The 71518-nt window shown below is 46.0% G+C and overlaps 1 protein-coding gene across 3 annotated transcripts; it reads left to right on the plus strand.

Annotated features, from left to right (window-relative positions):
• The first annotated feature begins 18964 nt into the window (after positions 1–18964).
• LONRF3 (LON peptidase N-terminal domain and ring finger 3) lies at positions 18965–56431 on the plus strand. 3 transcript variants are annotated; one of them, XM_082610228.1, is made up of 13 exons: positions 18965–19038; positions 19186–20387; positions 23037–23155; positions 26308–26430; positions 30355–30510; positions 32477–32738; positions 33413–33503; positions 41656–41770; positions 43992–44113; positions 46260–46418; positions 47026–47188; positions 48200–48349; positions 51470–56431. In XM_082610228.1, exons 2-13 carry the CDS (start codon positions 19571–19573, stop codon positions 51623–51625), a joined length of 2433 nt encoding a protein of 810 aa, XP_082466354.1. In that variant the 5' UTR covers positions 18965–19038; positions 19186–19570; the 3' UTR covers positions 51626–56431. The 3 variants fall into 3 exon arrangements, with proteins under 3 accessions (XP_082466354.1, XP_082466352.1, XP_082466353.1); XM_082610226.1 differs by lacking the exon at positions 30355–30510 and having other exon boundaries at positions 47008–47188; XM_082610227.1 differs by lacking the exon at positions 30355–30510.
• Positions 56432–71518: the final 15087 nt, after the last annotated feature.

The following is a 71518-nucleotide window of genomic DNA, read 5'->3' on the forward strand; positions in this document are numbered from 1 at the left end:
ATTCTGCAAAAGCTTCACTTTGCGAAGAAAATGGGCTTGAGGTAATAAGCATAATGTGAGACGATGTGGTTATATGTGTTCCTGCCCCCTCCTCATCTTTTCAGTTTCCCTTCTGAGAAGTTGAAAGTCAAGGGGTTATTTTGGGGAATTGAAGTAATTGCAAACAGAAACAGCATGGGCCTGCAACCTTTCCACCATGGCATGTTCTGTGCTTCTGGGCCCAAGGGGCAAGCAAGAAGTGCCAATTCTTAAGAGACCTGTGATGGAGCCACAGACGTGTTTTTTTAAGAAAGGGAGAGAGAACACGGCAGTGGTAACTGGACCCAAGTGCTATACTTGGCATTTGTTCCAGGTTTGCTTAGTTGAACTGAATTTCCTGCTTATGGACAATATACCATTCCGAGTTGTACAGAACGAGTACACAGCTGTCATCTTCATCTTGCCCCAAAGGCTATTAACAGTTGGTCCTAAAGTGAAGGATTTTATTCTGTTATATGGATCATGAGTAGAGCAATCATAAAGTGTATTGATGTTGGGAAGAAAATCTGCATTCTGAGCATGTGTATGATTAACACCCTTATTGGACACTAATAATGCTGAGAGTTTCCAGCCTCACCTGGAACTTCCTAAGGGTTGTGAAAATGAATTTTTCACCACTACAGCTACTATAATCCCTGGTGCACTTCTTTTTTAAAAAAAAATTTCATTTATTTAACTATAGTTGATCTATAATATTGTGTTAGTTTTAGGTGTACAGCTTCAGATTCTTTTCCATTATAGGTTATTATAAGATATTTAATATAGTTCCCTGTGCTATACAGTAAATCCTTGTTTATCTATTTTATATACAGTGTTGTGTATCTGCTAATCCCATACTCCTAATTTATCCCTCCCCCTCCCCTTTCGCCTTTGGTAACCATAGGTTTGTTTTCTATGTCTTTGAGTCTGTTTCTGTTTGTAAATAAGTTGATTTGTATTAATTGTTAAGATTCCACATATAAGTGATACTATATAATATTTGCCTTTCTCTGCCTGACTTCTTTCACTGAGTATGATAATCTCTAGGTCCATCCATGTTGCTGCAAATGGCGATATTTCATTCTTTCTTACAGCTGAGTAATATTCCATTGTATATGTGTGTGTGCATCTGTGTGTGTGTGTGTGTGTGTGTGTGTATACACATATATACCACATCTTCTTTATCCATTCATCTGTTGGTGAAAACTTAGGTGTCCATGTCTTTGCTATTGTGAGTAGTGCTGCTATAAACATAGGCGTGCATGTATCTTTTTGAATTAGGGTTTTGCTCTTTTCCGGATGTATGCCCAGGAGTGGGATTGCTGGATCATATGGTAACTCTATTTTTAGTTTTTAAAGGAATCTCCAGACTGTTTTCCATAGTGGCTGTACCAGTTTACATTCCCACCAATAGTGTAGGAGGGTTCCCTTTTCTCCACACCCTCTCCAGCATTTATTATTTATAGACTTTTTGATGATGGCCATTCTGACTGGTGTGAGGTGTTACCTCATTGTAGTTTCAATTTTCATTTCTCTAATAGTTAGTGATGTGGAGCATCTTTTCATGTGCCTCTTGGCCATCTGTATGTCTTCTTTGGAGAAATCTCTATTTAGGTTGGACTTAGTGACTTGATTCTAATGCATAGAATATGACAAAGGTGTTGGGATGGGACTTCTGTGATTAGGTTACACAAGACTGTGACTTCCATACTGCTGGCACTCTCTCTTGCCCTCTTACTTACTCTGATGAAGCTTGATGCCGTGTTGCGAGATGCTCTGTGGGGAGACCCACATGCCAGAGACTCAAGGAGGCCTGCAGCCAACAGCTTATGAGGAACTGAATCCTTTGTCCAACAGTCTGAAAAACGGAATCCTGCCAACAACCATGTGACTGAACTTGGAAGCAGATCCTTCCCAGTAGAGCCTTTGGATGAGGTGACATCCCTGGCCAGCGCCTTGATTGCGGGCTTGCGAGAGGCCCTGAAGCAGAAGACCCAGCTAAGCCACGCCTGGATTCCTGAAAGTATGTTTTAAGCAGCTAAGTTTTGGGGGTAATTTATTATACTACACAATAACTAATACACCTTCCAAGAGGTAACCACTATCCTAAATGTGCTATCATTCCCATACATGTCTTTATATGTATGCTACATTTATATGTATCATTCCCATGTATGCCTACAGACACACACACACACACATACAATTACTATATATATATAGTAATTGTATTACATGTTCTTAAAATCCATATAAATGATATTATTGTATTTGTATCCTTCTGGAATTAGAGTTTCCCTGATTCGTTTTTCCACCTCCACCATTCCATCTTTGCCTCTCTAGGTCTTTCTCTGTGTCTCAGCCTCTGTGAGTTCTAGGCTCCACCCCAGCCCAACCCTTTCTGTCCTGTTCCGTTTACCTGCAGTAGTCCCAAACTGGTGACTTAAGCCTGGTCCCCCCTTAGGTGAAGCCCAGCTTCTTCCCATATGGCTCTCTAAACCAAAATCTCGGCCTTGCTCTTCAACATTACATGGGCCTCTAGGCCAACCTGGATCATCACTGGGGTTTTCTTTGATAATGGTGCTTTTTAGAGCAGTATGCATCTAAAAGTTTAACATGCATAGGAATTTCCTGGGAACCTTGTTAAAATGTGACTATGAAGGTCCGGGGAGGGCCTGAGATTCTGCTTATCCACAAAGCTTTCAGGTGTTGCTGATGCTGTTGATACATAGACCCCATATTTAGTAACAAGATTCCAGAGGCTAGATGTCTATCTCTCTCTTTACGAAAGTTGTTTTAACTTGACATTTTAATTTTTAAAAAATTATTTATTTATTTATTAACATCTTTATTGGAGTATAATTGCCTTACAATGGTGTGTTAGTTTCTGCTTATTATATTAGATACCAATAAAGGAATTCACAATAGGCTTACCCAGTGATAGGAAGTGATGGCTTTCAAAGGTAAGGTGGGCCAAAACAAAACCAAATAATGTAAGGAAAGACTTCACTTGGTGTTATTTACCAAAGAGAAATCTGTTCATACTTAAGCTTATTTACTGAAAGTAAACTTTTATTTTTAACTTGAACAAATGCTGACAAATATATATGTAGAAGGTAGGATAAAAGTCGGATATCACTTTTTGGGGGATGAACTCTGGAGTGATATTAGTGTTGATAAAATTCCCCTAGGTTTCTAAAAAACAAAAAACCTAAAGAATGAAGAACAGATTCTTTCTTTTTCCTCCATCCTTTTCTTTCTACTCCTCCCAACTACAGAATAAAATAAGAGAAAATGAACAATTATACAACATTAACCTGCACCAGTGACTTTCTAAATCTAAGAAAATAGTCTTATGTGTGTATATACTATATCTCAATAAGGAGAGAAGAACAATACATTTTCTTTTTGTAACTTGGAACCTTGCGTATCTGATGGCTTCGGCCACCTGATGACCGCACCAGCCTTGTCTCTGTTGCCCAACACCACAAATGCTTGCCCCACCCCTCCTTTGATCCTCTCATTCTCTCTTTCTTTGTTTTTGGAGAGGCCATTCTGAGATTTAAATAAAGCTTTCTATTGATACTTAAGAAGACTTTGCACAATTTCCGCTTCGACCAAGTAACAGAGACTGGATTTACCCTCTTACTTTAAAGAACCAAAAACAGGACAAAATGTATAAGCTCTACCTGACTTGGCTCCCTGAACTCTGAGATTGGTGTCCGCAACCCAGGGAGTCTTCCAGGCTCTGCTCAGCTCCCCTTCCCCGTGTCCTATCCTGGAAACTTTCTGAAGGCACTAAGTTGGGTCAAATCTTCCACCTTAAGATGCTGGGAAAAGAAGGGCAAACTAAACCTAAAGCAAGCCAGAAGGAAATGATAAAGATCAGAGTGGAAATTATTGGACTAGATAATAGAAAAAACAATCAAGAAAATCAATGAAACCAAAAGCTGGTTCTTGGAAAAGATCAACAAAATTGACAAAACTTCAGTTAGGTTGACTAAGAAAAAAAGACTCAAATTTCTAGAATCAGAAATGCAAGAGGGGATATTACTACTGACTTTACAGAAATAAAAAGGATTATGTGGGAATTCTATGAACAATTATATACCAATAAATTAGATGAAATGGACAAATTCCTAGAGAGACAAACTACTGAAATTGACTCAAGAAGAAAAAAAAAACAGTATGAATAGATCTATAACAAGTGACAAGCCTGAATTAGTAATTTTAAACAAAACAGCCCACAAAGAAAACCCCAAGCCCAGACGGTTCACCACTGAATTCTAACAAACATTTAAAGAACTAATACTAACTCTTCACCAACTCTTCCAAAAATAGAAGAGGCTGGAACACTTCCCAGTTCATTCTATGGGGCCAATATTACCCTCATACCAAAACCAAAGACATTACAAGGAAAGAAAACTACAGATTATTATCTCTTATGAACATAGGTGCAAAAATCCTTAGCAAACTGAATCCAACAACATATGAAAAGAATTATGCACTATGGGAAGTGGGATTTATCCTAGGAATACGCAGTCTGTTTAACATCTGAAAGTAAGTTAATGTAATACATCTTAATAATTGAATAAAAAACAAAATCACATGATCATCTCAATAGATGCAAAAAAGCATTTGACAAAATCCAACAACCTTTCATGACAGAAACACTCAACCAACTAGGGATGGAAGAGAACTTCCTCAACTTAACAAAGGACTTCTATGAAAAACCCACAGCTAACATCATACTTAACGGTGAAAGCATAGATGCTTTATACCCTTAAAATTAGGAACAAAACAATGTCTGCAGCTCAACATTTTATTGGAGTTCTATCCAGGGCAATTAGGCCACAGAAAGAAATAAAAGACATCCACACTGGAAAGGGAAAAGTAAAATTATCTCTATTTGCAGATGACATGATCTTGTATGTAGAAAATCTCAAGGAATCCACAAAGAAAATAAAACACCTATTATAACTAATTAAAAAGTTCAGCAAGGTTGCAGAATACAGGATCAATATACAATAATCAGTTGTGTATCTGTATACTTAAAATGAACAATCCAAGAAGATTACAAAAACAATTCCATTTACAGTAGCATCAAAAAGAATAAAATACTTAGGAATAAAGCTAAGTGAAGGAGTGTAAAACTTATACTCTGAAAATTATAAGACACTGTTGAAAGAAATTAATGATCTAAATAAATGGGAACACATTCCATGCTCATGGATTGGAAGACTTAATATTGTTAAGATGGTAATACTTCCCAAATTGATCTATGATTTGATGCAATCCCTATAAGAATCTCATCTGGTTTCTCTTTAGAAAGTGGCAAGCTGATTGTAAAATTCATATGGAATTGTAAGTGACCCAGAATAGCCAAAGCAATCTTGAAAAAGAAGAACAAAGTAGGATTCTCACTTCCCAATTTCAAAATTTACTACAAAGCAGTGACAATCAAGATAGTGTGGAAATGGCATAGAGATAGACATATAAATCAATGGAATAAAATTGAGACTCCAGAAATAAACCCATGTGTCTATGGTCAACTGATTTTTGACAAGAGTGCCAAGTTCATTCAATGGTGAAAAAATAGTTATTTCAAAAAATAATGCTGAGACAACTGGATAACCACATGTAAAAGAATGAAGTTGGACCATGCTCCACACCATATACAAAAATCAACTTTAAATTGATCAAAAACTTAAATATAAGAGCTAAAACTATAAAACTAAGAAAAAAACTAAGAAAAAAAACTAAGAAAACATAGGGGTAAACCTTCATGACCTTAGATTTGGCAAAGGATTACTTATTGCACCAAAAGGATGAAAAACAAAAGAGAAAAATAGATAAATTTGACCTCATCAAAATAAAAACTTTTGTGCTTCAAAGGACATTCATGAAAGTGCAAAGACGACAGCCCACAGGATGGGAGAAAATATTTGCAAATCATTAATCTGATGAGGGGATTGTATCTAGACTATATAAAGAATTTTTATAACTTGATAATAAAAACATAAATAACCCAATTAAAAAATGGGCAAAGGATATGAAATTATTATTTCCCCAAGGAAGATATACAAAATGGCCAATAAGCACATGAAAAGTTGCTCAACATCATCAGGGAAATGCAAATCAAAACAACAATGAACTTCATACCCACTCGGATGGCTATAATAAAAAAGCCAGTTACTAGCAAGTATTGACGAGGATGTGGAGAAATCAGAACTCTTGTACATTGTTGGTGGGTATGTAAAATGCCACTTTGGAAAACAGTCTGGTAGTTCCTGAAAAGTTTAAACACAGACTTACTATATAATCCAACAATTCCCTTCCAAGAATTGAAGAATATCTTCCTTCCAAGAGAAAGGAAAATATATGTCCACATAAAAAAACTTGTTATAGCAGCATTATTCATAATAACCAAAAGGTGAAAACAACCCAAATGTCCATCAACTGATGAATGTATAAATACAGTGTGCTATATCCATACAATGGAATATTATTTGGCTGTAAAAGGAGAAAAGTGCTTACTGATACATGATACAACATGGATTCATCTTGGAAAACATTATAATGAGTCAAAGAAGCCAATTACAAAAGACCACATATTATAAGATTCCATTTATTTGAAATATCCAGAATAAAGAAATCTATAGACAGAAAGTAGATTAATAGTGGCTTAGGGCTGGAGGGAATAGGGAATAGAAAACTAAAGGGTATAGGATTTCTTTCTGAGGTGATGAAAGCGTTCTGAAATTGGTGACGGTCACACATGTCTGTGAATATACTAAAAACCATTGAATTGTACACTTGAAATGGATGAATGTGAATTATAATTATAATGTGTATGGTATATGAATTATATCTCAGTAAAGTTGTTTTACAAATAAGCTGGTCATTCATAGGGCTCATCTTGTTTGCCTTCCAGCTCTCTGGGATCACTGTCCTTTGTTGCCTAATATATAGTGTCTTGAAAATTGTTGCTTCATATTGTCTGGCTTTTTTTTTTTGGTTGTTTCATGCAGGAGGGTACATACAATTTCTACCACATCATCTTAGCCAGAGTAGCAGTCTCCCTATTTTTTTAATTGCACAAACTGAGGCCAAAAGCAGCTAACTGGCTTACCAAAGTTCATGCTAGTTAGTGGCAGAGTCAGGTCTATAACCAGGATTTCCTGATCTGTAGTCCGAAGTTGAAACAGGATTGCTTCTTGCCTATCCAGGTTCTGTGGCAACTTGAGAGCTGAAGGTTAGTTAACCAGTCATAGACAAAGTGAATGTCTGGGGCTTGAGGATCCCTGAAAGGTCCAGATCAGTTCTCTGCCTTCTCCTCAATCCGCAAATGTTTACTGCACACCTGTGTGCATTACCTTTTGGGAGACATTCCTGGGGACAGAAAAGCAGGTGCTACCATCTCTGGCAACAAGAAGCTCACCATCTATTTGGGAGAAAAGGCTGCACATGAAACATCTCTATGACTCAAGCATGTTTACCTATAATATAATGAATGACTCACTCAACTGTGCAGCCAAGAGAGGCAGGAGGGGTCACAGTGGGCAGGCTTTTCTCAGGAAAGGCTTCCAACTTGAGTTTCAAAAGATGGCAGCATCCCCTGACTGAGTGAGGGCAGTAAAGGCAGGATGTTGTCTTCACAGGGTGTGTGTTAAAGTGCACCTGAGGCCTCAGAGTGTACTTGGCTACAAGAAAAGCCTGTCTTGGGGTGGGAGAAGAAAGAGGAAGTTGTCCTAGCCTGAGGGCAGACCTGGGGGATTTGATGGAAGTCCTGTGGTGAAAAGGGTGACTAACAGGTCAGCTCCTTTGCCTACAGCAAAATCAAATGCTCCCAGGCAGACAGTTTTTTTTTATAGGAAAACAAGTGTCTTCTCAGGTCATGAAAAAGCTGGGTTGTCCACTTGAAATTACAGGACAAATGTTCCAGACCCTAGCTATTCAATCATTCACTGAGCATGTACTGAGCGCCTACTATATACTGGGAGTTGTGTTAGGGGCTGGGGATTGACAGGTGCCCAAGACTCGTGGCTTGCCCTAGTTCATGGTCTAGAGGGGAAGACACTTGGACAATGATAACAGATTTCCTTAAGGAAAGGTGCTTTCTTTCCCCACCCTACACCCTGTTAGTCAACAGAAGTGACCACGTCTTTTCCCTTTGCAGATCCATCATCAGGGTCGGGGGGGCGGGGGAAGGACCCAAGGCCACAACAGCTGGAAGAGGTTTTCACTTCCTGCCGGGCATGGCAGGGCACACTCCCCGAAGACCAGTCCAGAGCTCTCCTTTACAGCCCGGCCCCCAACTCACTGCCTCCGTGAAGCCTTCTCTTCTGCATCTGCTGCCCCTGCTCCCCCAACAGGCTCTCCTGGTTGCACTGAGATGTGTGGACATTGTTTGGCTCCCCTAGAAAAGCACAGGCCCTTTAGGGGGACGGTCCAGATCTTCTGCACGTTTGTGACCCCCATGGTGTCTGCACAGGTAGGTGTTTGTTGACTGAATCACGAGGGCTTTGGAATCACTCTTCTCACCATCAGTGGTGCTTCTCTTCTACCTGCCCAGGGCCTGTCTACAGAGGGCCTTCCCATCCTCTTCCTGTCTCTTTGGCTCCCCTGCAGGGCCTCCCGGGAGGTTTCCGCTGCCACAGCTGCGTGTGATGCTTGTGGGGCTGTGACGGCGGATACAAGGAGAGACTGTGCCCCCCGGTGAGGCCCACCCCACACACACACAGGGAGTGACTTGTCCTGTCCCTGGCCTCCTAGACTGCTGTGTTACAGCCAGACCGGGCTGTGGGTGCTCACCGAAGAGAAGCACCCACACAGGGGTGCCATCTGCCCACAGGAGCCAAAAGCCCTGGGGTGAAGAGCACAGGGTCCTCAGGCCCAGCACCTCCTGCCGTTCGTGGAAGCCATGGGAGGGGCAGGGGACCGGCAGGAGTGCCGGGGTCTCAGGACTTGATCTTGCTTGCACATCCCAAGGGGGTCACTGCACAGGCCTGTGACCTGGAGCCCAGCCCCTGAGAGTGGCGTGGAGTATCAGGATTCCATCCCTCCTGTTGAGCAGGAGCTGCAGTCCTGCCGGATCCTGGTCCCGGCTGAGTTGGCACCGACAAAGGCCCCCTTTCACTCACAGGCTCCCCTAGATTGTGGGGTTTGAAGCAAGAATAATTTTGTCATCTCACGGTTGGGGTGTAGGGCCCTGCCACTCACAGACACTGCTCCTTTGCCGAGTCCTCCATGCCTCAGGATAGGCATAGTGCATGGTGAGCTTTTTCCATAAACTGTAGATTCACCTTCTTCATTCATTTTCCCTCTTCCTGCTGGTTTTATAACAGAGGATCGCACCTCCCCACCTCCAAAAAAAAAAGTCTTATCAGTACAAGCGTCTGAGAGAAAACCAAACATACTCATGCATGTTGGTCGGCAGTTTAAGTCTGATAACACCGTGCTCAGCAACTACAGAGCAGGTGCATACTCCCTGGTGAGCAAACACTTGAGTTTCAGGGAAAATCCCTAATATCTATGAGCATCATATGGGGCCAGAAACTCACTTTACCAAACAGATCATGAGAGAGTGGCTTTTCACAATTTGAAGGTATACTTACTTTAAGAGATTCTAAAGTTGTTGAATCCGAGTGACCATGCATTTGTTCATTCTCTTCCCCTGAGTTTTCAGATACGAGTTTGTAGAAAGTGACTCATTCTATCGCACAGCTAATTAGTGGCCAAGCCTAGGACTTGGGCTCACTCTTTCTGAGCCCCGGACTCTTCATCTGAGCCTCCCTGGGATGGAAAGGTTTGCTTCCAGATTGCTGTTTAAACACTAAGTGGAGGGGGAAGGGTAAACTGGGACGAAGTGAGAGAGCAGCATGGACATATATACACTACCAAATGTAAAATAGTAGGAAGCAGCTGCATAGCACAGGGAGATCAGCTCGGTGCTTTGTGAACACCTAGAGGGCTGGGATAGGGAGGGTGGGAGGGAGACGCAAGAGGGAGGGGATATGGGGATATATGTATATGTATAGCTGATTCACTTTGTTATACAGCAGAAACTAACACACCACTGTAAAGCAATTATACTCCAATAAAGTTGTTAAAAAAATAAATACTGGGCTTCCCTGGTGGCGCAGCGGTTGAGAGTCCGCCTGCCGATGCAGGGGACACGGGTTCGTGCCCCGGTCCGGGAGGATCCCACATGCCGCGGAGCGGCTGGGCCCGTGAACCATGGCCGCTGAGCCTGTGCGTCCGGAGCCTGTGCTCCACAACAGTGAGGGGCCCGCATACCGCAAAAAATAAATAAATAAATAAATAAATAAATAAATAAAATTCATCATTTAAAAAAAATAAATAAATACATAAAAGATTTGTGCAGAAAAAAACCACTAAGTGGAATGGAAGGAAAAGAATATCTTGAAGCTCAAAGGTGTAAAGCCTTAGGACATTGACAGCCAATTAAAAGCTCAAACTAAGGCTTCACACCTTTACATGCTGCAAAGCATCAATGGAGAAACAGGATTTGAATTCCTGAAAGGGGATTTACACATAAAGATCAAGGAACTCAGCTAACAGCATATTCAGGAGTGAACAGGAGATGTCAGGGTGGAAAGACAGAGTCCTGATCAGATTCTTTCCGGCTCTGGGACCTTGTACAAATCATTTAACCTTCTTCAGCCTCTGTGGCTCATCTCAAATGAAGGAATGATGCTAATACCCGAGTTATTCCCAAATAGTCAACTGAGGTCATCCGATCAGTCCCCATATCTGCTCCATTTTATCCTAAATGTCTCTTGAACCCTCCACTTCTCTCTGTCCTCATGGTTCCTTCTTTAGTTCATCTTTCTACCTCGTCTGCCCCAGGCTGTGTCCTTTTCATTCCACTCTACACACTGATCCAACGAGATCTTTCTAGAAGGCAAAGCCGGTTACATGGCGATTCTGCTTAAAACCCTTCAATAGCTTCTCATTACTCTCAGGATAAGATCCAAACCCTTGCCCTGGTGTACAAGGCCCTTCATGGTCTGGCACCTGTCTGCCTCTCCAGGCTTATCTCACTCTGCTCCTCTCTCAAGTTCCAGCCATAATAAACTAGTAGCTGTTCCCCAGTGAGCCAGCCTCTCTCAACTCCAGCCTTTGCAGTAGCTTTTTCCTCTAGCTAGAACACTCAGCCCCTCCCCACACCCCATCCTCCCCCTAACCCTGTAATCCTGTAGGGGAAGTGCTCCCGGAGTCTGACCTCCTCCTCCTCAGTGCGCCCCAGCATCCCATGCTTCTGACGTCTTAGCACTCATCACCCTGATTGAAATGGTCTTTTGCCTTGTTGGTTTCTCCCACTCAGTTCTGCAGGACTGTCTTACTCATCATTATGTTTCCAGCGGAGCCTGTTGAATGAATGGTGAATGTTTAAATCATCAAGAAAAAAAGGGAGAGGATGCAAATCATTAAAGTTAGAAATGAAAAAGGAGAAATCACAACTGACACTGCAGAAATACAAAGGATTATAAGAGACTACTACAAACAACTATATGCCAATAAAATGGACAACCACGAAGAAATGGACAAATTCTTGGAAAGGTACAATTTTCCAAGACTAAACCAGGAAGAATTTAAAAATATAGAAAATATAAATAGACCTATCTGTTTAGAAAATATAAACAGACCGTCCCCCTAAAGGGCCTGTGCTTTACTAAGGGAGCCAAACAATGTCCAGATGGTTTCACAGGCAAATTCTATCAAACATTTAGAGTAGAACTAACACTGATCCTTCTCAAACTCTTCCAAAAAATTGCAGAGGGAGAGACACTCCCAAATTCATTCTACGAAGCCACCATCACCCTGATACCAAAACCAGAAAAAGATATCACACAAAAAAGAAAATTATAGACCAATATTATTATAAGCATTATCCCCATTTTTCAGATGAAAAAAGTAAGGCAAGCTCAAAGAGGTTAATTAGTTTTCTCAATAGCAAATAGCCAGATTTTGAATCCAGAAACTTCGAGTTTATGATCCAAACCCTGATTCTAATCATCTCCCACTTCTGCCAAAGTCTTCAGATAAGGACACTATCAACAGAGTGAAAAGCAACCCACAGAATGGGAGAAAATATTTGCAAATCACATATCTGATAGGGAATTAATATCCAGAATATATAGAAAACTCTTAAAACTCAACAAAAAAACAACAAACAACCCGGTTTTTTAAATTTTTATTTGTTTATTGAAATATAACTGTTGTACAATATTATATGTTACAGATGTACAATATAGTGATTCACAATTTTTAAAGGTTATTCTCCATTTATAGTTATTATAAAATATTGACTATATTTCCTGTGTTGTACTATATATGTTCTTGTAGCTTATTTTATACCTAATAGTTTGTGCCTCTTAGTCCCCTAGCCTTATGTTGCCCCTCCTCCCTTCCCTTTCCCCACTGGTAACCACTAGTTTGTTCTCTATATCTGTGAGTCTGCTTTTTTTTGTTAAATTCACTAGTTTGTTGTATTTTCTAGATTCCACATAGAAGTGAGATCATACAGTACTTGTCTTTCTCTGTCTGACTTATTTCACTTAGCATAATATCCTCCAAGTCCATCCATCCATGTTGTTGCAGATGGAAAAATTTCATTCAGCCACAAACAATCCTTTTTTAAAATGGGCAGAAGACTTTCTCCTAAGAAGATGTACAGGGCTTCCCTGGTGGCGCAGTGGTTGAGAGTCTGCCTGCCGATGCAGGGGACACGGGTTCGTGCCCCAGTCCGGGAGGATCCCACATGCCGCGGAGCAGCTGGGCCCGTGAGCCATGGCCACTGAGCCTGCGCATCCAGAGCCTGTGCTCTGCAACGGGAGAGGCCACGGCAGTGAGAAGCCTGCGTACTGCCAAAAAAAAAAAAAAAAAAAAAAAAAAAAAAAAAAAAGATGTACAAATGGCCAATAAGCACATGAAAAGATGCTCAAATCACTAGTCACTAGGTAAATGCAAATCAAAACCACAATGGTATGCCACCTCACACCCATTAGGATGGCTATTATAAAAAGAAATAACAGAAAATAACAAGTGTTGGCAAGGATATGGAGCAATTGGAACCCTTATGCATTGCTGGTAGGAATGTAAATTGGTGCAGCCACTGTGGAAAACAGTATGATGGTTCCTCAACATTAAAAATAGAATTACCGGGACTTCCCTGGTGGTGCAGTGGTTAAGACTCCATGCTCCCAATGCCCGGGGCCCAGGTTCAATCCCTGGTCAGAGAACTAGATCCCACATGCATGCCGCAACTAAGGAGCCCATAAGCCACAACTAAGGAGCCCACCTACTGCAACTAAGACTCAGTGCAACCTAATTAATTAATTAATTAATAGAATTACCATATATCTAGCAATTCCACTTCTGGGTATATATCCAAAGGAAGTAAAAGCAGGGTCTAGAAGAGATATTTGTATACTTATGTTTATAGCAGTATTATTTACAATAGCCAAAATGTGGAAGCCATCCAAGTGTCCACTGATGGATAAATGGATATACCTACAAGAGAATATTATTCCACCTTCAAAAGGAAGAAAATTTTGGCACATGCTACAACATGAATGAACATTTGAAGTCATTATACTAAGTGAAATAAGCCAGTCACAAAACGACAAATACCATATGATTCCACTTATTTGAGATACCAAGAGTTGTCAGATTCACAGAGACAGAAAATAGAAGGGTGGTTGGCCAGGGCTGGAGGGGGTGGGGAATGGGGAGTTGTTATTTAATGGGTTCAGAGTTTCGGTTTTGCAAAATGAAAAGAAGTTCTGGAGATGGGTGGTGGTAATGGTTGCATAATAATGTGAATGACCTTAAGAGTAAACTGTACACCTAAAAATAGCTAAAATGGTAAATTTTACATTTCGTATATTTTACCACAATTCATAAAAGAAGATCCAAGCCTTGATTTTAACCATTTCCCAGTCCTGCCAAAGTCTTCAGATAATTTCCTTCTGATGAATGTTTGCTGCTTTCCCTCCAGATAACCTGCCTTTTCTTTCTTTTTCCTCCTAAGACCAGACTGCTCTCAGCCAGGATCTCTAGAGCCTCACATTGGTCAATGCCCCTGAAGAGGGCAGAGTCCAGCCTCAGGCCTCTAGCCCACCCTCTTCCTGGGAAGAAAATGCCTCTGCTCCGAAGGCAGCCAGCACATATTTTACTCACAACAGTCGGCAGATGGCTGTGGATCCCTTCTGTTCCCAGAAATCACATCGGAACTAACCGCGCTGTGCATTTTCCATCACTGGTAGCTATCCCAACGGTGACGTGGGGCATCGTTATTAATAGGTGAAGGACAAAGAGAGAGGGGAACGGGCTTGGGCTGAGTCACACAGCAAAGTTAGACCTCTGATCTCCCAGCAACTAACGTCGCCCTGGGCCCTGTCCCACACACCTGGCAGCTCCTGAGACTTGCTCCTTTTTGTACTCTGGGCAACGAACTCTCTAGCTAACCAAGCGGGTCTGACTTGTCTTACAGAGAAATGAAGCAAAATCTTCTTCGGGATGGTATATTAGGATCTTTCTGTTTCTACTGGTTGGCAGGAAACCGAGTCCCCCCTACTTACTGAATGACCTGGAACACATCATCGAAAGTTTCTGGACCCTCAGTTTTCTCTTCAGTAAAATGTAGACAAGATTTATTGGTGCCTACCCCCAGAGAAACTGGATGAGCTAGGGAGAGGAGTGGGGTGCCCTTATCCAATCTATTCTGCATTACCCTTTACACGGGTGAACTTCAAACCTGGCTGAACATGATAATCACATGGGTGGCCTTTAAAAATACAAATTCCTGGGCCTTGCCCAGCCTGGCTTACTTGGATTTCTTCTCCTTTCTCCCGGCCAAGTGGCCCCCAGGGTGAAAGAAACCCCCTTGATTTGAGCAGCGGGGTGGTCTTTAACTTTTCTATGTAAATCCTCTCCAACTCAGCTTAAAGGAACCTTTGCTACGAGATGGGAAGCATTGCGTTCTGTCTCCTTTGAGCTCTCCCTTGGACTCACTGTTCCCCCAATTTTGGCACTTCTCACATACTGCTTGTTATTTTTACTTAACTGTTTCAAATCTTTGCCTCTTGTTTCCTCAGTTAGCTACTGGAGGTTAAAAACCATGACCTACCCTTCTCTTATTGCCCCGCAAATGCCAGCTCCATTAGCACCTAGTATCTCTTCAATAAATATTTGTTGAATGGCAAATCTTGTAATTCGGAAATCTGAAATAATTTCTTATTTATTTGGGAGACGTTCTGTGTCCCTTGGAAGCTTTCTGGTCACATGGCAAGAACTTTAAACAAAGAGGCAAGAGCCCTAGCTTCCAATCTTGGCTCTGTCACAAACTCCCATTGTGACCTGCAGCAAGTCGCTTGCCTTCTCTAGCCCTCGGTTCCCTCACTTGTGAAACCAGGGCTGATCTGTAAAGTTTCTTTTAGCTCTGGATTTTTTGGCTACTCTAGATAGCAAGGGGCAGCCTTTTTCACGTCAATGTCTTTAATGCCCACCATGCCTAATTTTTTTTCTTCTAAGGACTACACAATCGATGGATCACCTCCAGTTTATAAAATGAGAAACTCAAGTAAAGAACAAGTAAATGCTTTGGCCAAGCTTCCATGCATAGCGTGAGTGTGTGTGTGTGTGTCTGTGAGAGAGAGAGAGAGTGTGTGTGTGGCGGTGTCGCTCATTCCTCGCTGTAGCTCCCTGGCTTTGACTGAATTCTTCCAACCCAGAGCTGTTACCAGTCCTTCCCAGGTGTAGGACTGTTAACCCTTAATTATCTGCATGCCCACTCTCTCTGTGAACAACCCAGGGCAAAGGTATGACATATTCTAGCTGGGTTTCCTCTTGTCCCTCTGCACACTCCCATGCAGGGTCAGAATGTCCACTGCAGTGTTCAGTACGGTCTGTTCAAATACTGTCCCCTGAGGAGGAAATGAAAGACATAAGACACTAGTCCTTGCCCTCTAGTTGGCCTGGGAGGCCGGGACAAGAATGTGTGGGGAAAAGCTGCCACCATATATAAGGGAGGACCTGGGAGTGAAGTGCTGCTTTGATATGTCTCCAATACCTAGAACAGTGCCTGGTACATACAAGATGCTCAGCAAATATGTTAAAAGAGGTGAAAACTGCCACAGTTTTCAAACTTTTAAATTTTAAGGAAGGGAGAGCCTTTCTTCAATGAAATCATCCCCAAAGCTCACTACATGAAACAGGTGGGTGCGAGGTTGCCCTGGTTGAGGGGAGCTGGAGTCGAACCCTGCCTGCTCTCTCCTCTGGGCCCCAGAGAGCATCCTCAGAGCCCAGTTGGAAAACTTGCTCTAAGTCAGTTGCAAAGGAGGGGCGGATCAACTCTTGCTCTTTTTCTTGGGTAACCTTAGCCAGGAGGGGATGCTGGCAAAATAAATGGAGGTTTGAAGGACCCAGCCCTCTAAAGGGAATATTTGCATCTGAAAAAGCGTTCTCAATTTCTCCTCTCCCCGCATCGTCAAGTTCTAGGGAACTTCAGTTATTAAGGGCAGAGGAGAAAAAGTTTTGAGTAGGAGATTTGTGAGTTGGTCCACAAATGAATATCAATGGAATGTTTGTTTAAAGAAAGAAGGAAAGACAAGCATTGCGGTAATGTTCTCCAGTATTCAATAGAAACCCACTGGGTGTTATCCCACAGGCAGTCCTGATTTGAAAATGCAATGTAAAACTCTCACGTGGCCTGGTCAGGGAGTGGATGGTGCTGCCTTTTGCACCATTGCACCCTGCAACACGCTGGCAGCTTTTAAGCTTCCTGAGTTCCTGGTTAGCCATGGCACACACAGCTGCCCAGAGGGGCTACCTGACGAGAGCAACTCTACTCGAAGTCTGCAGGACTGAGTGAAACCCGCTGCCTGACTTGGCCTTCTCCTTGCCTCCTTGCCATGGCGGGTAAGGGAGGAAAGCCACCCCAGGGAATGCTTACTTGTCAAGGGGCCTTTGGGAGGTGATTAAGTCATGATGGTTCCCTCCTGAATGGGATTCATGTCTTTGTAAAAGACCTCACAGAGATCCCTTGCCCCTTTCCACCATGTGAGGCTACAGAAAAAAGACAGCTGTCTTGAGCCAGGAAGAGGGTTCTTACCAGACACTGGATCTGCCAGCACTTTGATCTTGGACTTCCCAGTCTCCAGAAATAAATTTCTCTGTAAGAAATAAATGTTTGTTGTTTATAAGCCACCCAGTCTATGATGTTTTGTTATAGCAGTCTGAACGGACTGATAGACCCCATTCAATAACAGGGGAAACTGAAGGTGAAAGGAGCTCCCCTTAGACAGCAAGTCAGCAGGAGCTCCAGCTTCTCCCCAACTGCCCGGCATAGTCTTCTCCTCCACCTCTTGGCCAGTCTCCTGACTCCCCCAGCTTCGAACTCTAGCTCAGGCCTGACCTTGAAGAAGAGGACAGCCATCTAGCCACCCCTGCCCTTCCACTACTACTGCTGACCTCACCCCCTTGTCCAAGCCACCATCTCCCACAGCATCTGGACTAGTCTTTTGTACTGAAGTAGTTGAGCTGGGTATCATGACATCTAGTCTTAGGATAGAAGGCTGTCAAGGTTCAAGCTGGAGGGAACCTTGGACATTAGGACAAGACCTTGTCAAACTAAGACCTTGTGGGAGGACTCGCCCAAAGTCTCACAGCAAGTTATGACAAAGCCAGGGCTGCAAGCCAAGTTTTCCGATGTGTGCCTTCTTCGCTACATCCTGAGTTCCTCTGGTTTCTTTTCTTGGTCCCTTTCCCCTATGTGCCCGTGTCCCTTCTCCCTTCTGACCCTCTCCCTGCGTCCTGTCTCGGAGGGAGGCTCTAAGGATAGCTTCACAGTACCTGTTCTCTGGGACCTTGGTGTTGACTCAAGGGGGATTAATGACCTAAAGAGACACAGCCCGGATGGAGCCTGTGGTTCCCAGCTCCGAAACGTAACTAGTCATCCTTGACACTGGTTCAGAAGCCAAAACGATGGCTCCCAGAGTTTTAGATCACTTGCCCAAGGTCACTCAGCTAAGAAATGGCCAGAGCAGGCGCCGATTGCAGGTCCTCAGGCCTCTGCGGTGGCACTCTACCTCGGTCGTGGCTCCAGGCAGTACCCAGAGCCTGCCGACTCCGCAGGCCCACTGAGCAGGAGACAAGTCCAGACCCCACCTCCCTGCTTGGAGCAGTGGGACCCTTAGTTGAACAAGTGGCTCCCGTCCGAAGTGTCGGGGTGGGAGGGAGACGTGGGGTGGGAGGGAGACGTGGGGTGGGCGGTTCACTCTGGCCTTCTGGAAGGAAGCGGGGCACCCTTGAGACCCCTAGCCATTGTGACCCAAGCATCGCGCGGCTTGGGCGCAGCCCCCCACTGTGACACGCCTGCGTCGGAAGTCTCCGCTCTGGAGCGGCGGACCGGCAGGCAGCGGGGCCGGCCGCTGGAGTGCGCGCGGGACTCGCGGACTTTCTCCCGAGCAGCGCTCTGGGTTCCCGCCTTCCGCCCGCCGTTCTCCCACGCCCCCGGAGTGCCCACTGACCCCAGCAGGCCTTGTGCTCGCGGCCGCGCCCATCCTGCCGGTGGCCCCCAGGGCCGGGGCGCCGGCCTCCCGCCCCAGCGCAGGTTCCAGCGTTGGAGGAGAGGTGAGGAAGCGGGGCGCGCGGGGGGCCTCCTCCGGGCGCTAGCCGGCGAGCGCATCTTCTCGGCATGTCCCTCTCCGCTCGGCGAGCGCCGCCAAACTGCTGAGCCCGCCGGGCCCGCTGCTCCGAGTCTTTCCCGGCACAGGAGATCAAGCGCCCTCGGATAACCGCACTCACTACCTTTGGGGGGACTCCATGGGGAAGGTGGCCAGGGACCCCGGGTGTGAGGAGCCGGGGCCGGGCCCCGGGTGGGGGCTGCCCGGGGACCCTCCCAACCCGCTTCTCTTAGCAGACAGCCGCCGTCACCCCTGGGAGGGCAAGCCTCCGGCGTCCCTAAAGACCTGGCGGACTGCGCGCCTCGAGGTACCGGCCTCCCGAGGGGAGAGGGGACCGCTAGCGGGCGGCTGGCAGAGGGGACCTGTTTGCTGACGGGTTTGGAGGTGGGATGGGGTAGGGTTTGGAGACGGAGAAACCCAGGAAAAGACGCTGGGTTTTTTCTTTCCCTCCCAGTCTTCCGAAAAGGAACCACGTTGCGAGGGGGAACTAAGACAGAGTGTAAACACAAACAACCGCAAAAAGAAGCCAAGAAAAGCTAAGCCCAAAGAAGCAAGCGCAACACTGTTACAAAACTGTCTGGTTTTGTAACAATCGTCCCGCCGCCGGCCAATGAGCGGCGTGGCGGCGCGTCACGTGGTGTCGTTTTATATAACACTTTGCTGAGACAAGACAGTTATTAGGCGGCGCGGGGCGGCCGGCGTGGAGCTCGCGGAGGCATTGCAGGGACCGGCGAGCGGCAGAGCGGCGGCCGTGGCAGCCCCGATTCCCTCCAGCCACCGCTCCCTGCTCCACGTCCCCGGCCCCTAGACGCCTCTTCCCCACGCATGTCCCTCTCCCTATGGATTCATTTCAGACTGAACAGATGCTGAGCTTGCCCGCCGAGCTCTGCAGCAACAACTTAGAGCTGGCGGAGCCGGCGGCATCACCGGCCCTCGGAGACACGGGCCCCCACCCAGAGGCGGCTACAGAAGGCCCCGCACCTCTACCGACTCTGCCGCCGCCGCAGGAGCGGCCTCCGAGGGCCTCGACGGCGGAGTGCAAAGTCCTGCTCACACAGGCCGACGCCCTGGCGTCTGGGGGGCGCCTCCGGGAAGCCCTCGAGGTGTACCGACAGCTCTCGGAGCGGCAGCAGCTGGTGGCCGAGCAGCTGGAGCAGCTGGTGCGCTGCCTGGCCGAGAAAGTCCCTCAAGGCGAGGAACCGGCGCCGGAGCCCCCGGACTGGAGCCGCGGGGCGAGCTGCGCGCTGGCGGCGGAAGAGGCAGGGGCGGCGACGGCCGCCGAGGCCACCGAGGTGTGGGACGGCTTCAAGTGCCGGAAGTGCCATGGATTTCTCTCAGACCCCGTGTCCTTGTCCTGCGGACACACCTTTTGTAAACTGTGCCTGGAACGCGGGCGGGCAGCCGACCGACGCTGTGCGCTGTGCGGGGTCAAACTCTCCGCTTTGATGGTGGCCACCGGGCGGGCGCGCGGAGCCCGGCGGGCTGGGCAGCAGGCGCCGCCGCCGCTGCGGGTCAACGTGGTGCTCAGCGGCCTCCTCGGGAAGTTGTTCCCGGGCCCGGCAAGGGCGTCGCAACTCCGGCACGAGGGCAACCGGCTGTACCGCGAGCGCCAGGTGGAGGCGGCGCTGCTCAAGTACAACGAGGCAGTTAGGCTGGGTGAGACCACCGTGCCGCCGGGGCCGGGGCGGGCGGAGGCACGAGCCCGGCGGGGAGCTGCGGGGTGGACCCGGGCGGAGGAGGGCACGCGGACCTTGGGATGGACCGCGACCGGAGTGGGGGAGGGGGGCTCTGGAGTTCCGTCTCCGACTTTTTCTCTGTCTCTCCTGGTTCATGGCCCTTTCTCTGGGTCTCTGTCTATCTCCCTGCTCTTTGTCTTCCTCTATGTCTCCTGTTAGCTTGTGTGTTTCTGCGTGTCTCAGTCCCTTCTTCTGTTTGTGTCGCTCTGTTTCTCCGTCCTTTTCTTTCTTTCCGTATCTTTGTCACTCTGGCTCTTGCTCGGTGTCACCGTCTGTTTCTCGGGCTCGCCTTCTCCTTCTGTCGCTGCGCGCTCGGGCCCCTCTTAACACCTGCCCGTAGCTTTCGGGCCAGCAGGGGAACTTCGCACCCTTCCCACTCGCGCGCCGGGGCCTCTGGGCTCCCGCCAGCCTGGGATGTTCGGTCGGCGCCTGCGTCTGCCGCTCCCTCCCGGCCTGGGGCCGCCGTGGCTGCCGGGAGTTGTCCCTTCCGGGGCCGCGGCTCCCGGTGGGGTGGGTCCGGCGTGGAATTAGGTCAGGAGAGCACTGGTTGCATAAGGGCTGCGAGCGGCCCGGGCCGGGCGGCCCCTCCTCCGCGCGGGCGGGCGGGATTGTGTAACGGCTGAGGTAGCTGAAGTGGGCCACGCTCGCCTCGGAAACCATCCCGGGAGCGTGTGCGGGCGGGGTGGGGGGAGCGCTCGCGCCCCGTCGCCCTGTGACTCATTGTCACCGCTTCCTATCACACGATCCTCGGCTGAAATAGATGCCCCCCCGCCCGACCGCCCGCTGCCTGCGCTCTCGCCTCGAACACCAGCCCGACAGCCCCCAGAGGGCGACCGGCCAGGCGACGGCTCGGGGATCCTTGGGGACCGTGGGCTGGCTGCCAAGGGGGCCGCCTCTGTCCCGCTTTCCCGTGCCGCCTGAGGAGGGATGATGGGTGGTCTTTGCGGCCTCAAGGGCGATGTGGGCAGTCCCGCGCCTCGGGCCGCACTAGGGCGCCCGAGTTCCCTAAGGGAACGACTCCCCCCTCCCCGACCCCCCACGTCTGGACCCAGGAAGTGGCCGCCGAGCCGCGGGTATTGCCCAGCTCAGGCCGGCTGCCAGGAGCTCGGCGGCGGCGCACGGTGTCTGGCGAAGCGTGCCGGGGAGGAGGCGACAGGGCTGGGCAGACAGGGCTCTGGGATCCCAGGGTGCCCTGAGCCCCACTCGGATGGGTGGAGGAGGGGGTGGGCTGGCGTCTCCACGTGTTGCATCTCCACCCGAGGTTGCAACAGGTAATGGGGGAGGGGGAGGAACGCGACCCCGTGTGCCCAAGCAAAGCACAGTGTGTGCTGCAAGGAAAGGGACAGAGGAGACTGCAAACTCTTGACTGATGCCTTAAGAGCAAGTAATGGGCACCCAGGCGAACCCTCTGCACACCCCTGAGGGAAAAACCCCAGCAAAGCCTGTTCCCGCAGCAGAAGCTGGAGCCCAGTCCCTGGGGAAGAGCAGGGCAGTATGAAGTAGACAGGTGGCAGCCACTTAAGCCCAGGTCTCCAAGGGAGGTTCCATTCCTTTCAGCCGACCCCTAAGGGCCACGAAAGCCCCTTCCTGCCCTCCTCCTCCTCCCCCTTTGTTTCTGTCACCACTTTCCCCTGGGGGTTCTTCCTTGCACCACCAGAGGAGTCAAGGTGAAAAATGTCAAGACCTCTTCACCCTTCTAAGAGGAAAGGGACCTCCCCAACAAAGAGTATCTTTGTGCCGGAAGATGGCCAGTCTCTCTTCCTTACTATTCGAAGTACTACACTCCCCTTCGGAAAAAAAAGGAACCTGTCTCCCACCCCAGATTCAAAGTCTGGCAAGTTAGTAATGAGTCTGGCCAGCTAGCTAGACTTTGAGCAGATGCCTTCCCCTCTCTGGGCTTGATTTTCCTTGAAGAATGGGTTGATTGAGCCAGATGGTCTCTAAAGGCCTTTCCAGCCCTGGCATCTAGTGGTTCAGAGTATTGGTGAGAGCCAGCCTCACTTTATTCCCAGAAGCCTTGTCCATTCACATCTGCCTATCTGTAACGAGAGGATGGAGGCTTGCAGATGCACTTCTGTTTTCTTCAGAAGAACTTCATGTGTGCTGGGGTTTGTAGACAGAGATGTCGCTGATATCACCGGGAGACTAACTTGGACTTGTCTTCCTGGTGGCAAGGATGGGGGTCACATCTGGCCATCCCCTTCTCCTTCCTCCCTGGCCTGTTTCCTTGTGGGCAATACCTCACCCAGAAGCCAGGCTGCCCGTTGCTAGCCACGGCCATGAAGCAAGGTGCAAGAGTTCCAGGGTTCGAGAGTCCAGGTTGCTAATGCACCACTGACACCACAGGCCCTCTAAGGAACTGCTTGAGAGAAGGGGATAAATGACTTCTTTACAGCTGGGGAAGCTCAGACCCAGAGTGGCTGGGGGGTGTGGTAGGCAGGGCAATATTAGGACTGGAGATCGAGCTTACCCCTTTGGGTCCCTAGTAGAAAAGTCCTAGATAACTTGCCATTTTGCTCAAGGTGTTTTGTTGTTGTTGTTGTTTGTTTGTTTTTTCTCATCTTGGCAGCTCCAAATGACCACTTGCTTTACAGCAACCGGTCTCAAATTTATTTCACCTTGGAGTCTCATGAGGATGCACTGCATGATGCAGAAATAGCATGTAAGCTCCGCCCCATGGGGTTTAAGGTGAGTGTGGGATGGGAGGGATGGGAAGGAATTGTACTGTAGACAGGAACTGGCAGGAAGGACTGCCTCCCTACTCAGAGCAGGGAGAAGGCTCTTCAGAGGAGCTGGGGGTTCCCTTGACAAAGGGTGACTTAGGGATCTGCAAGGGAGCTGGATTCCTCCCCTATCTGATCTTCCACTGATGACCCGCAGAGCAGCCTGGGCCTTGTGACTCTCTAGAGCATGGACTTGGGAGCCAGACTGCCTGAGTTTATGTTCCAGCTCTGCTACTTTTCCTAGCTGTGTGGCCTTGGCAAATTACCTAACCTCCCTGCACCTCATCTCCTCATCTATCAAATGAGGATATTCAAAGCATCTACTTCGCAGGGTTCGTTGTGAGGATGACATGAGCTAATGCACACAGATACTTAGAACAATGCCTGGCACATAGCGTTGTATGTGTCTGCCGTCATCAGCATCATTCTTTTCCCAGGACGGTCGAAGCAGGAGGGAGAGAGAAGTATTGCTGGCTCGTTCTGCCATCTCAAATCCTTAAGGTAGTCAGTCAGCCTGCCGCTTCCCCTAAACATGTAGGTCACGTGGAGGGGTGGGGAGAAAGACAGGTTCAGCATCTCTCAAGATGCCAGGGTGCAAAGTGTCACTTTCTGCATCTCTGTCTGGCCTCAGGACTGGCCCTCAGCCGCATTTCAATATTTTGTTGAGAAGATTAGATTTGAGCCTGGGCTCTACTACCCGCAAGCTAAGTGACCATGGGGAAGTCACTTCGCTCTCTGAACCCTAAGTGTCCTAGTTTGCAAGACGAAGATCTTGCTGTCTGCCCTGATCGCCTCACAGGGAGGCAGGGAGGGTTACAGGTGGGCGTGGCCAAGAGACCATTCTGTGAGCTGTAACGCTGGCTCTTGGTGTGGTGCTGTCTCCACACGACCCCAGCTCATCCAAGGCTGTGATCCCTTATCTGAATCCCGTGGGGCCAGATATGTTCAGAATCCAGAATGTTTCCAATCTCACAAAGACCAGGTTTTAGCTCTGGACAGCGCCCCGTAGTCACACACACTATCTCTGCAGGATATTACATGAAAATACACACCAAGTGGGACAAAGACTGTAACACACATCATTTTAGGTCAGGTTTCGCCACCTAATGATTTTGATGTCAAGCTTATGAAAATCGTGGATGAGCAGACTGTTTTCTGGATCTGGGAACCTCAGATAAAACATCATGGAGCTGCATACTGGGCCCTTAATGTCAGAGTGAATCTCATATGTTCTTTCATGAGAAGGTTTTCATGAATGATGATGGATTAGTATATTCTCTTTCCCAAGGAGCACAGTTACAGTTTATTCCAAGTCACCAAAGTCAACCCACGGGAACTTCAGTGGGAGCATTTCAGGCCTTGTAGTGGTGCAGGCTACTGAGCTGCCTGGGCCTAAGAGCACTTCTCTTGCAACTCTTTCTGCTCTTTCTGCTTAGGCCCCCTAAGGGTTGGGGCCTCGACAGTGCAGTGGGAAACAAGGCTGAGTAAGCAGTGGACCATCTTGGATGAAACAGGAAAAGTGACTTCCCCAGTGAAGGAAGAGTTTGGTGGAAATATTAAACAGGAGTTCATTTTCCCCAAAGTGCTGGGCTAAGCAGAGAGGCAGTGACGAGAGAACTCTGCTGACTTGGGGGTCAAGAGAAGACTTGAACGGTGCTTCTGATTCAGAGCCGCCTCACACCCTGATTTGCATATTTCCCACCATTTCTATACGAAACGCCCCTGTGGGAGGAGTTCACCGCGTGCAGCCCTATTGCAGCCACCCAGCCAGGGCTCTTGCTTCTCAAATTCTCCTGCAGGCGGTGCAGCTCCAGGAGAGTGAGCTGGCGGCCCTGAGCAGCTGGAGTATATCTGGGTTGCTGCTTGGTATGATTGGTCAGATCCCAAAGCCTCTCGAGGCTCCAGCACTCATCCCCTTTAGCCGCCCTGAAATGTCACACAAGCCTTTCTCCTGAGGGCCCCTGGAGCACTGCTGGGAAGATGCAACAAGCCATGCATCTGGCTCCAGAAGGAGGGGGAGTTCTGGGGGAGGGCCCCAAGAGGCTTGGAGCAGGGGCCACTGCTCAAGAAGGCAGATCCCGGCTGGCCCCTGTAGCCAGGCCCGAGCCGGAGGGCACTGCGGCCTGCAGAGGCGTGTCGGAAGGGGAGGCCCCGCATACTAGAGTGCCCAGCAGCTGCACCCTGGATTGTTTCCTTCACTAAGTTACACTCGGGGTCAGCTGTGGAGCTGAGGGAGTGGGGAGCAGGCCCCTGAGGGGCAGCCTCCAAGCCAAGCTGCCAGGAGCAGCTGTCCTAAGGCACGGAGAGGAGGCAGCCCTCCTCCCACCTCTTTTCTTTTTCCTCCCTCTTCCCCAGGATGCTCCTCAACTACCCCTTAGGGTTTCTCTCCCAGGGCAGTTGGGCTTGGACCCTGAGGAGCCCTAAAACTTCTTATGCTATTTCAAGACGTGGTGAGGGAGCAGACGTGAGCTGAGCCCACCGGAGCCAAAGCGTTGGCGCAGGCCCTGGTTAGCCCTCCAAAGGGCGGTCTGCTTTGCGGGGAGGGGCACAGTTCTAGTTCCAGCTTTGCTACTAGCTACCTTCAAGGTCTTGGAGAGATCACATGCCTTAGCTCATTTGGGCCTCTTCTGATAAATGATCAGTGAGTGTCGGTGGTCACTCAGCCGGTAAGATGGATTCGGTCTCTGCTTGACAGACCCGTTACCAGGAAGGCCCATCCAGGCAGGTCCTGAAACCTGGTTAGTATGTGCTCAAATGGGGGTTCTTGCTACATTTGGTACCTCCTCCAATACAGTGGTGGGGCCGGGAGAGGGGGAGACGGGAGGCACAGTGGTTGAGAATTTGGGCTTCGGTATCAGTCAGTCCCAGGCTCAAAAAACTTGATTCCACAATTTCTTATTATTTTGGGCGAGTCATTTCTCTGGATCTCAGTTTTATCTCCTTGAAAATGGGCTTCAGAACAGTTGCCTACCTAGTAGGGCTATAGATGAGATAGTCCTTTTAAACCCCTTCACACGACAATGAAAACCCACGAAGCAGTTAGCTGGTGTTATGAAATGATACAGCAGCATCAAGAGGTGGATAAGGATGGGACTGAATGCTCATGTTTTCTTCCAGGCACACTTCAGAAAAGCGCAAGCCTTAGCCACCCTAGGCAAGGTGGAGGAAGCACTAAGGGAGTTTCTATATTGTGTGTCCCTCGATGGAACGAACAAAAGAGTAAGAGCTGAAGCCCAAAGGGTGAGTTGAGATGACGTCAGGTCCAGCTGCCCAGTGGGCCCCCACCCCTCTGTCTTCTCCAGGGTTGAGGGAGTGAGGGAACTGCCCTTCCGGGGATTGGGGGTCCTGAGTGGGTGGCTCCCCGGGTTGAGGGGACAGGAGCGAGACACAAGTGCCAATTGATGGCCCGGAAGCACCATCCTTTTGGCATGTACAATCAGATTGAGCAGTTCCTGCATTTCTGTAGGAGCCGGTGAGGAATGTTCTTGCTTCTTTGACTCGGGGTTTGGGTTGTCAGTGGGAAAACAAACAAAACAGAATAAAACCAGATAAGTTAACATGGGGATGGAGGCCCACCGAGGAGATTCTGGCTGTTGGCAAGAGGTCCTGGGTGTGAGGCTGCCTGCAGTTGTAGAACTTTTCTTTGGCTAAGTCACAGCTTCACCAGTCACACAGGGCAGCCAGCTCCTCAGAAGGGATGTTGGGTCCCATCTGCCCTGCCATATGCAGAACTCCAACCTTCAGCTCCTTGGCTAGAAATAAAACACATGCAGAATATAAGTCAAGGACTATTACAGTATAATCCAAACAGTCATTCCAACTCTTGAGTCCTTGGAGAATGTGGATGTTATTTTTTAAATACTGGGTGCATTAGTGAAGGCTCAAGCATCCTCAATTCGTGGACTTCGTTGCTTACTGTTCTGCAGTGTATTCTCACGGTGTCTGGCTAGTTGGCCTGGAAGTTGGATGCTGACAATCAGTGGTGGCCTCTGCTCTACAACTCCCTATTCACCGCCACTCCCCAAGTGCCTCTGTCCCAGTACAGTTTGGCAGAGCAGTGGATGAAGAAAGGACGCAAGAGACAGGAGTGGTTTCTGAAGGCTCCAGAAAGGAATCTTTAGCAAAATCAGTGAACTAGGCGAAGCTGAGCTCTGGAGGTTATGCCTCTCATCGAAGGTTTCTTTTCTGGGAAGTTGCTTTGGCCTGGTTAGTCAGAGCGCTGGCGGCAGAGAATTGCTCCAGGCTGTGGACCCTTTCCCAAATCTTAACTGTACTCCATAGTGTGGGTAATAATAATAATAATAATAATAGCTAACATTTATTGAGCGTTTCCTGTGCATCCCACACTGTGCTATGGGCTTTACGGGGAAGATACAATTTAATTTCCACAGTGTCCCTATGAGGGTAGGTACTATTACTTATCCCCATGTTACAGATGAGACAGATGAGGAAGCTGAGGCTTGGTGACTTTCCTGAGATCACACACCTAGTGATTTGTGAAAGAGCAATCAAACCCAATTCCACCTGCTTCCAGAGTCTGCCTTGTGAGTTGCTCCACCATCCTGCTGTGCCAGGAGGCCTTGTCAGGAGTCTCAGCACCCACTGCTGGGGCTGGGGGGAGAGCAGCGATGGAATTATCCAGGTCTGGGATGGCTGGACAAAGGCGATTAGAAGAGCCTTGACTTTTGGGGACAGAGTGTGCAAAGGCCAGAAGAGGCAGGCGTTGGGCTCAGGAGTGAGTGGTTTCTTTATTCTCATTTGTCCATTTCCCAGTTGGCCTGAGAGGCTCTGGTCTCATCAGTTGGGTTGATCTCTCTTTACAGCCCGATTTTACAGACCACCTAGTGTCATTTCCACAGCTGCCTTAATGGGGCAGGGGAACACATTGTGCTAAGCTCTGAGACCCAAGGAGGCATAAGCCACAGTGTCAGTCCTCAAGGACCTACCTTACAATCTTGCACTCGTTATATAGTGTAATATAAATTTCAGACCATACAAGCGAGCATTTGCCTGTGACGAGTGTTCCAGAGTTCCGAAGCTGGGGTGAGAATTTAGAGGCGAATTTCCACTGAGTGTGGTGAGGGCGTGGCAGTTACTTAAGAACACTGAGGACCCTCCGCTGTGGTTATTTACTGGAGTGTTCCCATTCCAGGGATAAAGATATGACAGAGATGGTCCAGGTTCACTTGGGATTAATTAGCTGCCTTAGCCACTCACAGACCTGGGTTTCTTTTTAATGTTTGTATTTACCTCAGATTCTTTTTTGCCCTCTTGACCCATTTGGGCCTTTCAAAGGCTGACACCGAAGTGGAATTGACTTCCATTCGTATGTGGAATGCTCATTCCCACTGAGAGTTGACCCCAAATTTTGTTTTCCAAAGCCACTGAGAAGGCCTAGTCTGAGATCTTAGGTATTAAAGGAAGAAGGTCAGTACTGCTGTTACTTCTGCTTTGTTTCCTTCGAGTTCCCTCTCTGCCTCTCTTTCCCTCTCACCGCGCTCTACCCTTTTATCCTTGTACCTTGAGATGCCCTGTGGCTGCTAGTGCTCTTTTTGGGAGAATTCCAGGGAGATTGCTTCAGAAGTGGCTTGGTCCTGGTGGGCCACTCGGGAGGGCTTCTGGGAGCCAACTTTGGCTCCTGTGGAAGAGGAGCCTCTGAAAGCTGGCATTTATGGCCCTGGGCACTGTGAGTACCTCCCCGCCTCACTCCTTTACCAACTTACAGCTGGGAGGAGATGGAGGCATCTGTCTGAAGACTTTGGGTCTGAACCCTAGGCCTCTCCCTGGGCCCTGGGATGGCTAGTGTCTTAATTCAGTTCCATCCAGTGTGATGAGTATTTATTGGACATCTGTCACGTGCCCTCCAGAAGGTGACCATCTGGTTAGAGAGAAAGACTTACACCTGCAACGCAGTTTGAGGCTAACACAAGACTGTGTAGTGTAAGGTACTATCTTATGGTGCAGTCGAGAACACGGAAGGACAGGAGAGATCAGGGAGGCTGGGGGAGTAGGGGAAGGTAGTGCTGGAGCTGAGCCTTGAGGGTTGAGCAGGGCTTGGCTATGTGGAAAGTGCTGGCATCAGAAGGAACATCATGAAGGAACTGCTGGGGGCCAGCAAAAGAGCAAATCAAACCAGAGAGAGTTTGGTCAGAGTTTCGGTCAGATTCTCCTGATGAGTTAATACCCTATTACCCGGAACAAGGGGTGGAGCGCCCTTTAGTGGGTCTCAGTGGCAAACTTGTGAATATGTTTTAGAAGTGAGTGACCTGCTTTCCTGTGTTGTGTTACACACGATAGATACTTATGTATGTTGGTCATTGGCGCTTTCACAGCGGAGAACTGAAACAAGGATGGGGGCAGCTGATGGCGCAGTGTCCACGCGACCGCACATCTTTGACTCGCAGTCCCTTCCAGGTCTTCTACCTGCCCCCGCACCACTGCCCCCAGCTTATCAATTGCAAAGGAAGCCAGCCATAGACTGGAACCGGCCTGCCCCCAGTCCTTGAAGATACCTGACATTCTCGGGAAAGTGAAGGCCAGAAAGGAGGAGGAGAGACTAGGAGAAGAGGAAGGAAGGTTGGGTTCTGCTTTTCCGGACATTTCACTGCTGAAGGGATTCATGATCCGGGGCTGACGGAGGAGGGAGCAAAATGGGCAGGGTGGGAAGAAATAGCGAGGAACCTCGATGACATTTGTCACCTTCTACCCATGGGGGTGTCGCGGACACGACTCCAGGTCCCCCAGCTGATGTTTCTCTCCCGTCTTCACCTCTGCCTCTTTCCTCCTAGGTAGGTTTTGAAATCCCCCTGCAGATATTTCTATGGAATGGTAGCAGCGGAGTGGTGGTTTGTACCTCCGGCTAGGGTGACAAAGGCATCTGTAGTGCCTTTTCAAAATCCAGATTCTCGGGCCACACTTCAGACCTGGGGGAGCCGGGCATGGGAACTTAGAACCTGGAGTTTTCCTAAGCTCCCCAGGCAATTCCGATGCGCTGAAGTGAGGACCCCCTACCCCACTGTGTCGGGGTCTCTGATCCAAGGCTTCCTCCCTGGAGTTTGGCCCCGCAAGCTGTGCCCTTTGCCCCTTCCTCCCCGTGCCCTTCACCCAAGCACCTGTAGAAACTTAAGTAGTGAAGTCTTCTGAGTCTTCTGTTTTATGTCACAGCTTCTCCTTAGTTTCTTTTCACCATCAGTCCCGGGGGCTTCTCAGGAACATTCTCCCGAAATCCTGAAGCTGTTGGCACCTCACCCTAGATTAAAGGAACACGTAGAGTCATTGGCTACTGAAGGCACCAGCCATAATCTACCAAAGTTGCCACAGGTAAAACTCCACTCACCCAGCTCGCTCGTGACGCTTCGTTTGGCTGTTTTGTGGGCAAACATGGGGAGTGAGCCCTCACCCTCCTACCTCATTCGGTTCCTGAGAAAGAAGAAATGGAGTCGCTCATGGCTGCATTCTTTGCTAGAAGGCTATTTCCTAAAGATGAAATTGGATTTTAGGTGGGGGCCCGGGGTTGATGATTTATTACGTTCAGTTTTCAGTTCTTGGTCAGATCCAGCTGAAAGAGAGAGTTGACAGACCTAGAAAGGAACTGGCCCACTTCCCCTGGAGCCCTTCAGTCGGGGTGGCTTTATCAGCTTAGGGGTGGAGCCTGGGAAGAGGGCCTGACAGCCCCTCCTTTCCTGCTTTTTGTTTGCGCAAGCTGCTCGTCTTTGAGCACCAGCTAAGTTCCTCGTGCAAAGACAACTCCATTTGATCCCCAGGGGGAGGTAATTTCATATTCCTGCATCGTGTCTTACACGTAAGTAGACTTCCAATACATATTTGGAGCCGGGGAGAGGGAAGAGACTTAGGAAGTCGCAGGTATTTGAGTCTTTGAAAACGATGGTCTCCAGGTACTAGCTTTCCCAGCAGAGGGCAAGTGGGCAGAGGCTGGGGCTCAGAAGGGCAGACGTGAAGGCAGAGTTGAGCTCTGAAGATCTAGGCACCTCGGGACATCTGCCTGCCCTCCATCTGTGATCTGTGATCCTCCCCTGTATGTGAGCCCTGGGGTCTCTGTGGCTTCTTGGATTCTCTGACAGGTGAGAATCTTACATTTCCCTGACTTCTTTCCCCGCTCTGGAGAATGAATAACATGCAGGTGTACCTGACTCAAAAAAGGGGGGGGGGGCAGCACTTAGAGTATCTCCTGAAATCAAAGCACCCCTAGTGCATTTCAGTACTTGTTTGAGATCATTGAGAACCAAAGTGTCTGGAGTGACTTCTAGTGGCAGCTCAATCTGAAATGAAGAAAGAGAGCACCCCTGGCTTTCCCACGCGAGCCAGCTGGGGAGCAGGGATTGGGCTTCCACCCAAACTTTGCCTTGCAAAGCAGGGTACTGTGTAGACTATGCCTGGGGCTCGTGGAAAGGATGCAGCAGTGCCACAGTGCTGAAAGAAACCCCTGAACTCCCCAGGTTAGGGACTCAGAAAACCCACATCCTTTTTCTCCCAGCTGTGCACTGCCCAGGTTTCATCTATCTACCAATTTTGGGGGGTTGGAGTTGGAGGGGAGAGAACAGCATGAGCGTTTTGACCCATGTGCTGTGGATGTGGAGTCGAGAGGGGTTCTCTAGGTAAACCTGCATAAACACCTTGTCTTTGGATTTGTTTTTTCTAGATCCTTCTCCTGGACAAAAATTCTTTAAAAGGCTAGAGACATTATTGATCGTTTTGCCAAATGATCTTGTCTCTTTTTCAGACTTTTCACCCAAAATCTAGTGAAAAGTCTAATTTGTCCCTAGTTTGTTTGACCAGTATAACACATAGCTCTGGAGCGTGAGGGCACTCGGCAGGCCTGTGAACACACCTGTGCCAGAGCCTTCCCGAAAGTTCTTTGGGAGCTGGGTGTGGGGCTCGAGGATGACCCGGAATGGCATTGAGGGTGAGAGGAAGTACTGAGTGGCTGGATGTACCCTCGCTGTACTGCATGCCTTGGTTTCCCTCAGGTAGTGACTGGGGTGTGACTTGGAGAGGAGCGGGGCCTGGCACTGCACCTGCCATTCTCCCCTTCAGCGCGGCCCGAGGACTCTCTCCCTACACGCCTTTCTGTCCTTGGCTCGGACAGAGGTTCCTCCGCTGCGCCCCAGCCGGGCCTGCCTGTGCCCTATGCCCGCCCATCAGTTAAGCTACACGTCCTCTAGATGATCAGCACTGTGTGATATCTTCTCAGCGTGGCCCCGGGGAGAAGTATCAGAGGACGATGTTGGTCGTGAGTAGATCCTGACGTTTGGCTCTTCCTTTCCAGGAAACGCTGGAGCGCCCACATTGTTCTGGTCAGGAGGCGGCAGCAGCCGGGGGGCACAGAGGCAGCCCGATGAACCTCGTGCCGGTGAAAGGGGACAGGCAGCAAGACGGCCCGGAAGACCAGGACGGAGCGCAGGAGGAAGGGGCCGCTGCCTCTCCCCAAGCTGCCTCCAGCAGGAGCGGCAAATGCCAGGAGAAGAAAAGGAAGTGCTGCCAGATGGAACCCCAAGACCCCGAGGTGCCTAGGAAAGTGTCTAAGCCAGGTGCGGACTCTACCCGGGGGGCAAGCGGCTCGGAGGAGGGCCCGGCTCACCAGTCTGTGGAGGTCCCTCACCCTCCATGGGAGGGCTCCATGGCTCTGCCGCCTCCGGGGTGCCTGTGGGGTTTCTGTGAGTGCACAGCGTCAAGTACTGACATCTCATGCCCTCGATGGTGTCACCTCCTTCCAGGCCAGCCTCTGGCCATCCCCATCCCCATTCCGGGAAGGTAGGACGAGGGCAGCGTGATCCGGCCTCACTCCACTCGTTCCCAGTCGTGTTCCCATAGGCAGGCATCTGAGAAGCAGCGGCCGCAGCTTGATACCTTTCCCAGAGCGGCTGGCAGTGCCAAGATTCAGTGTCAGCTCTGAAGGCCTGGCTCAGTCCGCGGAGTTGCTGCCGCCGCCGCTTGTTGAGCGAGGCGCCTGTTGCATTTGAAGGAAGCCCCCAGGGCTCAGGACGGTCCCTGACTTGCGCGTCTCTTTATGGGACAGTTGGAAGCCTGTGAGCGCCTGTTTCAGGGCAACCCATTCTCAGTGGCTCACGTGGCCACTAAATCAATTCTCTGGGAGGTGGTGAGAGTGGCAGACTGAAAAAATAATTGGGTTCTTTTGCCTCAGAAGTGCTGTTTTGTGAAACCAAGGTTGGTTCACCTCTGACTTCTACTTTCTAAACCACAGATCATCCCGCTGCTCCGGGGGCCAAACCTGCTCTGTGTGTTCCACTCGCATCTTTTGACGCCTCTGACCTTGAATGCTCCCTCTGTATGAGGTATGTGATGTGTACTGTCACTGCCTGAGTGTTCTTCCCCTCTGGTGTCTGGACTTGTCTGCTAGTGAACTACCGCTCGGTTGGTTAGCACGGAAAAGCGTGGTTCTGACAAAATGGAAATCACGCCGTTAACTGTCACACGGGCTAGCTTGTGTCCCTTGTTTACAGACTGCATTTCCCGCACTCCTGACTTGGAAATACCTAGGGAGTGGGAAGGAAACGGTCTACTCAGAGGTCACAAACTGATGGCCCACAGGCTGGCTGTCTTTTGTTCGGCCTTCAGGGGATTTGGGGGCTTGTGAAAGGTGAATTTTTTTTTCTTTTCTTTTTTTTTTTTTTTTTTTTTGTGGTACGCGGGCCTCTCACTATTGTGGCCTCTCCCGTTGCGGAGCACAGGCTCCGGACGCGCAGGCCCAGCGGCCATGGCTCACGGGCCTAGCCACTCCGTGGCATGTGGGATCTTCCCGGACCGGGGCACGAACCCGTGTCCCCTGCATCGGCAGGCGGACTCCCAACCACTGCGCCACCAGGGAAGCCCTGAAAGGTGAATGTTTTGAGACAAGACACACACTCCAGTTGGTCACGGTCCCCCTCCCATGGCCACTGCCTTACACCAGCCTTCCTCTCACATTTGCTTTGCTTTCCTGGTGCCTTGTGGGCGTTTAAGTTTGTGACCCTGGAACTAATCTCAACTGGCTACTTGATCAAGATCTCAAAGCTCAAGGGCCAGTGTCAGCACCACAGGCCTATTCTTTGGAAGCCAAGAGAGGGCCTGACTACTTTTTGTTCTGTGCCCTGCACAGTAGTCAGTAGTGGGCATGTACCACTTGGCCAAGCATCTCTCCTCCACCCACTGTCACATCATCTCTACTTTCTCCGACCTCTGGACACACAAATTTTCCACATGCCTGCCCACCCTCCAACATACACAAAAAGGAAACTGCTACAGTCGTGGTCTGTGCAAAGAAAGTACTTTCACTTGTTTCATTTCACAGCTGTGGCTTTGTGGCTAAGAGGAGCTGCTCCAAAGCCAGGGTGCCTGGGTTTCAACCGAGGCTCTGCCACTTACTGGCTGTTTGACCTGGAGCAAGCGACTTTCTCTGCCACTGTTTTCTCATGAGTAAAATAGAGAACAGTAGTACCTGCTCTATGGGGTTGTTATGATTGAGAAAATCTATTTAAGACACTTAGAATACTGCCTGACATATAGTAAGTACTCAATAAACGTTAACATTTTTTCCTAGACCAGAGGTTCTTTAACTTTAGGTCCATGGACCCCTGAGGGGGTTCTATCTATGGATTCTAATAGATCTAAGAATTCCCTGAAGTTATATGTAAAAGTGTGTGTGTGTGTGTGTGTCTGTGTGCGTGTGTGTGAGTTTTCCAGGACAAGGTCCACAGCTTTCAGTAGATTCTCAAATGTGCCTTCCCCCGCCCCCCAGAGGAGCTTTAAAAGGAGGCTGAGATATTTGCACAAAAGTTGTTAAGATGGTTGAACCAAGAGAAGAGGTGTCAAGAAAAATCTTTCGGTCCACCACACAGATGGATCCAGCCAACGGAGGCTCCTCAGAGGTTTTCTTGCCCTTTACAAGCACATATGCCTTCCATGTCAATCCCAGGCATACTCGGAATGACTTTTTTGTCCTCTGAATAAAAATGAGTAAGGTAGCCATTACCCAAACACATACTTTTTCTCTCTCTTAAAAAAATTAGAGTTGTCAGATTTGCTCATAAGCTCAGACAGACTCGATAAAGAATGTAGCAGCACTCGAAGAAAGCCTTCCATATGCTGTCTGAGTTTAGGTGGAGTGGGCGAGGGTAGGATGGGTTGTATAACCAGTTCCCCCTCCCCCTCACAACAACATAGCAGGTGGGTCGTGCCAGAGCCAAGTTGTGAGATGATAGACAGACTGTGCTTCCAAGCAGACAAATGGGCCTCCACAGGTAATAACGCCTTTGTGACCCTCAGCCCGTGATGTGAGCCATGGTCCTTCAGATGTCAGACTTTGATAGACTTGATTCAGCTCACTCAGAAAGCCTGGGTCTTCGGTGTACTTATCCTCCTTAACACTCCTCCCGGCATCCCGGGGACGCAAAATCAAACACGCAGACTCATCCTGTTTGTGTTTTCCCTGAGGGCTAAGAATCCTGAGGTTGAAGTTCTTTTGTTCCCTTTCCTCTGCTTTCTCCCTTTCATCTTGTTTGTCCCTGATCTCAACAGGGAGCTTCAGAGAAGGGTTAGAAATTTGGTCCAAGAAATAAACACCAAGAGGATAAGACCCCCTTCTAGTTGGCTCGCTCTGAGTTTAAAAGCCATTATTTCCCTTATCCTGCCCCTCTGTTCTAAATGAGACTTCAAAGCAAAAACCCATCTTTGCCTGGAGAAGCTATTGTATGGGCTGGTAAGTTACCGGGGCCGGGGGTGGGGTGGGTGGGAGGGACTCCAGCTGCTTTACGGTGAAAAGAAGCCTGCCAAGTCTAGAGAACATTTCTGATCGCAAGGCTCTTAAAACTGTAGCCCTAGTTCAAAAGCACGTAGTTCCCCTTCCAACAGGGCTTGTCTCCAAGTCAGAAATCACATGTTGACAGAGGCCATTTCAAATATATGCTTTAGCTTGAATTATTGCAGTCTTGGAAAAGCTCCTGTTTCTACCTCTCTTTAGTGTTTTTCTTTTTTAAATCGTTATTAGGATTATCATTACGTTCTGTTATGACCCTCATGTGTCTTTGGTGGAGAGGGTTTAAGGGTAGATATTTTCAAACGATCTGCCGGGTCCTGAAACTATAGACATTTGTACCTCCTGTGCAGGTTTCTAGAATGAAATCCAGTGCCGTGGTGCTGAATTGGTAGAAGACAAGTTAGAGTGTGAATTTATTTGTTCTGATTCTAGAGGGAAAGCCAGGAGTGGCTTATAAATTCCTCAGGGAAAATGGTGGAGAGAGTGAATGGAACAGCGAATGAGAAACTTTCCAGTCTCCGTTCCGAGTTTCCCTTGCTGGACGGGCAGAGCTCTGCTGTGGGAAGTCACTGTCTGCCCCTCAGTCTTTAGTGCGTGCAGATCCTCCCTTGGGATTTACCTGCTCCAGATATCCTAGCCCTGGGGGCCACCTCTGGGGCTCACCTCTGGGGCTGCTGTGGAGCAGCACTTTTGGGGTGACAAGGATATTTTGAGATGTGGAGCAGGAATGTTTGATATTTGAACCAGTTACCTAATGGCCCAGTGACCTCTTTGTCAATTGAAATGAAAAGCTTTATATTTAACCTAGTTTTAGCTGCTCAGTTCACTTTCTCTCTCTCTCTCTCTCTCTCTCTCTCTCTCTCCCCCCCTGCCCCCTCCCTCCTCCTCATTCCCTCTTTGCTGTCATTTGATAGCAGCAAAAGAGCACAATACAAGGATGTAACTGGTGGGAAAAGATAGCTATTTCCAGACAAGCCAAACATCTTATCCGGGCTGACATCTAACTGAAAGCATTTATTATGACTATTGTTTACTCCATCACTGTGACAATGTAAAATGCTTTCTTGTGAGAAAATCTGGCCCTGCTCTGATTTATAAATGCCCCCCTGAAGTGTTTTCCGAAATCATTACCTAAACTGGTACATAAAAGGGAGAGGGATTTGAGTATATATCTATTTCTAGCTCTATCTACATAGAGAGAGTTTCTCTCTCTCTGGCAGTGGGGAGAAGGAAGGGAGAGAGACAGGGAAGGAGAGAGAAAAGGGTGTGTGTGTGAGTGTGTGCATCTACATGTACGTGGATGGTATGTGTTCTAGATATAGATGAATACACAGTCGTGGCTGTGTCATATAGTGGAGAAGGAAGATGGGCTTGTGACTCACATGTGACTTCACACCCCAAGCCCTGCTACTTATTAGCTAGCTATGTGACCTTGCGCAAGTTCTTAAACTTGTCTGAGTCTTAATTTCCTCAATAGTAAAATGGAGCCAGTCAAATTATTGCCTGTGACTGTATAAAGTTAATTTATATGAAAAACAGTATTGTACACATCCAGGATAGCAAGAGAAATATATTCCATCTGTCCCCAGTCACTTTACTCAGTCAGCCTGAATATAGAAGTGGGTTGAGTATTGAAAGATGATATATTCTAATCATCTGAACCTTGAATTATTTCAGAGCAATAATTATGCAGCCTCTGTGGCAGCATTCTTGTTTGTGACCACTCAGATCAGGAGCATTTTAATCATAGCCCTTGCTAAGAGTTGCTGTATCCTTTTGTGTCTGTTTCATTCATCTGCTCATTAATTGTCAGTATTTATTGCAATTAATTGGCCAGCTATATCATTATTATTTGTATGTGGATTACATTCTTCAATGAACAGAAGGCTTGAAATTCTCAAGAAAAATAGTTTTGCAGGTACAGATTCATCAATCAGTCTTCATCATTAGCGTCGTCAAGTAATGTATAAAAAGCATTCGGATTCATAGGTCTCAAATTACTGAGGAAATGAGATCATCTGGTTTGGCTGCTTCTAGTAGTTAGATCACAGCAGTAGTTCCCCAAATCAGCCTGCAAATCTCAATTTTGAAAAACACTTTAAATTGTGAAATAGACACAGTGGGAAAGTATGTAAAAATATGAATATATTCTCTTAACAAAATATTGTAAAGAGGATACTCACGGAACCCCTCTCAGCCCAAGAAATAAAACATTGCCAGGACTCCAGAAGCTGCCCGTGTGCCCCTTCCAAATCACGACCCCCCCCATTGCCCCTGAAACCACTATCTTGACACCCTTGTATGTATCTCTAAACTGTGTAATTTCGGTTTTCCTATTTTTTTAAAAAACTTTATATAAGTTGAATTATCCAGAACGGATTCTTTTTTTGTGGCTTCTTTTCCTCAGGATGAAGATTTATCCATGTTATTCCATGTAGGTGAAGTTTGTTCATTTTCATTAGTGTATAGTGTCCCATTGTATGAAACAACCAAAATCAGTTATATTCTGGATGGATATTTGGGTTGTTCCTAGTTTAGGGCTATTATGGACAATGTTACTATGAACAGTTTTTATGTCTGCTGGTGCATATATAACTCTTTGCCCATTTTTGATTGGGTTATCTCTCTTTTTCTTACTGACTTGTAGGAGCTCTATGTATGTTCTACATATAAGTCCTTTGTTAGTCACGTGTGCTGCAAATATCTTCTCCTGCTCTGGCTTGCCTTTTTGCTCTCTTAATGGCTCCTTTCGACGTGCTAACAAGTTCTTAAGTTTAATGCAATAACAATGATCAATCTTTTCATTTACAGTTAGCTTTTTCGTGTGTGTGTCCTGTTTAAGAAATCTTTTTTTTTCCCCCTGAGGTCAGAAAGATGTTCTGTCTTGTCTTCTAAAAGCTGTACTGTTTGCCTTTCACATTTATTTTTACAGCCCACATGGAATTGCTTTTTGTGTATGGTGTGAGAGGCAGTCCAACTTCTTTGCCCCCTATGGATAGCCAACTATCCCAGATAGCGTTATTGAGAATGCTATTTATGTATTGAAAATCCTCCCTCTGCTTTGAAGTGCTACACTTGTCATAAATCAAGAATCTGGGTCTCAGTCTATTTCTGGGTTTTCTTTTCTATTCCACGGATCTATTTGTCCTTGTGCTAGTCTTACTCTGTTTTAATCACTACTGCTTTATCGTGAGTTCTGATGTCCGGTAGAGCATGTCCTCCTACATTGCTACTATTCAAAAGTGTCTCAGCTCTTCTTGGCCCTTTGCCTTGCCTTATAAAGTTTAGAAATCAACTTGCCAAGTTCCACAAAAACAAACAGTAAAATCACCCATTTGGGTTTTTATTGGGACTTAGTTTGGTCTTCTTTACTTTCTTTCAATGAAATGTTTACAGTTTCTTTCAATAGAGGTCTCATAAACTTTTGTTAGATTTATTCCTGGGCACTCAATTTTCAAAAGCAATTGTAAATGTCATCTTTTCAAAAATGTATTCTCTCATGCTTGTTGCTGGTATATAGAGCTACAATTGAATGGGGTGTGTGTGTGTGTGTGTACTTCTCTAGCTTCTTTGCTAATTCTATCAATTCTCATTAATTCTAATAATCATTCTATAGATTCTTTTAGATTTTCTAAGTTCATCAACATACCATTTGTGAATAACAACAGATTTGTTTTTTCCCTTTTAAGTCCTCAAACTTTTTTTCTCCTTGCCTTAGTACACTGGTTAGGACCTTCATCAAAGAGGTTTTCTGAAAATTAATTTTACTTTTTGACCAATTTAGTAACTAAAATTTATTAACTCGGTTCAACAAATTAACTGCTTTTTAAACAGGTAGATAACATTTAAAAAGTAGAAAACAGTAAATATATGAAAAATCTCTCTCCTAGTCCAGACCTTCATTGGCTTGTTAAAAATATCAAACCTCCGCTCTTCCCCTTGACCTCCTGAATTGTAAACTTTATCCAGTGAGACTTTGCCACGTCTGCGTTTTTAAAGTTCCGCCTGGGACTCTGATAATTAGGTTTGGAGACCAATAGAGTAGATTCGCCTATGCAGAGGTTAGTAGGATTGTGTAATACAGTGATTCCCAACCCTGGCTACACATTAAAACCACCCCAGGAGTTTGACAAATCCTGATGCCTGGTCCTTACCCTGGACCAACTGATCTGCATCTCTGTAGGTGAGATCCTGGGCCTCTGTAGTTTTTTAAAGTTCCCCAGGTGATGGTGGGAGGGCGGTGGTCTGGGCAGGAGCAAGAGGGAGGGTTTACTCAGGGGCACAAGGAGACACTTGGGGGTGACAAGCATGTTCATTATCTTGGTTGTGGAGGTGGCCCCGTAGGTGTGTACGTGTGTCAGAACTTCTCAAGTTGTACGCTTAAAGTATGTGCAGTCTATACATCTATGTCAATAATACATCTCTAAAGCTATTTAAAGAAAAAGCAACACACGTGGTTCTCACACACAGCAGTGGTTGAGAATCACTGTTCTAACAGAAAAGGCACACTACTGGAAGGGGAAGTCGTGTACCTTTTCTTTTTCCATTTCATCTGCCAACAGTTGGCTGTGTACTCTTAGATCAGCCACTTCATCCCCTCTGGATCTCAGTTTCTTTCTGATTGGTGCGTTCGATTTTTTTCTCAAGTACTTTTCAGCTCTGACGCTCTGATTCCTCTGTTCAGCCTGGCTGTGCGGGCCAGGCTGCTGGTGCACCTCCTGGCCACACGAGGGGGCTGTGCAGCCTGCAGCCTCTTCCTCTCAACTGAACACTCTTGTGAGGTCAAAATAGGCTGGTCAGGCGTCTTTCCCTTCTTTCTGTCCTCTTGGTGAGTGCGAGCTCCGCTTCTGAAGCATCATCTTCAGCTGCCCCCATCCAATGGTCCTGCTGCAGGTGAGCCTTTCTTTAAGCAAAATAAATCCATGAATCTCTGAATGTACAGAACAGCTTTTTAAAAGATCCTCAGATTGCTTTGAAAAAATAGACAGCTCCTGAAAAACAATTAAAATAGGATCTAATTAAAGTACGTGTATACATACACATGTATATATGTATGTGTCTGTCTGTCTATCCATCAGTAAGCACATTAATAATTAATAATTAATAATATTACTCTGTTGTCCCTAGGAAAATGATCCATCCATATAAAATTTTGAGATCCTTCAGGCTGTAAACATTGCTTAGGTGAAAAATGGAATCAAGGTTAGCAAATAAGCCTAGTCTTTTCCCACTGCAATATGATATAAAGTACTTAAATATGGGAGTGTGTGTTTGTTTATCTATGTGTTTACATATATTCAGGTGAACAGGTTGGCTAAGTATTTTAGAATGGAATCTATTCAAGACACTCTGGGCATTCATCTTCATTTTTCTAGGACCTACCTGACAGGGAAAAAAATGTGGATGCCCTGGAAGAGACTGACTAGAACTAATGTTACAAAATGATCTAGCTATGTCCTAAATTTTAATGAATGCATAATTTAATGCATTTCAATCCAGCTCAGAAATAAAAAGCAAATGCTTTTCTGAAGTGCAACAACAGCAGGGGTTTTTTTAAAAAGGAAAAAGAACCCCCTCCCACCCCCGCACATAGAATTTCCCAAATAATACTATAAAACCTGAACATTGAATAGCTCTGTCTTTCATGTTTGGTCTGATTGCAGTTTTCTTGCATTCTGATTCCTAAATTTCAGATTATTCTATGAGCCAGTCACAACACCTTGTGGACACACCTTTTGCTTAAAATGCCTTGAAAGATGCCTAGATCACAATGCGAAGTGTCCACTGTGCAAAGATGGTCTTTCACAGGTAAAACGTTCTTTCTTTCTTGATTGGGTTAGCTTACTGGGAATTGGGTACGAAGACAGCATCCTATTGGATCCCAAGCCACTGCACTGTGCTAGAGCAAAACACCCCCTCAGACCATTTATTTCTCCTGTCTTAGAGCCACCCCTCCCCTCTCCACAAAGTCCTTCAGGGAAATGAGGCAACATCTAGCTTTTTATGAACTGTCAGTAGTGAAATTAATTTGTGTTGGAAACAAAAGTATCAAAATGATGATAAGCACAGATCAAAATGATGATAAACATGGATCCTTGTTCTAATCCCATCATGGCAGCTGATTCACTGTCATGTTGGGTGAATCTTTTGTCCTCCCTGGGCTTGGACTAGATGAGCTCCGATGTCCCCTTATCATCAATGTTTATTCTGTGGTTTGAAGAGATCACTCCCAGGTCCCCAGGAAAACCTCACAGACCTTCACTGTGGTCCTTGCCCCACTCCTCAGCTGCCACTGTACTTATTAGCAGACATTTGTCAGCTGGAAAATCTCTGGGGCTTCCAGATTCTCTAAAATGAATCACACAAACTGCCACCTTTGTCCTTCAAATGGACTTGCTGTAATTTTTTATAGCACAAGCAGATCTGGGAATCCATCTTGTCCCCCCACCCCAGGGACTTGTGTGCCATATTTTACAATCAGTATAAATGTTCCTTGACCCCTGTCATCCCTGAGGAGAGGTTGGAGATGATGCAAGGCTATCTCTAGGTGAATGTAGATCCAGAGGAGTCATGTGTCAAGCTTTCCCAACACCCCAACATTTAAATTAAGGGAAGGGAGTGAAATAATCATCCAGGATAGCCCTGAGGCTGTGTATTGGGCTGGGGGGCAGGGTCAATGTCATATCTGGCCTAGGTGAAGAGGTGGTATTTGCTGTCCTGATTGTAGGTGAGAAGCCCATGGTCCTTATACTTCAATAATACACTGGTGTTGTGGTAACACTACAACATCCAGATTAACAGAAAGAAGGAAAATCTACCGTTAAAATTTTAGTATGTACCTTTACTGGGTTTTTGTTTCAGCATCAGCGGAGGAGTCACCTCCTTCTTGGAGAGGCTACCTCCTGAGTCATTGCTTTTCCCCAAAGACTGGGACTGGGCAAAGCAGCCGGTTTTCCTGCAGCCAGGCAATGGCAGTGGCTGAAAAGGCATCGTGGAGGCAGAGGCTGTGAGGTCCTGGACTTAGGGGCTAGAAGATATTCCCATCTCTCTCTGTGCCTTCACACAGGGTCACACTTGCACCATTTTCCAGAGAGAGAAATATCTTATTCCGATCATGTTCACTGCGGAATAGGCAGACGTAGCCCGTACTGGGAAAGGAAAAAATGTCTGAAGCCTGCCGTTTTATACTCAGGAGCTCCCCCTGCTGGGTCTGTGTGGGTAGTTTCCATAGACAGCAGTTCTCTGCAGATGTTTTCGTTCCCATTGTCTGGTTCACACAAACACCCACTCCTTACAGATCCCTGGATATGCACGGACTAGGGGTGTTTGGGAGGAGAGTAATAGTGACAATTGACAACTGAGCCCGAGTTAGGTTATGAAATCAGGTTTTATAACATAAATCCAGTGATACCTAGACGGTATAATAAAAAAAAAATAGGCAAATGAAATCACCAGTATAGCTTTTCTTTTTAAAACTAAAGTTAGAGGAGAAAAAACTATGTATAATATATAGACTTGAAATATCCCGAAGCCCAAGCATTGGGGTGGGGTTGGGAGTGGGACACAGCAGGAAAGGATCAATAATTGAAAATTGCTTTTTAGTTCCCTGAACCTTTTGACCACGGACTTTCAGCATATCCCAGATGGAGACCATTTCTGGGAGCTTATAAACGCAATAATCAGAAAAAGGAAAGGAAAGGATTTTCTCCCTTTCTTGACAAGAACATGATCTCAATCAATTTCAGTGTTTTAGGAAAGCTATGACATTTTAAAAACTCCATTGCAGGTCTTTTTCCCTTTCTAAAATAATTTTTCTAATTATAAAAGTAATTCATTGCATGTGGGGTTTTTTTAAGCTAAACTCTAACCTCCAGAGAATATATACATTATGATATTATCAGCTGCCAATGTGTGGGTCTAAATTACTCCAGTATGTGGGTCATTTAACTGTTCTGCTGATTACATCAGAAGTGCTTTGTGTTTTTCTGATGACTCTGCATAATATCTAATTGCCTTGTTCCCCGTATAGTGCTTGGCATCAAGAAAATACAGTAAAAATGTCATAATGGAAGAGCTAATAGCTAAATTCCTTCCAGAAGAACTCAAGGAACGAAGGAGGCTTTATGAAGAGGAAATGGAAGAACTTTCTAAGTATGCATATGCACATTGCTGTTTTCAGTTTCACTCATATCAGGTCATAGAACTGAAAGTGTACATTCCCTCCCAGCTCCTCATTTAGTGATACCACGTTGGTAGCTTGAAATTGGCCACAGTGAGAGTATTTACACCACAGAAATTGGCAAATGCTGTAACAAGGGCTTACCCGCTCCATCCCCAGAAAGCCAGTTGTTCATTTACCAGCACCCACTGAAGAAACCTAAGCCAAACCACTGACCAGATCACATATTGGCACTAGTAACTGGGTATCACGGATAACAAATTATTGGAATAATTTAATCAGGGGGGCTTAATGAAGTGCAGTTGACCCTTAAACAACATGGATTTGAACTGTGCGGTTCCACTTATACGTGGATTTTTTCCAGTAGTAAATACTATAGTCCTACACTCTCCGATCCGTGGTTGGTTGAATCCACGAATGCAGAACCGCGGATACAGAGGAACTTCGGATACCGAGGGCGACTCTAAGTTATATGCTGATTTTCAACTGGGCCGAGGGTTGGCGCCCCTAACCCCCATGTTGTTCAAGGGTCAGCTGTATCCAGAAGACGGTTTTCAGGTACATAAGGAGGTTCTATGAGGTTAAGAACTCTGATATCAGCCAGACCTGGGCTTATGATGCAGTTTTGCCACAAAGTGAGTATACTTCATCACCCTAGGCAAGTCACTTAACGTCTCTGGGCCTCAGTCTCCTCATCTGTAACTTGGGGATAATAATAGACTTGGACTTGTTACGAAGATCAAATGAGCTAGTGCATAGTAAGCACTTAATAAAAGCAATAGTAAGAATGCTGCTTGTTATTACGCTTCCTCTTCCATCACAGCTATTGTGAGAGGTACAGAGTAGGGGTGGAGAAGGAAGTAAGGCTCCAAGCTCTCTGCCTGGCCGGAAGAACAACTCACCTAGCAGAAAAAGCAGGAGGAAATCACTAATTTCTGTCTCTCATACTGCTGACCCCCCATCTCCCCATCCCTGGTGGAATTCTCACAGCATTCTGGGGGCAAAGTTCCCGATGGCAAAAGCTGTTCTGGTTTTATGCTCACCCTGTAGAGAACATTTCTAAACTGCCACCAGTTTGCTTGTGCCTCTCACTTTGAATAACACGCTGTGCTGGGGAGCCAGAAATGAAATCGTTCTTTGCTCATTAACATATTAGATCTACTCAAGGCATCTTTATCTTTATTTCTGATTCTTAAGATCACCTTGAGTCTCTCTGGGCCCTCTTCTCAAATACCATTTAATGTCTGATTAACAAACACTGGAATATACTAGGTGGATTTCTCTTTAAAGGAATCCTAAATTTAATCCTTTTGAGATTTGGGCAAATGATCTTATATGTCTATCGGTAAGGTTATGTTCAGATGCCCCTGTATTGGATTTACTAGACAAATAAAAGCACAGTGATCCAGGAGGAGCTGGCCTGGTTGGTGGTTCCCCATCAGGCCATGTGTCTGAGTCTTCGTGGGCACATGTTGAGAGGCAGACTCGTAGGTGTCGATTTCAGAGCTACTGCACCAGTGTCTCTGGGTGGGGGGGTGCAGTGGCCTGTTGTCTGGGTTTAAGGGCCTCTGGTGATTCTGATGCACAGGAGCGTTTGAGCATCACTGGGCTAGATTACTCTTGCCTCTCCACTGCTCCCTCCTCCTCCCAGCTGGGCCTGCCATGCAGATCCTCTGGGGGCTTTGCAAACATGTGAGATGTTCACGGGGGTCTTGCAGAGATTTTCCCACCATTCCTCTGGAGAGCTGGGTCCACTTTTACCACCCTTCCCCATACTGCCAGCAGGACACCTGGAGAGATTGTCTGGAGTGGAGAGCATGAAAGAAAGAAAGAAAACTATGAGGTATAACTATCACCGACAATGTTAAGGTACTAGAGAACTTCATTCCCCAAATTAGAATGTGTAGAATGTCAATTTTAATCATAGCCCTTAGGCTAACCTGTGCACTGGATAATGGGATTCAGCCCACAGCACCAGATGCATTTTAGTATTTTTTATCAGCCTCAACTTGATGTCTCCTTGCCTTCCTGCGGGGGAACCACATGGTGAAATTTGACCAGCCTTTCTGTGTTCTGCTTCAATGCCATGAGATGCATATCCTTTGCTCTTCCTGACAGCCTAAATAAGAACGTGCCTATTTTCGTGTGTACCATGGCATATCCCACGGTCCCTTGTCCCCTGCACATCTTTGAGCCTTGTTACCGTCTGATGATTCGTAGATGCATTGAGACAGGCACACGACAGTTTGGCATGTGCCTTGGAGATCCTGTCAAAAGGTAAGTGAGGAGCTATGCAAGTAAAGGGAGGTTGGGTGGAAAGTGTTTTTTGTTTTATTTTGGGGCCCTCCCAGGAGCATTTGTAAGGATCAAGGTCCTTCTGGCCCCTAGTTTACCGTGTGAGAGGCTGCCTGTTTAAAGGAACCCCAGGATCAACCTTTTGTTAAACAGGTGGTATATAGTCTAAAACGTGTTTTATAAGACTGTGGTCCCTGGAGTCAGGCTGCCTGGGTTCATATTCTGGCTCCATCCTTGTAGCAAGTTTGACTTTGGGCAAGTTACTGAACCTTCGGTGACTCAGTTTCCTTATCTGTAAAGTGGGTACAATAATAGTGCCTACCTCGTTGGGTTTGTTGGGAGGATTGGTGAGTTAATAATGCACATAAAGTACTGAGCACAGTACAATAAATGGTAGCAGTTACACATTAAAATGTTTTCTCACACAGGCACCGCCTGTGGTGTTATTGCAGCTATAGACCCTGGGACAGGCAAGAAGGCAGAAGTCCCTCAAGGCACAACGTGGGGTTATAGAAATGGGGGGAGGTGCGCAGGCCAGGGAAACAGCTCATCAAGAATTTACTTTCTTGAGTCCATTCCCCATAAACAGGTTTGCGGAATATGGCTGCATCCTAGAGATCAGAAATGTTCAGTTCTTTGCTGATGGCCGCTCAGTGGTCGACAGCATAGGCAAGAGGCGCTTCAAGGTCCTCCATCAGGGCCAGCGGGATGGTTACAACACAGCTGACATCGAATACATTGAAGACCAAAAGGTGAGGGTGGCCAGTGCCAAGAATCCTGAAGCCAAGCTAGCCCTGTTGCTTGGCAGACCAAGATGATTGCAAAAGGATTTCTGGGCATGGATGGGGGCCTTGGGATTTCTCACCGATTTGCTGCTGCTACGCTGAATGCTGCCAGGTTGCTGTTCGATTGTGGAATGGCAGTGATTGCGCCCCTTGTCTGGGCTTTCCCTGCTTAGTTGCTGATTTATATTCATGCATAAGAGATGCCAAGCCAGACCAACCCTGGGGCCCATTCAGCATAGGAGTTAGGTCTCTGCCAGGGATACCAAGATCTGGAGCTGGATCTATACATACGTATTTTATTTTTCGCTTTATTTATATTTTAAACCTTTTTCTTTTGAGATAATTGTAGATTCACACGCACATGTCTATTTTTAAATGTGCAACCTGGCCAAGAGCCCTTCCCAAGAATCCATCATCCCATAAGGCAGAAAGATGACATGTCCAGTTAATCCTTGGTTTTCTGAACTAACGGGTAGAAGAAGAGGTAAATAATCCCATAAGCGTTTATATTTACATTCACTACATAGTACAAGATTAATAAACATTTGCTCAACGAATAAATGTATTTGACTTGGAAGATAAAGTTACATACGGAGACACAGACACTGCTCCCTCTCTTCCCAGGGAGCAGTGGGAAAGCAGATGTAAAACATGAAAAGGAGAGAGGCGTGAACAAGCACAACCTAGTTTAACAGCACGCCTCCACTCAGGCCAGTCAGCATCGCTGGTTTTCTATACGTCTGGCTGTTTCAGCTCACTTACCAGCTGAACCTTTCTCTGTCCTCCACCCTCAGCAATATTTACACGCAGTCCATCCTCTGGCCGAGGAGCCTTTCACACACGACACAGGAGAAAGCCAGAAGGGCGAGTCTTCCCGTAGGATGACAGGATGGATGCTCAAATAGGCAGGTGTCAAAAGGGGCTCTAGGCATGAGGGAGAAGGTACAGAATGCTTCACTTCCACTTTGATACTTTCAGGTTCAAGGAGAGGATTGTGCTGAGCTCATAGGATTACATAACTGTGTCTATGAGCAAGCGTCATCATGGTTTCATTCACTCAAATCATCTCTGAAGAATCGGATACTCAATCATTTTGGTCCAATGCCAGAGAAAGATGCTGATCCCCAGGTATATAAAAATGTCTCTTTGTAATCAGTCACCCCCACCAGATGAGAGAGCCTAGGGTTTGTGATTAGATACGTGTGTGGTTTCCACCCAGCACATTTAGTGTAGAGAGGAAGATGGGTCCAAATTGGTCTTGTTTGGCTGGGCAGTAGGCATCATGGGTAAGAACAAAAGGACCCCAAATCAGAATTGGAGTAACTGAAGTAAAGCAGTAGGAACTTGGATCCAAGATAGGTTTTAAGAGATTAGTCAAGTGAGAGGATGGGAACACAGGCACCATCAACAGAAGAACCTATCATGTGAGTCCAGATTCCCACCATGATGATGTGTTAGGGTGACAAGATTCACAGAAGGCCAGGCTTAAGATAAGGGTACCTAGGGAGCTGAGACCAAAGGCTGCCACTTCCTGGAGGCTTCATAACTCTCTCCCTGATTGCTTCAGGAGCAAGGAGTGGGGAGCTAGGGCCAGCCACCTTACAGGGTTCCAACTGCAGGATCACAGAAACCTTTCACCCCCAGGTCCCTCCATGCTTAGCCCTGCAGGTCTAGACCCTTGCCATTGTCCTCATCAGGGATGAACAAGTTTTCCTGAGCCAACTGACCCAATCCTTAAATTTACCCTTGGCTGAGTTATACTAGAAAAGAGTTCATTAGATTCTACTGGATCAATCTATTTCCTGGAGGGACAGGTCCATTTGAGAGATCAAGCTGCAGATCTGAAGCTCTCCAGGAAAGTGGAGATAGTTAAGTTTCACCAAGCTTTGTGTGCCTGGTGTAAATCAGGGAATACTCTCTCTAGGACAAGGTTGGAGATATCCTAGTCAAATATTTTCCCACCATCACCTTTCCACATTCTGACCTGGTTCCTACATAATCGCCTCCATAACTTCCTTGATTCTTTCCCTGTACTCATTCCTGACTTTATCACAATAGTAAAATAGAATATGTATATTCTGACTTCCATGCCAAAAAACTGGTCCCACTGACCTCTCCAGCTGTGTGACCTCGGGTAAGTCCTTTCCCCTTTCTGACTTTTTCGCCCATCTCTGAAATGAGGGAGGTAGACGAGGAGGTCTCTAAAGTCCCTTCTTCCCCTTGCGTTCTGAGGCTGTAAAACACCAGTCTGCTCCCTAATGCACTGCAGTGTCTTGTTTTCTCCAGGCCACAAAGGTGGCTCCTTTTCCCGCCCCCATTCAAAGGCATCGTGAATGTTGGAGGGAGAAAGCCCATTGCTTCCAGATGATCCAGCTCCTGGCTCTGGGCCACAGTGACTCAGGACTACGGCAGAGCTCTGAGAAGGCTCATGATCAAGTTGAATGTTCCCCTTCACCTTCTGGAAAGCATTCTCCCCTAGTCAGGCAGAAGATAGCGATCAGCAATGGTAACAGCATCTTCCACAAGAGGAAACACAGGTGCCACTGTGTGATTCATAAGGGCTCAGTGACACAGAAAGCGGAAATCTTGGGTTTCATTTCATTTCTTATTAGGACTGTTGCTTTGGCAGCAGCAGCAGCAGAAAAAATAAAACCCATCCAGTTTGATCCAGTCAATGCTGTAGCCCCCGTGGTCCCATTCATAAGAATGTTCTAAGCCTCTGCAGGAGGTTTCTTAGGAACCACCACATGTATTAACATCAGCTTAAACATCTTTGTTAATGATCCTGGGAAATACAGTTCAAGATATGTGAATCTAACATTCAGAACTCATCATAGGAGAGAGAACACGTTACAGACTGCGGTGAGGGACAAAAATAATCCAAATGGAGCTAGAGGCACAGAGAAGCAAAGAGGCAGTGAAGGTTGTGAGAGAATCAGGTGACCAGTTTGGAAGCAAACAATCCCGCGTGTAGAATGTGGTTCTCTGCAGTCCTAAAGCCAACCTTCTGAAGGGTGTGGGCAGAAAGCTCATTTGGGGCTTAGTAGGAAATAAGTCACCAATGTCTACAAGGTGTACCTGGGACGCTGCTGACAAACAGAATTTTGGTGCAGGATCACTGTAGGATAGGAAAGCTCTTTATTAGAGGAAACCTGGGATGGAATATATTTCTATGTGACTGTGTTTTCCAATTAGACTTTTTGCAAAGTGGGATTGCTCTGCTTTGGGGCTGTGAATCATAGGCTCTGGTTTTAGGGGAGGAGCTAGCCGTGGCCCTGTTTAGTGACCTGGCATATGTGGGCTCTGTTGCCTTCAGCCAGAAACAGGGAAATGGAAGTAAGAGACATGCAAAGCCTAAGGGGTCATGAGAACTGAAGACCCATATGCTCTATGCATCAGGCCAAAGGGCCTAAACAGAATCTAAGAGGTGGAAGAGGCTGAGTAGCTGTCTCTCAGTATCCATGGGGGTTTGGCTCTAGGAGGCCCCATGGATACCAAAATCCCTTCTATAAAATTATGTAGTGCGATGAGTACAATCAGCCCTCTGCATCTGCAGGTTTCGCATCTACAGATTCAACCAACCAATTTTGATCCATAGTTGGTTGAATCCATGGGTGTGGAGGGCCGACTGTAGTAGATAGTTCAGCTTGTAAAATCACACTGGCTAGAAGGTATGGTGTATTTGTTAGGAAATTGATGTGTTTGCTTTAACCACTACCAAAAATAACTGTAGCTTAAACTAGATAGAGAGTGTAAGTCATAGAGATGGAGGGCTAGGGCATCCCTGTTTCATGAGATCATTCAGACCCAGGCTCCTTCCTGACAAAGCTCTACCATCCTTTGAGTGTTGCCCTCATCCTCCTGATTGAAGAAGGCTGATCATCAGCATGTCTGTGTTCTAGCTAGGGGAAGGGGAGAGAAAGAGGAAAGTGAGGGTGCATGCCCCTTTCCCAGAGCATGGCCCAGAAGTTACACTTAGCACTGCCCTTTACATCTCCTTAGCCAGGACTTTGTCTTATGGCCTCACCTAGCTGCAAGGGAGGCTGAGAAACGTAGCCTTCCCACCCCCACCCCCTGGGTGGCTGTATGCCCAGCTAAGATAAAGGGAAATAGAGATGGGGGGTAATTAGCAGTCCCTGCCACACACGGAAGCAGTTCCACCTGGGATGTTTCCTGGCAACTTTGGAAGCCTACAGGCTAGGATCACTTCCGCAGGAATAAGACGAACCCATTGCATTTCTCTTGCAGATCAACCCCAATGGCCCAGCCTGGTGCTGGTGGACATTAGCGGTTCTTCCATTGGAAAGCCGAGCTCAGCTCCCGTTCCTAGCAATGAGGTCCCTAAAGGATAGACTGAACGGTATTCGGCGAATCCTGGCCTTTATATCCCGAAACCAAAACTAGTGAGTGGATTGCTGAACAGGAGCTCCCATGCTCCCCTCACCACCTTGGGGGAGTCGTCTTGTAAATATACCTAACTGCAATAACATCTTAGAAGGAAGTATCAAACAGAGGCATTATCCTTCTATTGATCAGAAAGAAACAAAGTAGAAAGACCAAAAGAATGTGATCTGTTTGAAACTTTCTTTCTTAAGATGCCTCTTGACATGCTGCACAACTACATGCACAGCAGAGGTTGTTTAAGAGCCCAGAAGAAAAAAAAATTTTTTTTGATTTTGACATAAAATTTTCTCAAAGTTTAAAGTGATTTTGCTTTAATTTTCTGTCTTTCATAGATGAATGACTGTGTGGTTGAAATGTGATGCCCAGTTACTAATCATGTTGCTGCATTATTTCACTGACTTTGGAGGTGTCATTCCAAATGGTTCATATTTTATATAACATTGTGTAAAATAATGTTCATACTTCCTTCTGTTTTAATAATTTATTTTCTGCACTACCATATCCTTTTTTTTCTACATGTGTGTTTGTAACTATTTAAGCGTGCATTACTGAAAAATACTGCTTTATTTATTGATGTGGTTTACCATGTACCTAGGGGGAAGTAACAATACTAGAAATGTGCGATTTTTGCTTTAACAGTTTTTGCTACATTTGATCCCAGTTCTTGAACCATTTTTGTATCTATCCAATTGGATGCTTAAAGGAAGTTCAGAATCATGCCAAGATCAGCTATCCTTACAGATTCTATTTTGCTTTCAATTTGAATCCAACAATATAAAATACTTAAGGGATTTGGCATAGGTTGTGGAATAAGCCAGGGTACAATAAAAGTAATCCATTTTCTATGTGTCATACAGAGCCAGGATTAAGCAATTCTTTTCTTGGAATCAAGAGATGAATTAGAGGAGTGTCTTTTATTACAATCTCTTGTAGGCATTTATTTCAGCAATCTAACTATATCTTAATTTCTCCCCAGGGCAGTTAGTAATGGGACTTTTAAGCAGGATAATATTTAACCCTTCAGAGGTAATGGTTTTCAGTCTGGCGTGTCACAGCCATGCCCAGCTAGCCTCCATACCTCACCTCTGCTCAGGGTTCTGAGGATCAGGGCCTGGCTAGCATGTGTGCAAACACTTGATGAAGGACAGTTCATTATTAAAAGTGTAAAGAAGCCGGGAAAGAGGGTAGAACCCTTTGAGAAACCCTCAAACTATCTTTTTGGTTTTTAAATCTTTTCAAAGGAAGCCATTAATCCATGATTTTATCTAAACACGGTCTTTCCTCCTCACTGAGATGGGCCAAAGATTTCAATACAGGGGAAGAATAGTGGTAAGGGGGTAAGAGTGAGGTCTTGTTTAGCTTGCTTAGTGCCAGTTTGATTTCTTTAGTGCCAGGACAACCTGAAAACAGGAGTGTTATAATGACAGAGTGAAAAGATTAGGACAGCGAAGAAGTGAATCGTGTTGTTCCTACCTTCACGCAAATTATCCTCCCCCCATGTGACTCTGGACAGCTGCAGTGTGAGACTCACACACAGCCCATCCACTCTGTTCCCACTAGAGGTTAATGCCTCAAGTAATCAGTTTGACTTCTTCCATCACCACCTGTGGCCAGAAACAGAAAAGGGAGAATGAGATGATCCAGGCAACAAAAGAGAGATTCATGTAAGCAGAAACCAAATAACCTTTTCTGCACTTTCTTAATGAACACTGTGTTGTCAGAACATTATGTTACCAGGTTTGATGTTTGGAGCCCAACTGGGCTGGTAAAGAATGGAAGCATAGGCGTGGTTACTGCCTAAGCAAACTCTACAAGGCTCAGGAAGGAGGAAATGAAAGGCTCCCTCTCCCACCTGGTGCACAACCATGTGGTCATAAAACAGTCCTAGGACAGTAATTTCCTACTATCTAGTGTAAACGCAACGAAGAAAAGGGTCATAAGTGTCTTGGATTGCTAGATGTGTTACTTTTGTGATTTCACTTTTTCTGAGCACCAGTTCGTCAACTAGCAAGTGGTGGGGATAAATACTGCATGTAGGGTTCTTATAACATTACATGAGATAATATATATACATCACTTAGCATAGTGCCTAGCACATAGGAGTCATTCAACAAATAATAGCTATGATTAGATTATTCGTAGATACAGAATATCATCAGGGGACTACATTGGCCCTGCCTTTACACACAATACCCATTTCCAATTCCTTTAAACTTGGTTGGTGGAATCCACACCTCTGATTTTCAGACCATAACTTGATGAAATGTTTACATGTAATTCCTTTAGGGGTCAAGTCTGTTTGGGAAAATGAAAAGACTGGAAAACAAATTAGGGTCAGAGATAAGGGAGAATCCCATGCCAGCAAATTTTTCCTCTTTCAAGAGGGCTAAAAATTAGTGTTGTTTGGAGGTCTAGAATTTCTGATATAATGAAAGCCTTAAGTTCAAGCCCCATTAGAATAACCAGCTCATCACTTCCTGCTCTCCAAAAGGTATAAAATTCCACATCATAGAATATTTCACGTTGATAAGAGAGGACCTAACTCCAGCAAATGTAGCTTGGCTAGGCGGAATTGCACTTTTCTCTCAGTGGCCTGGATACACATTTGGACTGTTTTACATGTTTTACAGCAAGCTTTTGTTTCAGTAGTGGTGGGAGGCAAAGTGCAAGGCTAAGCCTTGGCTTTCTTTGATATGTACTTGAATGGGGTAATCAACTGGACATGACTATTTCACTGCTTGTAAATTGATTTTGCTGCAAAGCTGGGGAATAAAGAGTATATACAGGAAAAACAAAGTTAAATCTAGGCCAGAAGGACAAGACTTCCCCCTTGGTAGTTAGTGCCATTTATTCAACTAATTTTCCTGTTTATTGTGATTTACCTAGTCTTTTCCTAGTAGGTTATTTTCTGTGTGTGTGTGTGTGTGTGTGTGTGTGTGTAGATGTATATAGATGTGTGTGTGTGTGTGTGTATATATATATATATATATATATATGAGTGTGTTTGTGTATATATGTACATGTGTGTATATATATTAGGTACCAAGCAGACATTATGCCTTTCTGCTTCGTACTGTATTATTGCTGCTAGCTAATAACCAGCAAAATGTAGAAAATGAAAAATGATAAAACTAATTTTCTGTAGACAACTTGGACAAAAGAGTGCTTGCTCCTTACTCAGTGGGGTAGAGAACTGACTGTGTCAACAATTTGCCTTTTCTGAAGGCCGACTGCTTCTAGCCCCTTGCTGCCGCAGCATGCTGGGACTCGTGGAATCACTGCACATGTGGCACTTCCAGTTCTGCCTGTGGAGCCAGACTGGGCTCAGATAGTCCCCTGTGACTGGCTGTTGGAGCAGTGGAGCTCTGAGGCTGGTTCACAGCACTCAGAAGTCTCTTACTGTCAATAGATCGCATACTGTTGATAGACTGGAACCCGCTGGGGGCTGTGTTTCCCCTCACCAACTCCATTTCCAAGCTGGGAGTTTTATTCAGGGACTCATTCCTTGAGTTCCCAACATGTTGACTTTGCATCCATTTCTGTTTCCTAAGGCAGAATCATAGCAGAGATATGTAATCGAGATGCAAATAGAAGGCAGCCCAAATAAGGGAAAAGGACAGATTTTCAGCCCATTCTTGGGCTTGAGGAATGAGGTTTTGATTTGATAGAAGACAGTTCTGAGAAGCAGCCGGCTGCATGGGCTGCAATTTGTGGCCTTTCCTGAGTGCAGAAAGAAGGAAAAGGAGCCAAGTAAAATGTACACATTTGGTTCCTCTTAGAATGATAGCTCCCACTGTTCGACTATTTAATAATCTGGATTATGCACATCCAGAGGTGAAATGAAGACATTTTCCCTTACAAATGGGTATTTTCAAATGAGCTAAATTAACCTTGAGAGAGAAGTGCCTGTAATCTCTGTTCCTGGTGTCATTTTAAAGCTTTTGCTTCGTGACTGTGTAGCCATTTAAAGTTTACAAAGCAACACTGTAGCTTATGCATCATTTTAAAACTTGCTTGACACTTATCTATAGTCAAAGCAACAATAATAAACAACAACAAAATCAAAGGAGAACAAATAGTTCAATGTGGCATCGTAGGCTTATTAGATAAACTAGTTGTCATTTTATGCAGTTCTCAGTAATGCCAGGATTAAAATATCCAGCAAGCCATTTAAACAGTGGCAAATGTGTCTCTGTGTTTGTAATTCCAGTTGTTTGTTAAGCAGCCATTTTACTCTTGCACTGTAATGAACTGAAAGGGGAATTAAGATAATGCTTTTTTTTTTTCTTCCCATATTGCTATTCAACTACCTCTATATGCTTGATGTCTCTTTAGGGTCTTCTTTCCTCTAAATCTGTACAAAAGAAGTTTCAGCTCATCTATGTTGTAATAACAATGTGATATAGACAGTCTCTGTGAAAGCTTGTTGTTCATTAAAAAATGTTTCCTATTGTTTCACCTTGTATCTAACACAACTTTACCCATACTTTAGGGCAAGAATTGCCCAAATAACTTCAGTATCTTTTTGATGGAAGCTGAATAGAACGGAAAGGGATCGGAACATCTATTTTGTTCTTGTTCCTATTGACTGTAATACATTTGACCAGAAGATCTTCCAAGGAAATAGACCTGCACTCAGAAAGCAAGCTCTTATGTATGTGACAGTGAGGCAGGTGTGAACTGATTAAAGTAATTGTTTTAAAATGCACCAGAAGAGTTTGTCGTTACTAATTATATTGAAACTTTTTGCTAATAATCTGCCCCTACTTTATGTGTCAATCCATTCATATACTGAGTTTGCTTAAAGCAGAGCACACTACCTACTCTGTTTTCTTTGGCATGATAAAAAGTTGATGAAAGCAAATTACACGTTTTATTTCAATTAAATGGTTTCTCAACAATAGGCTAAAGCTAAGGCCCACAGCATGAACCCTTTGACAGGAAAATTGGTAAAATTGACTAGGACAATGAGCAATATTGACTGAGCTGACTCTGGCACGAGAGCTTCAGCAACATCTCACCTCCTTTACAGTACGGATGTTAGTCTCGTGCCATTGAGGACTTTACACAGGTTCTATTTTACCACTGAAGAAAAAAGGACATAGGAGTAGAACAATTAAAAAAAAAAACCAAAATGATTGCTTGGCTCTGTTGGACTTCGCCCTTCTGTGCCTCATCTGCTACTGTCTGGTTCTCATGAGATAGAGCACACGCTGGCCAAAGACACAATCTTCCCTCCGAGGCAGTTCTTCTGCCCAGAATGCCTGCCTAATCCCTTCTGGAGAACTGGATTGGATCATCGAAAAAGAAGGTCTTGTTTGAGCAAAGCCAAAGCCAACACTTTCTGCTACCTCTCCTCTGGGATCCACCCTTTGAGTTCTCCAGGGCCAAAGATGCCTCCCTAGAAGGAACTCCCAGTCTCAAAATAAGATAGGAGCAAGAGAAGGGAAGGACAAATGCCCTAAATCCACAGGCTCCCAGATGTTTAAACATTTCCTTCCCCTCTTATGTTTTATGAGTTCTTAACTCCAGGAGGGGCTGAGGTGGGATGGGAAGGGGCTGGTGTCAATACTTTCCATATTGGCTTCCTCCAGGCAATGCAGAAGCTTCCCAGCCAGACTTGTCCATGGTCAGCCCATTGCAGAGCCATGCCCTGGTCAAGGCAGAAGAGTGGAGGCCCCAAGGAGCCCTGCTTCTGGATCTCAGAGCCCACGTCTCCCACCCTTTCTAGTTTTCTGCTGATTTCCCCATTTCAACTGATCCTCCCGTTGACTGGCCATCCATGTTTACTGTCCACTTATACACATGTATTAGCCAGTGTCATTGTTGAATTAGAAAGCCCTGAAAACCCCTTTCCTCTGCTTATTGAAGTGTTGCCCTCTAGCCCTCCTGCAGAACACCACCTACCTCCCAGTAAGTCAATATCAACAATTTCTGGATACCACAAGTGCAATGAAATGAAGTCCCAAAATAGCTTACTTAACGGAAGTCCAGTTTCGCTATAAAAACTCTTGCTTCTCTTGGATTTTAGGGGTGCATGATGGAAATACTCAGCACAGTCTCGGGAACAGGGGAGATCACTGCCCCTTTGGCCCATCAGGACGCCCATTGCCACACCTGGCGTGCAACTGCATTCTCAGGACCACGTACTCCTCCTGCAAGCCCCAGTGAGCACTTTCGTAAGAGGACCAGGGAGGAGAGCTAGGGAAGGATGAAGTCCACAAATGGAGTTAAGCTCTTCAGTTTCGGCAGTCTACAGGGATGAGTTCCAACTGGTGGGAGGGAAGGAGGGAGGGAAAGAAGGGTATGGAAATGGTTAATCATGACAAATGAAGTGACTTCCTTTTCACCGCCTTCTAGACAGAACGTCAGGCATCCTCTTCTCATGGTGACTAGACTTGATCTTCCATCCTGATTGGGGATGCCACTTATGTCCAAACCAAGACTGCAGTCATGTCTTCAGGAAGCAATGACTGTCATGTTCTTAAACGCTTAGGCATTCAAAGACCCTGCTAACATGCACCGAGTGTCCCCTGCATGCCAGGCTCTTTTCTAGGTTTTTAAATATTTAGCTTCTTGTGGGATCCTCCCTATGATCTAGGAAGTAGATCTCTAGTCCCATGTTATAGGGGAGTAAACAGCACAGGGTGGTTACATGACTTACCTAGGGTCCTACAGACTAAAACCTGGGCAATGTGATTCCAGAGCCCACACCCTTAACCAGTATTATGAGCTGCCCACCATGCGGTGCTACAGACCCAGGAGAACAACTCAGCTGGTGGATACTCAGTTGGGGAGCCTGCAGTAAGGGGGACAGCAAAAGAGCAGTTCCCATTTACCGAATGTGAACAATGTGCTGGGTGCTGTGCTTCACGTTATCTTGTTTGGTCCTGAGGTAGGTGCCGTTATCACCCATCATTTACAGAGGAGGATGCTGCGGTTCGGAAAAATAAAGCAACTTGTTGAAGGCCACGCAGCTGGGAGGCAGGGAGGCTGGGCTTGGGATACAGGCTGTCTCACTCCACAGTCGTTAGACTGCCTCTCATGAAGCCCACCGCTCTCACTTCTCGGGCCTTGGGTTTGCTGTATTCCCACCACTGCCTCCCCACCCCCACCAACAGACATTTATCTACCTTAACAGGAAGACCAGAAGCAAGAGATTTCGAGGTTGGTTCATAAGTCCAATAATCCCATCAAGTGACTGGTCCACTTCCATCTTTCCTGAATGTTTTTAAAGCCTCATTATTAATGAAACAGCTTCACAAAGAAAAGAAGGCTGTCTACCTGGTCCTTCCCGCTGGGGGCCAGATGCCTGAAGGGGAGGGGTTTTGTTGGCCATCAGCAATACAGGACTATAAGTCCACAGATGAAGGGATTTTTTAAGTACAATATGAATTCTCCCTAGAACAGTTTGTGGCATCTTACTGGTTCCCTCATTAATTATGAATTAAATATAATATTTGACGTGTGTTCAAAAATAAATACGTGGAAAAGGGGGGTCTTCTGACGCTCACCTCTACTTCAAAGTTCAGATGGGAGGGTGTTCACCAGAGGCCTTTCTCCCTATAGGAACTGGCAGCAAAATAGAGGCTCAGCGACAGTGGTAATTCTTAGTCCAGGTCCTGCAAGGGCAGTAGCACCTCCGACTCATTCACTTATTAATGGAACACGTATTTACAGGACACATTATATGCTAGGCACTGGGCTACAGAGAAGAACACAACATGTCTGTTTCCTTGAGAGGCTCACAGCCTAGGGAAAAAAACACAGAGCATCATACAGAGCATTACTTTCCTCAAAGGAAAATCACCGAATCTTGCTTGGGGAGGTATTCAGGGAAGGCTTCCTGGAGGAGGTGGTGCAGAAGCTGAATCCTGAAGGATGAGAAATTTTCCAGATGAAAGAGTGGAGAGGGGTTGAAGAACATGCCAGGCAGAAGAAACACATGAAAAAATCTAGTGGTCCATGAGGAGAGCATCAGCCAATCGTGTGGAATATTGTGAGCAGTTCAGCCCGGCAGAGCACAGGGTTCAAGGCACGGTGGTTCCTGACAGGGAAGCAGGGCCCAGTGCCTCACACTTTTGTTTTATCCTGATTGAAACCACCAGCTGCTCTCTTGCAGGGCTAGCGCATGAGAGCCCAGCCTGCCAGCCAAGTCAGGGTTCGTGGGGTAACCGCCACGGGAGTCCTCTCGGCACAGCCTGACTCCTGCTGCTGAGCCCAAGAGCCCCGTTAGGGTTTGGACGAGAGAAAGAGAAGTGAGGGTTTGTGGGTTGGACATGCTTTGTGGAGTGATTGGAACCTTTAGAAATGGGGAGGCCAGGGTGGAGTGGGGGAAAGAAAGGAGTTGGCAGGGCTGCAGTGGAGGGTTGTGATTTATAAGACCTGAAAGCTTTGGGACAATGGGCCCAGATGAATCTCCGCACCTTGATCAACCAAACATAAACCAGGGCCCCGGCTGTGGGGCGCTGGAGCTGGCTCATCCTGGCTCACAAAAGCCAACTGTTAAGATTTCAGAAATTTTACAAGGCAGTTGTTAAACACGGCCATTATTTTAAAACGAGTTATATAAACTTACAATTAAATAAATTACATTAAAAACAAAGTAATGGATAATGGATACTCAAAGTTTATCACTTCCTAATTGTTGTACTACTTTTCACTCTCATCAGTGACGTCAGGTTGGTAGCCAAAACCAGCCACAGTGTGTGATGTACAGCACACTGGAAATTAGGGGTCCTCTCCCAGGGAGCCGTTTGCTACATTTTTACCAGCACAGCACTGGCTCTGGGTCTTTTTCCTTTCTCCAACTCTCAGCTTACCCCCAATGCCAATAGCTGTTTTCAGGAAAATGCAATCCTGAAGACTAATTAATGTGGACATGCAAAGTTCTAGGAGTCCAGATTTCTGGTTTGGGCTCTTAGATAATTTATTCGTGCTTTAACAGGGTCTTCTGGGGACGCCAAGATGGTGTGATTGACAAGACATTTTCAGACCAACCTTTTCAGCGGCTGTTGAAATGGACGTAATAGACAACAATCCCCTCTATGCTTTTGTTTGAGGTCATCCCTCCACACTCACCCCCTTCAAACCACAAGCCTGAAACTATTCCCCCGGCCTAGGATTTCTGTGGAATTAAGCAGCTGAATCCTCATCATTCATCCCACTAAGGTCATGACAAAATGGACTGACAGGTCCTCAAGCCCAGGAGCTCCCAGCTAGAGAGATTCACTTTTACCACCACTACACAAGGGTAAATAATAATAATATTAATAATAATAGCAGAAGCATGGAATATATATTGAGTGCTTACTACGTACCAGGCAGTGCACTTTAGTGCTCGCAAGAGTTCTGGAAGGCAAATACCATTACCATCCCCATTTTATAGAAGAGGAAACTGAGGCTCAGAGAGGTTAAGGAACCTGCTCAAAGGCACAGAGCAATCAAGCTGTGGAGGGAGATAGGAATCCAGGCAGTCTGCTTTCTCACCATGGCAGGGAGCTTTCTCCCATCAAAGGCGTCCTCATGGCTCTTCCCCTGGCTTGGCTGGGACTCATCCCCTCCTCTCTCTGACCAGCTTATTCTCTCTCCCTGCCCATTACAGGAGGGCACACCTAGGGGCTTAGATGTATGGCTGAACTTGACCATTAAGTGAGAAAATCACAGAAGCTGAGAAAGTCCCAGACCACTTCCATTTTATGATCCTTCCAATGTATTAAAACAAACAAAAATATGAGGAAATGCCAAAGATAAGGTTACAAAATTTGTGGTAACACATTCACATATTTAATTACAGAGCAGTTTAATACAGTATGACTTTACTATTCACAAGATAAATCCAGTATTTATATAAAAATTAATTTGTGTTGCAGTATATGCTGTGTCATCTGAAAATGGGACACAAGCTTTAAGTTGTATGATGAATGCTGTCTTTGTCCAGACCTATCAGTGAAACTCTGTGAATGTATGAAAAATAGCCTCGTTGTGAGATAACCTCAAACCCTGAAGTCGGTCGTGAATGTAAGGCCTTGATCAAATGACTTTCCTAGCTGCCCCAGCCATGTTTTGCCCTGACCTGACATAAGGCTTCTGGCAGCGGAGGGCCTCTCACAAGTACTGTCAATTTCATACTCGGTTTCACAGCTCTGACCCGAACTGTGGTTTCCAGAGGGACTGCACAAGCTTGAAAACCCTTCCAGGCTGAAATAACCTTGTCCCGACTTCTTTGGTCATTCAAGCAGATAGTTTAACCTTATTTCGTCATTCTTTTGTTGCAACTTTTAAAAATTGACGTATAGTTGATTTACAGGATTGTGTTAGTTTCTGGTGTACAGCAAAGTGATTCAGCTATATATATATATTTTTTTTTCTTTTTCAGATACTTTTCCATTGTAGTTTACGACAAGTTGTTGAATATAGTTTCCTGTGCTATATAGTAGGACCTTGTTGTTTCATCATTCTTTATATTGCTGTATCTCACTAGTTATCACCTTTATTGTGTCGCACACAAATGCAGAACTTTATGTATCTGCTCTCTAGAAAAAGGCATACACACTATTTTGAATACACTTTGCATATATACAGTTTACAGACCTCGGAATCAATGAAGCCCATTCAGGTGCTCTCTGTCTAAGAACTTTCTTCACACTAAAGTCCACACTCTTTTTTTTTTTTTTTTTTAGTTTTTGGCATTTTACTAATTTTCCACATGTGAAAACCATAGTTATAATGTTTTGATTTTATCAATATAAAGGAATAGTTGTCAAAGTAGGAGAATATTATTTTATTTAACCTTTTGTTAGCTTTATCTGCAACTTTTCAATATGTATAAACATGATACACATACTTCTGTTGGTACGCTTGCTCTGGACCCTTCAGATTTAGGGATAGGCCTGGCTTTCACTATGAGTGTGAATGTAAAGTCTACACTCTTTAATAGGAAGTTCTAAGCCATAATTGTTTGAGGTCACCAAGGTTAACATAAGAGCCCCATAATATACCAGTGATTTGGTGGTGGTTCAGCATATCAGGACAACATGCTAAATTTGAACTTGACCCAAACTCCCAACTTTCCCAGTCTGACCAGTATGAGGACCCAAACTACCAACTTTCCCAGTCTTGACCAGTTTGAGGACTGCACCCCACACCTCCCTCTGACTTGGTCTCCCCAGCATGCTGACTACTTGGCTACAGCCTAGAATTGACCCAGAAAACAAGCAAATGTAAATACTCACTGAATCTCTCTGGGGCCATTCTGTGTAAATAGAAAATGTATATAAGTCGTTCTGCCTTTGAGAATCTGCTAAAAGCCATATACATAGGTACATATATTTGGGGGCTCTTAGAGCCCCCTGACATGCCTTTATGGACCATCCTGCCTAGAGGACCATAGGCAGCTCTATTTACTCTCTGCCTTTTGACCTGGGCCCTTCTTGAAATAGTCTTTCTCTGACTCTAGGGTCTAAGCTAAAGCCAATTGGACATTCATCTCCTGGTTTCCCCCCTGTTTTATTCGTCTGGTAGTCTCTGTCCTTGCCCCATCACAACTGAGCGCTCCCATCTTGGATCCATAGTTATATTTCCACTTGGTTTCCCTCCTTTACACCTTTAGCCCTTATTTTCTGAGGCTCGCATTGCACCATTCTGGTCTTTTGGTCTCAGCGTCCCTTTTTCCCCATTAGCCTCTGAACACTGTGTGCCTCATCATCCTCTTCCTGGCCATGGTTCCCAGCATCTCCCACAAACGGGCTTTGCCTTATTCTCCTGAAGAGCTTCCTTATGGCTTCCCAATATACATTTGCATTTTGATTATGATCCCCATAGATTTTGGCTTTGCCAAAAGAGAAACAAAACCCACACCTCAGGAAGCCATGTTATATATTTTTCAGAAGTCTCATTCTGACTCTCCTTCTATCCTCTACTGGCTTCCACCATTCAAAAACCCTCCTGTTCCAGGAGTAGCCTTACACCTCTCCCCACCTCTCCCATCCCTTAGCTGTGGAGCTAAATGGTAGAACATTCTGTCTATATGGCTAAAGAAAAGTGGTCATCACATTGAGTCCAGAGATGTATATGTGGGGCTCACAAATAAAACCAGCTCATTTTACTCTTTTCAAACAGAATTCTAGCTAGGTCACTTCCAATAATAGCCATCCATTGGGGGAAATGAATGACTACCAATTTACAAAATGGGATTATGGAATTTTTCAAAATGAGCACTAGATAGACAAACTCTTGGGTTAACACTCCTCATTGACCTAGAAGTGCATTGCAAAAAGAAAATAGTGCATTTCTGATAATGAAAACATTGCCCCTGTACCTAACATTTTTTAGGTTAACAGTGCTGCACATACACTGTGATCCCTCTAAGGGCAGTGGGACCACATTCTAAATCATTTTCTTCAGAGCTTATCTTGAGGAACATGATAGTCATATCTTCCTGGATATCCCCACCCATCTGGTCCTTGGGACATGAGTTGATACCTTATATAGGAACTAGCTGCTGTTAGAGGAAGGAATTTGGAGTTCAATGGTTCATCTAGCAGAATATCAGATCAGGAGATTTAAGAACTCCAGATGTATTAATTTGGGTAAGCACAGCCACAAAACTTGCTGGGACCTCAATAGAGGACTGGTAGAGAAGGAAAAGTAGCTGGTATTAGATAAGATTGCGGGAGGGGAAGACAACCTGGTTTGCCCCTAGAAGGGTCAAGGGGATGGAGTAGTGAGTCCTCCGAAACTAATAGCGCAGGGTGGCAAACTTGGGGAAATAAACATTTGTCCCTGTTGTGGGCTGAACTGTGTCCCCTGCAAAATTCATATGTTGAAGCCCTAACCGCCCCCCAACCCCGCCACCCAGTACCTCAGAATGTGACTGTATTTGGAAATACTGCCTTTAAAGAGTTAATTAAGTTAAAATTAGGCCATTAGGGTGGGTCCCAGTCCCATCCGGCCAGTGTCCTTATAAGTAAAGGAAGGGGCACATGAGGATACAGTGAGAAGGTGGCCATCTGCAAGCCAAGGAGAGAAGCCCCAGGAGAACCAGACCTGTCGGCACTTGATCTTGGACTTCTAGCCTCCAGAACTGTGAGAGAATAAATTTCTGTTGTTTAAGCCACCAATCTGTGTTATTTTTGTTATGGCAGCCTTAGTGAATGAATTCCACCCCCTTTCTTTTGAACTTCCCAGACTCTAAACCCCCTTCCAATATTTGAGGAAGTCCCCACTGATGAATATTGGGGGAGGCAGAGCCTCTCGAGCAGCAGCAATCGTTGCATCAAGATGGAGCTCAACGTTGAGAGCATTAAGAGGTCAGGCTGCCATGTCTAGTGCCCATTGAAGGCAACTGTAGGAATGTCCTGGGCGGGCTAGCTCTACAGCTAGCTTGCTCCCTAGCTCTCTCAGGGATTCTGTGAGCTACCAAGAACCTTTAAATAAATACATTTTCTCCCTATATCAGTTAGAGATGGCTTCTGTGGCTTATGATTAAGACCACTGACCGCTATGATTCAGGTCTGCATCTGTAACCTGAGAGTAATTCAACTGCAGAAGTTTCCAGGTGTCAGGCACATTCAAAGTTGGATGGGTGATGGCCTCAGAGTTCCCAGGATTGAGGTAATTTTGAGCAGTGCTCCAGCCATCGGAGATGCTCTCAAGAGGAACACCTGACCTGAGGTGCTCTTTTCTTTTCTCTTTCCTACTTCCTTTTGTTCCTTCCTTTTCTTTCCTCATCCTTAGCTAATGCTTTGGCTAGCCCACAGACGTTGCTCAGCCCGAAGTGGGGCCCTTGGGAGAAGGAAGCTGTGAGCCCTGCTTAGTCTGGGCTGTCTTGGGAATGAAAGCTGCCTTAGAATGTGTCCCCCTCTGCCCTATCCCAGCCCTTCTTGGACTCAGCCATGAAGACTGGTAAATAAGGAAAATACGACATTATTTTTGTGTAACCTTTGATTCTCTATTACTTGGAAACCAAGGGTCATCCTGAGACCAAGCGGCAGCTCTAAAATATCTATAAAGAAAGAATATCTATATATCTATTAAGTGGGAGGTGGGGAGTTGGGCCAAGAAGCAGGGGCACTCCGTGTGGCCGGGGGCTGTCTTGAAGCTGAGTTTATATAACTAGCACACTACTTCTATTTAGGTGGTACATGGTAGAGGAGCAGGAAAACCAGAAGTCTCCAAATTTGGTCCTTTGGAGCTTTTATCCAATATTTTAAAATATAGGTTGTCCTTAACAAAGAAGGCTTTTAATATTTTTATTTGAGGGTAACTTTGGGAGACGGATATGAGGGGGTCTATATAGCTCTCCCAAGCTACTAGTTGGTGCCACCACTCCTGGACAGGAGGCATCTATGGTCCCCAACATTATATCAGAAGGCAGTTATTCAGCCCCAAGTTCAATTTTGCTCTTAGGGACTTACACCGTTCCTCAGCCACCTGCCTGGGGCCTGACTTCTGGTTGCCTGGGCCCCTACCTCTGCTCATTGGTCTCCCAGGCACAGGACTCAGGGCTTTTGTGGCCTAATCCCTTGGGCCTAGAAAATAGTTTTAGCTGATTGTTTTGCGGTGTGACCTCAGGCTTGCCAGACTTCGATACCTCCAACTCTTCTTTGCCATATCTTATAAATGCCCTGGCCTTTCCTTCTGCATTCCAGCCTGTGGAGTGTAGGCATGACACTGAAGCCAGTCCTTTGGCAAGAGTATACACAATTGAGGGTAATTTTCAGGTTATTATTTCTCCTTTTGGGGAACTCAATAGGATTATTTGATTGAAAATGTAAAAACACAAAACAAAACAAAAAACCCAGGAGACAAAATTGAATTTGTCTGAGGTAAAAGGCTTTCAAGCATTCACCGGTGTGGAAGAGCACATTATACTTAACATATACCCAATCCCTTATTGGATAGTTGATTTAACTTTGTTTTAACATTTTATTAGGGGGAAAAAAAAGGTCAGTGGAGCAAAAGTTTCTATAGCAACCTCGCAGCCACACCTCTTGTAAGCTATGAAATCATTAAATTACGAGGTGCAACTAAGTCTGAGACGGGCCTTGTGGGAATTGGCTGACCAATGGTTATATAACTGGAATAAGTGACGGTTTCAGCCCACTTATCAAGGAGGAGCCTGAGGTTGTGTAATATGGCCCTATTGTTAGGAAGGCCTTCAACCTGGGGTGGGGATTGGGGGTTGGGAGTATATATGATGTGTACATGTCTTCAGGAATGGGGGTGAGGAGTGCCCTAAAGAGTGGGAGAACAAAACCTGAGAAAACAGAAAGCCTAAGGCTTCATTCTGAAAAGCTTGGTGCTATTCAGACTAGGTAATCCCTGCTGGTCTGGTTCCCTGGCAAGAATGGGCAGGCCTCCTTTTTGGGGGGAAGGGTGGGTGGAGATGAGTACAAGCCAGATGTACTTGAGAGTAAAGTGATGTGTGGGCAAGAAAACACAGGAAGACCAGGATGGCATGCTGACGGGTACCAAAAAACAAAGAAACAACAACAAAAAACCTAGGCCTGGGAACCTGAGGATTTACCAAGGTTAAAAGGGCTAAATTGCCCAGTAGACACGTCCCCTGAAGCCCTCAGTCTCCCCCATCCCAAACCTATGACAACAACCGGAAATTCCCATTTATGCTCAGGTAGAAAATTGATGATAAGTATAGAGACTGCTGGAAATGAATACCCGCCATTAGTTTCTTTTATCTCAGCCACACCTCTGCAAACCAGATGTAAATAGATGAATCAACCCACTTTCGCTAAATGTGGGGAATTGCAGAGCCTCATATAAGGCAGCTACTTTATTTTGCACCTGTGGATGAGAATGGTGTTTGACTTAGAGAAATTTGTTCCCAGTCTGGGTAATACGATGAAGGAGAGAGAGAAGGAGATGCATTCTATTTTCTCAGCATCTTGTGGGAGGAAAGTCTGTCACCTGATCAACATCAGCCCCACCAGAGGGGCCAAAGTCCCCATTCTCACCAGCTACGTGAATGTTGAGAGACCGGTCTGGGGGGGCTGCCCAGTTCTTGGACCCTGGAAATTGCTTCTGTGTCAACCTCCCTTTTGTCTCAGAACACACCTCTGCCCTCCCCATCCCCCAAACAGCACAATCAGGCACCTTATTTGTGTCTTTGATCACATTTGTCTGAGAGAAGGCAGGCGTGTGAGACGGAAGAATGTTTAATTCCGTGGGAGTGGTGGTGAGGGAGGTCAGTTTGGGATAACAACCAGTGCCACAGCACTCATGTGTTGGCTCTAATACTGAAGTCCAGGTCATTTCCAAGTTGCTGAGTGACCTTCGGTCTTCTGTGAGTCACAGCTGCAGCTGAGTCATAGGCGCAAGGAGAGAGGGTGTGCTTGCTTCTTATAAGCCTTCTTCCTTAGCCCCTCCCCATATTCTTCCTAGTTACTCGAGGAAGGGGCTGTGTCTTCTATTACTATTATGACAAAAGTCATGATGGCTTTGGAGTCACAGAGATCTGTCATTTACTACCTATAGATGACTTCCTCTGTCTGAGGCTTAATTTCCTTGGCTACAATATGGGGAGAAAATAGTACCTCAGGGTGTATATCAGAGGATTATTGTGAAGTTTAAACAAGATCAATCATATAAAGAAATTTTCAGAGTCCCTGTCACACATAAGTACTGAATGAGTGTGAGTCATTATTAAGTCATTCCTCCAAATTATTTTGGAATTTTTTTTTTTTTTTTTTTTTTTTTTTTGCAGTACGAGGGCCTCTCACTGTTGTGGCCTCTCCCGTTGCGGAGCACAGGCTCCAGACGCGCAGGCTCAGCGGCCATGGCTCACGGGCCCAGCCGCTCCGCGGCACGTGGGATCTTCCCGGACCGGGGCACGAACCCGTGTCCCCTGCTTCGGCAGGCGGACTCTCAACCACTGCACCACCAGGGAAGCCCTGGAAATATTTTTGGAAGTTTCTCTATTATGAGCTTGGTTATTGAGAATCATTTCCTCAAAACCTCATCACCCTGCAGGAAGAGGCAGTGATCCAATCTAACTTCTCAAGCGAAGGGCTGAGCCTAAGCATGTGTTGACCACATCAAAGGGCACATACCCCACAAAGTTGTGCATGAAACATCACGTGGGCTTCTCCCTGTGCCTCTCTTGTACACAATAAGGTGTGGATTATGCAGTAAGTACCTCCCGCTTGTTAGACTTCTGTGAGGGGAAGTGGTGTCCCAGGTTTCTCCATGTTTATGCTAATGGGATGGGTTGTCCAAGCCACATAGAAACATGATGCTTTTCCTCATTGTCAGTAGAACCTGTCCTTTGGCCACCTGGGTGCCCCCTGGGTTCCCTGCACACTTGACATCCCTTATAGGTATCCCTTGGGTGCCCTGACATCACACTCAAGCAATGGAACTGACCAACCCTCAAACTGAAGGCTATTTTGCTAGTTTCTTTCTCTGGAAACAGCACATTACATTAATTGAGATGTTTCCCTCTAAACTTCTACATGTACCTTTTTTTTCTTTATTTTTTTCCTCCAGGGAAAGGGAAGTCTGCAAGTGAGCTTCTATGAAATGTCGCTTAGTCTTTTCTACAACAGGTGCAGAGAGACAATTTCAGGACTGGGTGTGCTTTTAATATCCTCCCCCCAAATCAATAAGGACCAATTTTCCACACAGCCTTTCAATTCCGGATTGGAGTCATGAGAAATCAACAGGCTTCCAGGCTCTGGAGAGAGCTTTTTTTTTTCAGGAACAAATTTTCGGTAATGGTTCATACACACAAAGCCAAAGGGTAGATCAGTGCGATGTTTTAATTGTTCCAGACACAGTCATCAAAGAACTATTATGGGGGTGCCTCTGAAGCACCCTCCATGTGTTCCACATGCGAAGGGTAGAGGCAACATAAATGTCGATGATAAGGCGTGGGTTCCTCAGCCTCGTTTGGTGTGCTCGTGATGCACCCCTGGACTGTGCCAACCTTCTCCTGCAGGTTCCTGCAGGGCTCCCGCTGTCATCCACCCCTCACGACAGACTACAGCCGTGGGCAGAAAAGTTCTGCAGTGCTGCTGAGGAGCCTGTGCAACTTTGTCTCTGATCATCTCATGGATATATTCTTAAATCCAGTAATTTACACATTTTAGTTTTTCTTACCTTTGGGCTAGTAAGGAGCAGAGAGAGTGGACTTTTCTGTCCATTTTATGGAATTATTGTGCAATGATATTTAAAATTGGGCAGGTCCTTAGAAACCATCTAGTCCAAGGTCTTCATTTTTTACAAGTGAATAAAGTCCAGAGAGATTTTTGTCATTTACCCAAGGCCATTATGGCAATTTAGTAGCAGAATCAGAACTAGATAGAATCCAGTTCAGTGCTCTTCCCGGGACAACATGTACTTTCCACTGTATTGGCATTTGTTTTACCCTAGATAATAACACCTAATATTTTTTGACCACTCTCTATGTGCCAGGAATTTTGTTAAGCACATTATCGTTTTCAATCCACAAAACAACGTTAAGAAGTAGGGACTTCTATTTTCTCCACTTTTATAGACAAAGAGATGGAGGCTTAGAAAGGTCAAGTAACTGAGCCAAGGTTACACATCATACCATACAACTCTCTTAATATTTAATTTACTAAGCTAACTAATCTAATCCAAGAAGACCACTCAGACTAGAGGGGATATTTATGTTGACCAGACTCTATAAGGCAGAATGTCAGAATTGATTTGTACATTTGTTAATTTGTATCCTGAGAAGATAATTTCCTGCATTAACATTTACAAAGCTATTTCTAGGAGGTTCTCTTCCCTTCTGAATGCTCTCATTGACATTCACCACTGTGATAAGCCCTTGCAAATGTGCACAAGTTGGAATTAAGAGGGGGAAGGCAACAATTGAAGAATTAAAATATTGATTGAATAGGTATCCTGGGATGTTTGGAAAGGATAAATCCATTTATTCCATTTGTCTTTTCCAATTATTCATAAATCTCCTCCCACTGAATTTTGGTAGAATAAAGCCACTTGAATAAAAGCCACTTGAGGTAATGGATCTATCCTCTGTGTTTGTACCTATCTGGTTTTTCCCCCACAAAATGTCTTCACACACACTTCCCACCTTCCTTCTCCTCTGCAACTGAGCACTCAGTACCCTCTACAGCACCCAGATAAACCATAAAGCAACACTTTGAAGCAACTCATTTAATCCCTCATATGGGTAAAAAACCCACAAGAGAAACCATGCTAGGATGTACAGGTTATGAGGACCTGTCTGATTATTTAGTGAATACCCCTTTCAGTTTCCATTCAAATCACTTGTGTCCCTATTATTTCCATGACACTGTCTAAACATTTTACTGTTCCTTGGAAGTAGAGTTTGAGCTGGTAGATGGAGTTGGTAATCTGGAGAGTTGGACTTTAGTCTCAGTTATCCTTTCAGAGGCTCAGTTTCCCCTAGGCTATTTAATACCTACCTTTCTGACATACAGAGTGGCTATAAAGACAACGAGAAGAAATATGTGAATGTTCTTGAAAAGTTACAGGTTACGCAAATGCAAATTATCATTTGTGATGGTTAATTTTATGTGTCAACTTGACCAGGCCATATGGTGCCCAGATATATGGACAAACATTATTCTGAGTGTGTCTGTGAAAGTGTTTCTGGATGAGGTTAACATTTGAATCGGTAGACTGAGGAAAGCAGATTGCTCCACCCAGTGTGGGTGGGCCTCATCCAGTCAGTTGAAGGCCTGAATAGACCAAAAAGGCTGACCCTTCCCTAAGTAAGAGAGAATTTCTCCTGCTTGACTGCCTGCAAGCATAGACATCAGCTTTTTCCTGCTTTTAGATTCAACTGAAACATTAGCTCTTCCTGGGTCTCAAGCCTTTGGCCTTCAGACTGCAATTACACTATTGGCTGCCCTGAGACCA

This window comes from Mesoplodon mirus (assembly GCF_964341445.2).
Source record: "Mesoplodon mirus genome assembly, chromosome: X".
Taxonomy (NCBI): domain Eukaryota; kingdom Metazoa; phylum Chordata; class Mammalia; order Artiodactyla; family Ziphiidae; genus Mesoplodon; species Mesoplodon mirus.

Excerpts from the sequence above, each read along its gene's own strand:
- LONRF3 (XM_082610228.1), top strand. The coding sequence starts at position 19,571 with ATGGATTCATTTCAGACTGAACAGATGCTGAGCTTGCCCGCCGAGCTC. Across the intron at positions 26,431-30,354 it reads TAAGAGCTGAAGCCCAAAGG|CTTCTCCTTAGTTTCTTTTC; the intron begins GTGAGTTGAGAT and ends TTTATGTCACAG. Across the intron at positions 41,771-43,991 it reads GCAAAGATGGTCTTTCACAG|TGCTTGGCATCAAGAAAATA; the intron begins GTAAAACGTTCT and ends TTCCCCGTATAG.